At 39.4% G+C, this 72,089-nt stretch overlaps 1 protein-coding gene across 1 annotated transcript; it reads left to right on the forward strand.

The window, feature by feature from the left end:
- The first annotated feature begins 4,028 nt into the window (after window positions 1-4,028).
- On the forward strand, window positions 4,029-57,500 carry RRAS2 (RAS related 2). Its single transcript, XM_058159250.1, has 6 exons — window positions 4,029-4,346; window positions 46,835-46,922; window positions 47,536-47,638; window positions 48,172-48,280; window positions 49,746-49,864; window positions 55,012-57,500. Exons 1-6 carry the CDS (start codon window positions 4,242-4,244, stop codon window positions 55,097-55,099), a joined length of 612 nt encoding a protein of 203 aa, XP_058015233.1. The 5' UTR covers window positions 4,029-4,241; the 3' UTR covers window positions 55,100-57,500.
- The last annotated feature ends 14,589 nt before the right edge of the window (window positions 57,501-72,089 follow it).

Below are 72,089 nucleotides of genomic sequence, written 5' to 3' on the forward strand. Positions count from 1 at the left end.
TCCTTCCCTTCTCTCACAGTGCAGATGTTCAGTGCTCTATCTATTGACCATCTGGTGGGCAGCAAAATAAGAACTCAAGCTCTATCTTCCCCTTAAACAGTGAGGTGTACTATTAGAGCCAATAGCCCTGGCCATCTGCTGGGGAGGACTGGTGGAGAGAAGATGCTGGGGCACAATATTTTCCTCCTTGGGTGTTAGAAGGAGATCCCTCTCCTCCCCTTAGTGCAGTCTGTGAAATTGGAAATTGTTGTGCACATTCCGAGAATGACTCTCCTCCGTCCATTTGGATTGCTTCTTTGGAAACTCCCATTGAGTGGTCCTCCTCACCTCTGAAATAAATTTGGCTTGGAAGAATCTATTGCCTGCTGCTTCTTTTAGCAGTTTATCTGGCAGCCCCATCTTCAGTCCTGGTAATATGCAAAATTCAGCATCTGTATTTGATTATGCTATTGCACAAAAGAAGGGGATTTCTAGCCCAAAGGAATTACAATCCAAAATCTAATAGATGAAGAGCAACATTAATACTATAGTGGTGTGCTCTGTTTTCAAAACTTTGTTTCATGGCTGCAAGTTGCCTAATCACCCATCGTCTTGGGTTATTATTGAAAAGTATATGCTTCTTTTCACAACAGTTGTAACAAAAAGTATTTCCAATGTGCTTCATGGGAAACATATTCTAGACAAACCACACACACATACACACCGCCTGTGGACATCACTGTCTGTTTCAGTCTGAAGTTTATAAGAGCTTCCCTTCTCTAGGGCCCTCCAAATATCTTAATCCACAAGATCTGTCATCCTTGTTCAACATACCACTTTGCTATTTGTGGATGCTAAACACTATAATCCAACATCTCTGGGGAAGCACCAGTTTGCATACTATGTTTTAAATATAACATATTTGAGAGTAGTACTGGTCTTACAACAACAATAAGACAAAAAATGTTTCTTTCATTCAAGCTAAGGGCCTTTGGGGGCTGAAATAAAGGGTAATAAGAGGAGGAGGTCTACATATACTGTATAGCTCATGTCTGAATACCTATAATTGAGGTGGGACATGAACTATGAGACAAGACACCATGTTGAATCAATGAAAAGTGAAGGGTCAATGACCCTCAGAATTCAGGTTCATTGTATCTTTTCTGTCTTCTCTAACCAGAGATGCCCTACTTGAATTTGGTCACTATATTCTACAAGCCATTTAGCACAGTAGTGAAATTCAATCTTTTTTTACTACTGCTTCTATCAGCGTGGCTTGGTGGGCATGGCAGGGGAATGATACTGCAAAATCTCCATTCCCTCTCCATTCCTGGGGGAAGGATATTGCAAAATCTCCATTCCCACCCCACTCTGGGGCCAGCCAGAGGTGGTATTTGCCGGTTCTCCGAACTATTCAAAATTTCCCCTACCAGTTCTCCAGAACCTGCTGGATTTCACCCGATTTAGCATTAACATTAGCCTAAGCCAATATATATCTTATACTTGTATCTCAAGGAGATTGGTATGATGTATATATTAGAATTTTATTTGCTACAAGGGTTATCGGGAAAATATTTTAAATAGATTTTGTTAATATAAATGAAGATGTTGTGAGAACAAGAAGATCAGAATTATGCACAACCAAATTATCTCCTTAACCTCCTGTAGGTTAAGACTGACATTGAGGTTGAATGCTCACTGGTCAGATGCCATCTCATTCATAAGATTTTAAAATACATTTAGACGATATCATTTTCTGCTGGAAACTAATCTTTTTCACAGAACATCTGCTAAAGGAAGACAACAGCTGCACGGTGTGGTGAGGCTGATGATGCTTAGGCGTCATCTGCCTACAACAGATTGAATGTTGCACATTTTTGGGAGAAGGGCCACTAATGACAGCAGTGGGTGGGGTGATGTTCTGATGACATCACACAAATAAGCTGGAACAGGGTTTAGGGAAAAATTTGTGAAAAGCTTTTCTCTTTTTTAAATTGCTTTCTTTTTATTTTGTACCACCTATCCCAGGGCTCTCCAACCTTGGCAACTTTAAGACTTGTGGACTTCAACTCCCAGAGTTCCTCAGCCAGCAAAGTAAAGCTGGCTGAGGACCTCTGGGAGTTGAAGTCCATAAGTCTTAAGTTTGTCAAGGTTGGAGACCCCTGCCCTATCCTATCACCCTCATTCTTTTTCATGTTGTTTTCCTCTCACAAGGCATGAAAAACATTGCCTATTTATAAAGAATCCTCTGCTGAATGTCAGTACCATAAATTCTGGAGAGTGCAGAAAAGAGCTTGGAGACAGATATAGGCTGTCCACTTCTGATCTAGAAGCATCCACTCATGCTTTCAAGAATCTACTGGCCATGACTCTGCTGACCAAATTCTTCCTGTCTGGTTCAGTTTTTAATAGCTTTTGGAAGCTAACAACATGGGGCGAGGGGGCTAGAGGGATTTATCCCTGAAGCTGGTCTATAATAGGGTTGCAGCAGTGGTGAAATCCAAATTTTTTTACTACCGGTTCTGTGGGCGTGACTTAGTATTGCTTGGTGGGCGTGCCAGGAGAAGGATACTGCAAAATCCCCATTCCCTCCCCACTCTGGGGCCAGCCAGAGGTGGTATTCTCCAAACTGCTCAAAATTTCCACTACCGGTTCTCCAGAACCTGCTAAATTTCACCCCTGGGTTGCAGCCACTGAAAAGCTGTGCCTATAGGCCTCGGCCTTCTTTGTTTTGCAGAATTGTGGGGCCATAAGCAAAGTCAATTCTGAGTCTAAATGTCTATGGAGATTCTCAGTCATGCAGATCATGGTTGTCCCAAAGGTGCTTTTTTTTCAAGAGGCAACTGGACTTTCTGGTTTTTCTTTGAAGATGTTTCACTTCTCATCCAAGAAGCTTCTTCAGCTCTGACTGGATGGTGGAGAATGGAAGGATTTATACTCCTTGCAGATAGCTGATCACTTGGATCCTTTTAGAGCAGGGATGTCCAAACTTGGCCCCTTGAAGAGTGGTGGACTTCCAACTCCCAGAATTCCCCAGCTAGCAACTTGCTCATATTTATAGCTCATGGCTGGCTGGGAAATTCTGGGAGTTGAAGTTCACCACTCTTCAAGGGGCCAAGTTTGGACACCCCTGTTTTAGAGAGTACTTAAGGCCACTTGGATATTAATCTGTGTCATCAGAGTCACATGAGCAGCGCAAATGGGTGTGGAGCTTTCATGGAACTGGTGAAAGGACCCTGTTGTAGATAGGAGACAGATGATGACTATCCCTCTCCCTCTGTTGAGAAGGCTGTTCAATTCTGAGTCCATTCCTGGGAGAAAGGATCGGTACAAATAAAAAATTAAATTAAATTAAAAAATCCCTTCCTATGTTGCCGGACTAAGTTAAAGCAGCATCCGGGCTTATCTCTGCCTCAAATGAAACTCTTCCACAAAGGGCTTCGGGAGGTTATTTGCTTTTTAAAACGAACTGAATTATACATCTGGAATCCATTCCTCTCGACAAGCTGGAGGAGATCTCGGGACCAAAAAGGTGGCTCTACTACTACGCGAAGGAGTAACGAGGCGTGGCGCAGCCCGATTCCGCCGGGAGTGATGAATTCCTTCCACAGGCGGCAGTTTGGGGGCGGGACGGGGTTCTTCACTGGGGAGATATTTAAAAAAAAAAAAAAAAGGAAGTCTCTTTCTAGCCCGGGACTGGGACAAGGAAAGGGCGTCGATCTTCCCCAGAGGTTCCAAAGTGTGAAATCGTCCCCTCCCCTCCCGCGCTTAGACAATGCCTGGGCGCGTGCCTCGGCTCCTTTCCCCCAGGCGCGCCTCCGCTCGCGGAGAAAGAAAACCCCTGCCCATATTCACCCCTATTTGCATGGCTGCCCCCACCTCCCGACGGCCATTTGTTAGCCCAAGCGGGTGGGGCGTGGGGGGGGGGGGGCGGCGGCTGCCGTCGCTTTCACTCCGTGCGAGGCCTCAGTGCAGGAAAGCAGCGGGGCGAGTGGGGGGGGGGGAAGGAGGAGGAGGAGGTGGGGAGGTGGGAAGGAGGAGTCTGGAGCCGCCTTCGAGTCGCGGACTCGGCTTCTCGCCCCTCCTTTCGCTACTGTTCGCTCGGCGCTTAGAAGCGGCTGGGCCTGCGGTTCCCGTGGCTGGCAAGGCGGCGATCGGCAATCCACTGCCCGGGGGGAGGCGGGGGAAAAGATCACAGAGGGAGCCGCGAACCTTTGCAGCGCTGTGCTTCGCTCGCCTCTCCTGGCCTGGGCTCTTCCTCGATGGCCGCGGGCTGCAAGGACGGCCCGGGGCAGGAAAAGTACCGGCTGGTGGTGGTGGGAGGCGGCGGAGTGGGCAAGTCTGCGCTCACCATCCAGTTCATCCAGGTGAGAGGCCCGGAATGGGGCGGCGGCGGCGGTGTCAGTTTTCTCGTCTTGCTAGGCGCTCTGGTAAGGGTGGGGCGCAGCAGAAACGGCCAAAGCACTCGGAGACCCTTCCTCTTCCTCCGTCCTCTGGCCTCGCTGCTGCTGGTGGGTGGGCGCCTCCTCGGGAGGTGCCCTCGCCCCGTAGGGAGAGCCCAGCGCGCGCGCTCCGGGGAGAGGCTTCGAGGCCTTGGAGGGAGGGACCCTTCTCTGCTTGGAAGCGGCTGGAGCTTAACCTCGGTAGGCAGACGGGGCTTCGCCTGGTTGTTAGGCACCCGTCTTCCTCGGCGCCCTTTTGGTCCGGCCGTCCGACCTTTCCGCTCTGGGCTTTTTGCGGGACCGACGGCAACTCCGGGCTGGGTTGACCTGAGCGTCTTGGAGGAAGCTCATCGGGTTTGCCTCGTCGCTGTTGGGCAGCCGAGAGCTCGAGCTTTTCTGGGCGCAGCACCCGCCCGGAGCTGCCTCGTTTCGCTCGCTTCCTTAGCCGTAAAGGTCCGCGGGCAGCCGGCGCTCGCTGGAGTTGCAGGCTGGTGGCGACGAAAGCGGGGGGGGGGGACGACGGGGGACTTTCCGATGCCTTTTCAACAGGTTCTTTCAATCGCCCTCTGGAACCCAGCTGCGTCCAGCCGCCTTCGTTGCCTTATCATCCATTTCGGTTGTTTTTATCCCGCTTCGATCCCTTCCGATCATCGGTTGGCATCATGGCTGACCAAACACCGTTCAAATACTTCCACGGCTCTACCCTATGTTTAAACTCCATAAAGTTAAAGCGCTTTTCCGGTTGATTTCTTTTATCGGAAACACTGCGCGGAGGCTTTTTCACGAGTGCTGTCATCTGCTTAAACTAACGCGCCGTCTAAACTAGTTTCCTTTTTTGTTACAGCTGCCCTTGGTGGCAACTTTATTGTGGGGAGGGGACTGTAGCCCACTCTCACCCGCTTCTCGACAAGCTTTTGGGAAACTTTAATCTTGGGTCTCGGAGCAGATGAAAACTGTTAACAACTGAGCAGCCTGAATAGGAAACGCAAATCTGGCTGAAGACATTCTAAAGGGAAGGAGGCTCCAGTTTGTAACAGCTGTTAGCCTCTTATTTAGCAGCCTTTTTGGATACCTCTTTCTTTACGCTGTGGTCAGTTTAAAGACTTGCTCTTCTAGGGGAAAGCCAGAGCCTTTATCCTTATTCTGGAGATGGAGGAGATATTTGATGAACAATTTATTTTTAAAAGTTTTGCATTGGCCTTAAATAGTGGATCATAAAGCCTGTAAACTGTTTGCTGCATTTTAAGGTGATAAGCTTATACATTCTTTCCAAGGGATCCTCCCAACTGAACACACTGTTACTTGCCTTTAAACCTAAGCGTGCCCAGAATCGAGTTGTAACTGTATCTGGTGCCTCTTGTGTTCTGTCTCTCTACTGATGTCATTTTGGATGCCAGACTAATAAAGATGAAAATGAAAGCCCAAGCTGCATCATAAAAGTATCCATTTACATTTCAGTCCTGGTTTGAATTAAAGTGCTGTTTATGGCTATCCACACTTACTGTTGGATTTGTTTATCTCGCTGAATGTTTGCTGTCTTCCATTGTTGTCATGTGGCAGCAAAGATCCGAATTGTTTGGCATCTCTGAAATGCTGGGATTAGAATTATTATAATCCTATTTTGTTAATCTTATCAGTGGATCTTTGCTGATGGATGGAGATAATTAGTTTATCCCTGCATGGCTGAAGCTTTAGTTCACATTCAGGCAGGCTGTGTATAGAGGGTGCTGTCTGGATGCTGACTATGGCTAGATAGTTTTAATGTGCAGAAGGATCCTCTTGATAAATCTTTTGTAACACAGATTGATTGATGTGGCATTGTAATGCTGCAATGTTAGAAGCTTTTGTGAGCTTAGGATCTGGCCTGCTAAGCAGGCTTTCATCTCATGAGGCCCCAAAGGCAGATACACATAGAAGGGTGGTGGTGCTTCATTTGTCCTCAGTGGAGTGGTTCTGTACAGAGATCAGTAAGTAGCAATGGCAAGAGATTAGCAACAGATTTAAACCAGGGTGAGCCCCTGTATATGTATTCCATATATGGTTGCCTCTAAGAGCTTTTGAAGCTCTTACAGCTGAAAGATTGCTGTAGGTTTGAAGGCCAAAAAGAACATTTTGCTGTATTACACGCTGTATTATATATGACACATAGTTTGTTTTTAAATGCACTTTTCCTCATCCAGTGAGAAGAATGTAGATGCAATCAATCCCAAATTTGCAAGTATATTCAGGTGCCTTTTGCTCCTATGACAACTGTCCATCCTGTTCCTCCATTATTGCTCTCAGATGTTGCACCTTAATGGGACCTAATGCATCAGGTCAATCTTCTCTCCCTCCCTCTCTCTCTCTGCTGAGAACCTACCTGAAGAGACTCATCTGGCTTGTCATCTTTTGTTCCAGCAGCCCAAATCGTCTACCTTCTTCCATGCTCTCAGTTGCTAATCTACCTTAGCAAGTTCTTCTGAATTTCTGGGGGGGGAAAATTGGTTTCCTCCCATGGAAGTTTAGAAATACAGGAAAGTATTATAGGAAAAAAGAGGCAACTCGAAGTCCTGGAATAAATATGTTTCAATCAATTTTAGATAAAAGTGGAGGTGTACCAGGTTTATCTCTTCTGTCATTGAACTTGCTTGGGGATGGCATGTTTTTAGGATATACTATTAAGCCTGCAAGTAGGAAAAAACTAGTTTATGAAGGTGGGTTCTGGAGAGAAACCAAGATGGAATCCTCTGATAGCTAGCATTCTTTGTGGTATGGTACTTCTTTGTCTGGTTTGGTTGCATATTTTTTTTTTTTTGCTTTTGGTCATGAAAGACCTCAGCTGTGTTTGAAGCAGAGTTCTGAAATCAAGTTGTGTTATTTACTATCTGAGAAACCGATCACAAAGCTATTATTTAGTCAACTTTCTTTGGCTCAGCATCATTGAAATAAAATAAAATAACAAGGAACTACAATCCTCTTCTCCACTCCTCTCCTCTCCACTCTCCTCCCCATTATTGTAAACAAGGTTATACGTTTGATGCAGTCTTATCTTTTGTTCCATTGAAATGTCTAACTTGCTATCAGCATTTACCAAGGTACATGTGACTTCAGATAGTTGTTAATAACTAAATAGGTTATGTTTGGCAAATTAATAATTGACTTTTAATCACCTAAGAAGATGGGAAGATGTATTTTACTAGGTTAGCTTTACCGGGTTAGGACTATGTTGAGCAATTTTCCTTCTGGATAAAATTGTTTGTTCTTCTTTCATTATTACATCTGAATGATGAATATGTTCTTATTGGGCTTCAGTATATCTCTTGTCAGCTGTGCAGACTTTGCAAAAATTTCTTTTAGGCAAACATCACTGGTTTCAGATTTGCTTTGTCTTCCTTTAGAAAGCTAATGCTGTTGACAACATTTGCTGTCTAGACTTGAGCTTAGTTTTCTTCATTGATTCTACCGTTGACATAATTTTAGCAACACATAATTGAAATGGAAGGAGTCATCCATGTGCCCTATCTCTTGGCATGCAGCAGATTGGTTGCTGCTTTCTCCGGCAAGCAAGTAGAGATAATGCAGCTCAGGCATTTGTATTGAAGAGCTTCAGTGTCAATTATATATTGAACCCCATGAGGAGATTTGAGTCTGGATACTGTTCTGAAGATGTGTGGCACACTGCAGTTGTGCCCAATTTTGTAAACTCTGACTATAGTGTGGAGTGGCTCATGAAATACAGTGGAGTCTCCAGTAATGCCAATATATAATAGACTGTGCAGCACTTTGTCTACAGAGAGAAAAAGGCACTTAGAATATAGAATAACGGCGTTTTGGAAGGGACCTTGGAGATTTTCTAGTCCAACCCCCTACTCATGTCAGGAAACCCTATATTATTTCAGGCAAATGGTTATCCAATCTCTTCTTAAAAACTTCCAGTGTTGGAGCATTGACAACTTCTGGAGGCAAGTTGTTCCATTAATTAATTGTTCTAACTGTCAGAAAATTCTTCTTAGTTCTAGGTTGCTTCTCTCCTTGATTAGTTTCAAGAAACTTTAGAAAGCCCAGAGATGCATACCATCTGCAACTTCTTAAACCAAAGGTGGGTTTTCCAGAAATTGCAGGGCAGATATAGAGAGGAGTTGCATCATCATGGAGGAAGACAGAGATGGTTTATTGACTTGCAGTCAGATGCCAGGTTGGTGCCCTCATATTTTCTGTTTCGGTCTTGAATCTAAAATCTCTCTGTATTCATGTCACAACCACATACAAAGGTAATCACAGCCCTAATATATATATATATTTATTTATTTTATTTATAATTTATTCTATACCGCCCTTCTCCCGAAGGACTCAGGGCAGTTTACAGCCATATTTAAAACACACAATACCACCAACAAGTTTAAAACAGAAATTAAAAACAAATATTTAAAAGGCCGAATAAAACTAAAACGGTCAAAGACCGACATAAAACCCAGTTAAAATTACAATTAAAATTACACTTAGGTTAGTCCCGCACGATGAAATAATATAGTCTTAAGTTCCCATTTGAAGGTCCGGAGGTCGGGTAGTTGGCATAACCCCGGAGGCAGCTCATTCCAAAGGGTCGGAGCCGCCACAGAGAAGGCTCTCCCCCTGGGGGCCACCAACTGACATTGTTTGGTCGACGGCACCCTGAGCAGCCCTACCCTGTGGGAGCGCACAGGTCGTTGGGAGGCTATCGGTGGCAGAAGATGGTCTTGTAAATAGCCCGGTCCTAAGCCATGGAGCGCTTTAAAGGTGGTAACCAACACCTTGAATTGCACCCGGAAGGCTACCGGCAGCCAGTGCAGGCCGCGCAGGATAGGTGTTATGTGGGAGCAACTGGGTGCTCCCTCTATCACCCGCGCAGCTGCATTCTGGACTAGCTGGAGCTTCCTGGTGCTCTTCAAGGGGAGCCCCATGTAGACAGCATTGCAATAGTCCAGGCAGGAACTAAAGTAAATGTTTTGAATAGATTTATACAGTTCCTATGATATCTTGGTTAAACTTCTTTCTTGCTACATTTAATTTAATTGCTCAGTAGTGTTGATAAAAGGCAATCCAGATCTTTTAGATGGAGACTAAATAAAATGCTGTTACAAATGAGCAATGCTGGAGAACTGTAAAAAGAAAATATTTTTTTAAAGATATGGTAAAATAGGCAAAGGCACTAAGAATGGCTTAGGATACAAGTAAAGCTTTTATCAGAAGTTATTTTATACAATATAACAGTAAATTCAAGAAGAATTAAATTCCTCAAGAATTTTAATATTTCCTAGCAGATTAAGCAATCAACTTTTACAATCTCTACAAGACACAATGAACACTAACTTACAGAAAGAAAAGATGCCAGACACTTGGAAAGAGACTAATGTAGCATTAATACCTAAAGAGGGACAAGATTGGAATTTAACAAAAAGCCGTGTAGACTGATATCAATATTGAATAATGATTAAAAGTTGTTCATAATGATTCTAGCTGATAGATTGTAAATAATTGTGCAAGATTTCATTCATGAGAATCAGTGTTGTTTTTTTAACTTAAAAATAGTTAAAGAACAGTATTAGAAATGTGCTGGACATTTTTGGAATATTTGGAGCAACATAATAAAAAACAATCCACACTGATCTTCTTGGATATAGAAAAGGCCTTTGACAATTTGAACTAGGCTTTTTTTGTTCAAGGTATTGGAAGATATGATTTTTGGTATACTTCCAACTATGCTTGGTGGACTTTTAAAAAAGCTGGAAAGTGTTGGATTCAGATACATACGCTAATGCAGAGCTTTAAAAATTAATACGCAATTGAAACTGAAGGCTTTCCATTTGGTACCGATAGATGAAGAGTTGTAAAAAAAAAGTTTGTTTTTATGCATGACAATTGTAGTGAGATTATGGAAGGATTTGGTATTATCCACAGTGGAGGAGTGGATGGTGAAGATAATGGAACTTGTGGAAATGGCCAAGCTGACCTAGTTGATTAAGCAAAAGATTTTATCTACATCTATTGCTAACTGGAAACCCCCCAGGAACTTTTTACATGAATCAGGAAAAAAAAATGAACTTATGTTTTATGATTCTGATGATTAGATAGGATAGACTATAGAAAAAAAATGAGTAATACTACAAGAGCAAGAGGTAAATTATTATTGTATTTATAACTGCTGTGAAGAAAATTGGAAGCCTTTGAATTTTCTTTGCTTCTGAGTCCTTTCCTTTTTTTCTTGTTTTACATTAATTTCTGTTCTTTATTTTCTTTAATAAAAATTTAAATGGAACTATATTAAAAAAGAAATTTAATTGCTCAGCAGCAATTAAAAATATGGGAAAATGTGTGATAACTTAGCCAGGCCTGAACAGTAGCTTCATGACAGTAGCAGAGAATTCTAGATCAAAGATAGTGTGTTAATAGGCTTCTTAATTATGCCAACTATTTCCACAATCCATCCATTGTCTCCGCACAAAACCCTTCATAATTGACATAGAAACATAGTAAAACATTTATTTAATTTTAGCAATAAAATGAGGTCTTTTAAAGGCTAAATAAAGTTATTGCTATTATATAAACCAGCCCCAGTTCTATTCTGAAGTACTAGGGGGTGGGAAGAAGAATTGCTATCATCTTTTCGGCAGGGAAAGAATGAACTGATTGTGCAAAGAGTTCTTAGGAGTGTCTAAAATTAAATAGCATTAGATCCATGTTACAGTCTCTTGAACAGTGCAAGGACTGTTTGCCATATCTCTGTAACTCGGTGCGGAGATAGATGAAGTGTTTTCAGTCTATGAATTCTTGCACTATTTCAAACTTAAAACTACTGCTTTGTTTTAGTTTATTATGCTGCTGTGCTCATACTACTGCTCTCCTTTGTTTTCAACTTATACTGCTATCCTGAATCAAAGCCCCCCCTGTGATGGAATAGATCTAGGTGTGTTTGTTGTTAGCTTGATTAAGTCACAGTAGCAGGGAAACACAGTTAAAGGACTGTTTTAGAGTGGCAAACAGTGGTGTTTACAGTCGGATCAGCGTTAATCAGGAGCAAGACCATTCTCCAAGTATGCACACAAACATAGTCACCAGTCACAATGGTAAGAGCTGCAACACTCACATATTATGATACGTTAACTTGCTTGGAGTGTTGTCTCTTTTTTTTTAATGCCATTTCAATGATTTATTCTTGTTAGGAATTGTAAATGGAGTATTGACTGATGAGGAAATACAAAAACATTTTTTTTTCCTGGATGTAATTAATCTTTTCCGCTTGCAAACAAAACATCAATAATGGTCAAGTATGCCCCAGTTTGGATATATGAAAAAGAAATGCATTACATTAAACATGGGTAAGATAAGGTTAGTTATTTCAGCGGAAAAATGAGGACGGGGACAAAGCAGTTTACATGCTGAACTCCTTGAAGAACCTGATCTTAGCCAATTGCTTGGAAAAGTGAGCTGAATAAATCGCTGTTGCCTGAAATAAGGTAGAAATGAGCTTCTTTGTGATTTACTATATAACACGAGCAGCTGCTGTCACGGAGCTTTCCCCAGCTGTCACACGCCAGCCTTTCACAGTATAACTCTGCATTATCTTCTAGTTTAACCCTCTTAACATTTGTGCTTCTCTGCTTAGAAGAACAGAGTGTAGTGGAGTCACTGCATCTATGTACTACTAAAACTCCCTGTGTTTGTCTGTTTTGTAACCTTCAGTTAGCCAAAATGGTGCATCATCGTGCAGCAGTTTGAACCATTGTACCTCAAGCGGCTAACTTAAAGAATGTGTACAAAATATAAGACCCATTATATTAGTGGAATTGAAATGTCAAAGATCTTCAGACCAGTTGTGTTGGCAAAGTTGTGGGTGCTGCCGCACTGCCACAGTCAGATGCAGTCATGTGGTTGTGATTTCCAATGCTTCCTGCCAGCTTCCCTTAAGCAAAGTAAATGGGAAAGCTGGCAGAAAATCGGACATTGCTTCTGCTCCCACTGGTTTTTTTGACCTCCTGGCAAAGTAATAGCAGTACCATTCAGGAAAAAAAAAAATAATGTTAATTCTGGTCACATCACACTGCACTATCTTTTTCTCAAAGAATGTTCCAAGAGGTCATAAGTTGTCCAGTATTTTTAAAAAATCTATTAACAGCAACTTACTTTTATTTATTTTATACACAAAAGTTGAAGAGCAGCCTCATGTTACTATATGTCTCTCCTTTTTAATAACTGCTAAATGCAAAGACAACTGATTCAACTTCATAAGCATTTCAGCTTATTTTAGTGGGCATATGGTTGTGTGATTGCAGTAAATTTGCCTTTGCCAGTATCAAGTTCATTTTCAGAATGTGGAAGGCGAAGATCTTTCTTTATGGAGGCAGGATAGCATAATTCAGAGTAAGCCACTATTCATTTTACTTTTGGAGAGTTGATAACTTATGTCGATCACCTTGGTTGGATGGTTCTTCATATAAATGTGATGATTTAAAAGATATAAAAGTGATGTGCAAAACATGGGGTAATAGAAGTTTAAGGATGTCGTGTATCTTAACATATTTTCCTTTTTTGCCTAGTGTGGTCTTTAAATTAAAACAACCTATTTCATGTGCAGCCAGAATCCCAAAATTGTATAATGCAGCCCTTTACCGATCGTACAATTGATAACTGTATATGTGTTTCTGATTGGGGTAAATTGTAGGGGTAACACAGAAGTATTTATATTTCTTTTACTTAATTTACTCTGTTTACAACATACGGTCTTATTACTGTCCTATATTTTATATTTTGATTTTTTACCTTACCTGAATTCTGAGCATTAACTTGCTGAACACATTAACTTAAATAGTGCCATATTTCCCAATATAGAGTAGATTTTTAGTGACATTGCAGAATATGCCAATTTTTAAAATTTTAAAAGTCAAGTTCTAAAAGTGCCTCTTTTTTTCTTAGTAAAATTACTTTTTCAAGCAGGAAAAAAGAATGCTATTCTTCTTACACCCCCAATCCTAATAGAAATAATATAGTTGTTGCATACTTTTGCTCATATGTATGTTGTTGTTTTTTATGATGATGTTGTTATTTTATGTCGATGTTTATGTATACTGTTGTGACAAATAAAAATAATTTTAAAAAATGGCTATTTAAAAAACAACAACAACTTCATTTTTGTTGCAGGCATATTCCTGATTTCACAACAGTTTCTGACAGGTGCTTTGATAATCTGTGCTCACTTTTCTCCATTAAAATAGGAATTTAAAATACTAAAGCATTACACAATGTATATGTGATGATGGTGGGGAGGGAGTAGAAATTGGCACCTTTATATCATACTGGAATTGTAAAACTCTTTTAAGTGGATAATATATCAAGAAAGAAACCATTTGAAGCTGAGAAATTTTTTTATTGTCAATATTTCGATAAGGCTGATGCAAGTACATTAACAACTGCAACAAATATAGAAATAATACACAAATAAAGATGCACTTTGACACTTAGGCATTCTAACAGGTTTACAAATTGATAGGACGAAACAATTTTATTTTGGGGAGAATTGATAACTGTTTGAATTGGTAACTGATAATAGATATTAGATATTGAAAATGCTTAGTTCTCAACAATTTAAAGCCAGGGGACTGTTTTTCACTGGGCTGGTATGTAAGCTGTTTTTGAGGTTTTTACACTTTTCTTTATGGATGTGTTTGTAGGGTAGAGTAAAGGAAGTGGTAAACAAAGTGTTTAAGACCTGACTTTATAAAAAAGAAAAAAAACAGAAAAAAAGAAACACATACCGTAAAGTAGAATAGAATAGAATAGAATAGAATTTTTTATTGGCCAAGTGTGATTGGACACACAAGGAATTTGTCTTGGTGCATATGCTCTCAGTGTACATAAAAGAAAAGATACGTTCATCAAGGTACAACATTTACAACACAATTGATGATCAATATATCAATATAAATCATAAGGATTGCCAGCAACAAGTTATAGTCATACAGTCATAAGTGGAAAGAGATTGGCGATGGGAACTATGAAACGATTAATAGTAGTGCAGATTCAGTAAATAGTCTGACAGTGTTGAGGGAATTATTTGTTTAGCAGAGTGATGGCCTTCGGGAAAAAACTGTTCTTGTGTCTAGTTGTTCTGGTGTGCAGTGCTCTATAGCGTCGTTTTGAGGGTAGGAGTTGAAACAGTTTATGTCCAGGGTGCGAGGGGTTTGCAAATATTTTCACGGCCCTCTTCTTGATTCGTGCAGTATACAGGTCCTCAATGGAAGGCAAGTTGGTAGCAATTATTTTTTCTGCAGTTCTAATTATCCTCTGAAGTCTGTGTTTTTCTTGTTGGGTTGCAGAACCGAACCAGACAGTTATAGAGGTGCAAATGACAGACTCAATAATTCCTCTGTAGAATTGGATCAGCAGCTCCTTGGGCAGTTTGAGCTTACTGAGTTGGCGCAGAAAGAACATTCTTTGTTGTCCTTTTTTAATGATGTTTTTGATGTTAGCTGTCCATTTGAGATCTTGCGATATGATAGAACCCAGAAATTTGAAGGTTTCTACTGTTGATACTGTGTTGTCAAGTATTGTGGAAGTATGGAAGGGTTTTTCCTAAAGTCTACCACCATTTCTACGGTTTTGAGTGTGTTCAGTTCCAGTTTGTTTTGGTTGCACCACAAGGCTAGTCGTTCGACCTCTCGTCTATATGCGGATTCGTCATTGTCTCGAATGAGACCAATCACTGTTGTGTCATCTGCGTAGAATGTGAATGTATGATATATGCTCTTAAAATAACACTGCGTCAAATGGCTTAATAAATAAAATCGTACAGGCATTTTAAACTGTCTGTGGCTATGGTTAAGATTCAAGGGAGCTAAAGCTGAACAATCTAGCTGACAGTAAGCTGAACTTGGATAGTTGAATGAAATGTGTTTTAAATGTAATGACTTGTCTTAGGTATATGTCTGTGGTGCATCGTAGAAGTTAAAGATAAATAACTTTCTTTTTGGACAAAACTGGTAAGACTGTTTATAAATGACCTTGGCCTGTGTTCAAATGCTAGTATCTTATCTCACCTGTAGTTTTATCCACTTTTGAGTAAGTTTAACGAGGTATTGATATTACGAAGCATGTTCATTCAAAGTGAAACGGTGCTTATTCTGTCCATATGGTATTGCTCATGATTAAATGTAAACTACTAAATTTATGATCAAAACTTAGTTGTTCAACAAATATTAGTTTTCTATCTCTGTATGCATGAAAGAATATAAAATAAGATTATTACTTTTAGTCCTGGTGCCTTGAACTTTCCATAAGCAAAAGCTGATAATAACATTTTGATCTGGGAAACAACTTAACTGGTAAATCACATTCCTACAGTGTAATAATCTGCATATCTAATTATTGTTCATTTCTAGTGAGTTTATCTAAAGGTACCTAAAATCAGAAGAAAGGAATGGCAGAGGATGAGATGATTAAAATAGTGTCATCACAATGAACATGAATTTGGGCAAATTCCAGGAGACAGTAGAAGAAGGCACATGTCACAGCCTTCCCTGAACCCATTGTTTGATTTGAAAAAAGAAAAATTGACCCCCGTGATGTCTTTCCTTAGAACTGAGCCAGGATGATACAGACCATTGGAATGATAATTTTCTAATTTAAAAAGTGTTTGTATCTCACATGTTCATATTCTTTCTCCCTCTCCCTCTCTCTCCCTATGCTTCTCTCCCCCTCCCTCCCCTCCCTCCCTTGTACACACAGCATATTTACAGATTCAGCTACCTACTATTTAAAAGGTAACTATAAAAATTATCTACAAATGAAAATTTTGACAGCGAAAAAGTGAATAATAAGCAGCTTCCTTTCAATCTAATTGAAAAAAAAGTATGCAAAAATGCAGAGTAAATTGGTACTAATTCTAAATGTATCAAAGAAGGGATAGATGCGGAACTCATCAAATTTGCAGATGACACCAAGCTGTCAGGAATAGCCAACACTCCAGAAGATAGGCTCAAGATACAGAAGGATCTTGACAGACTTGAACATTGGGCCCTATCTAACAAAATGAAATTCAACAGTGAAAAAAGTAAGGTTCTACATTTAGGCCAAAAAAACAAAATGCACAGGTACCGGATATGTGGTACCTTGCTCCATAGTAGTAACTGTGAGAGGGATCTTGGAGTCCTAGTGGACAACCATTTAGATATGAGCCAGCAGTGTGCAGCAGCTGCCAAAAAAGCCAAGAATGGGCTGCATAAACAGAGGGATAGCATCAAGATCACATGAAGTGTTAATACCACTTTATAATGCCTTGGTAAGACCACACTTGGAATATTGCATTCAGTTTTGGTCGCCACGATGTAAAAAGGATGTTGAGCCTGTATAAAGAGTGCAGAGAAGAGCAACAAAGATGATTAGGGGACTGGAGGCTAAAACATATGAAGAACGGTTGCAGGAACTCGGTATGTCTAGTTTAATGAAAAGAAGGACTAGGGGAGACATGACAGCAGTGTTCCAATATCTCAGGGGTTGCCACAAAGAAGAGGGAGTCAAACTATTCTCCAATGCACCTGAGGGTAGAACAAGAAGCAATGGGTGGAAACTAATCAAGGAGAGAAGCAACTTAGAACTAAGGAGAAATTTTCTGATGGTTAGAACAATTAATCAGTGGAACAACTTGCCTGCAGAAGTTGTGAATGCTCCAACACTGGAAATTTTTAAGAAAATCGTGGATAGACCTTTGTCTGAAATGGTATAGGGTCTCCTGCCTGGGGAGGGGGTTGGACTAGAAGGTCCCTTCCAACTCTGATATTATTATTATAAAGTAATCTTTCAAAACGTTCTAATATAAAAATCACAGATTTTATATCATTTCTGGAAGGATACATTGGCATGTAATTTGTTATCTGTTAGCTGAGTTGGAAAGAATAAAGGATGGATTGCCTGTGCTCACCTGATGCAAATTTGACATTTCACATATCACAGGGATAAGATACCAAAATACACCCAGTTCAGCTTATCCAGGGATAGGCTTATCTGTGAATATATATGCGTACACTTTTATTTTCATGTATGTATGTATGTATGTATGTATGTATGTATGTATGTATGTATGTATATTTTCAAGGATAAACTGGCCCTTGAACCCAAATATTAAGTAAAATGCAAATTGGCTTATCTATGAGTGGAACATTTTTCATATTTTGGATAAATTGAGGTTGACTTATCTGCGGATGGGCTAATACGTAATCCGTTATGGTAAATAACCATAAAAGAACCACAACGGCATCATTCCTCACCAGGCGTGACTGTGTATTATGGGTAATGCACTCTAGTAGCCACAAGGACTCCAAGCACGCTTGGCTGTCATTTGATGCATGTTAGGCGTGTGATATTTGACCTACAAAAATCCAGATGGCATCAAAGGGAAACTAGCATCAATATTTCATGTCAAGTTGTAATTTGGATGTTTGCAACCCAAATACAAGAGCCTTATCTATAGGCTGTACATACTTTTATTGCAATGGTGATGTCTGTTCACTTGAAGACTTTTTCAGATAATAAGTGTTTATCCTCAAGGAACCACAGCATTTATCCAAACAGAGGAGGCCAGCTGTCACAGTACTTCTAACAGTTTGGTTTTGTGGCCTATAATTACTGCAAACCTGCTGTTAGATAGGACAGTAGAAAAACAATTTTTTCCTTAAGAGAAGTCTGATTTGAGAAGAGGTTGGATTCCAGTAATACTGAGTAAGATTTACTCCTAAATCTTACTAAATCAATGCGAAAAAAGCTGAATTTACCTCACAATAGCAATATGTTAGAATACTTTTCTGAAATACAACCATAATTATGTATTCCCTTTTGTGGAACTTAAAAAAAAAGAGCTTTTGAATATGTCACGGCTAAATGATGTACCACAAAGAAGTATTTACCACAAATGCCAATACACTTATAGGAATTTTGTGATGGTCAGTTAGGGTAGAAGAAAATGCCATAAAAACGGCTCATCAGACAGAAATGCCAAAGCAACATTAAATGATAACTTGATAGTCTGAATCACTGTATCCAAATATGAGGTATATAAGGCACTTGGAAATTTAGGATGATGATAATGTGCCATCAAGTCATTATTGATTCTGAGCAACCACATATATAGATTTCTTCCATGACGATCTATCCATAACCTGGTCTTTCAGGTCTTCAGACAATATACTCATTGCCATTGTAACAGAATCCATACACCTTACTGCTGATGCCCTCTTCTCTTTTCTTCCAGGAATGCAGGATCTTTATATACAATCAAAAATTGGGGGTTTACAGTTCCACAACATTTGGAGAGAAATGGGTTACAGAAGGTTAATAACTATGATACACCTTGAGGTAGAATCTGTTCCTGTAGTATAAGTTTCCTTCTGCCTCAGTTTGAGCCACCAATTAAAAGTAAATGGCACATTGACTTACCACAGAGTGGAAGTGGCAATTTTTTTTTACTAAGAGGCTAGATTCTATAAACAGTGAGTAAATTAATTTTCTGTTCATTGCATAGATCCTATGCCTGTTCTCTACAAAACTTCTCTTGAGTGCATTTCAATATGTGGCAGGGTTACACAGGGTTACTATCAAATCCTTTGACAGTATTAGTATTATTTATGATCCTTTGATACTATTAGTATCATTATTACCATTACTGTGTAAAAGCATATGAAAGTAGTTTGCAGACATTGCTTCTTGTCAAACAATGAAGAAAGCTTCCATGTAAACTTCTCTAAGGACATAAATGCAAGCTTTGTGAGTAGGGGGTCCTTGGTGCTTTCTAATTCAAGGATCATTTGTGACAGGATAAGAATCTTGAATAAGTAAATGAATAGGGCCTCTGGTGGCTCAGCAGACTAAGTCTGTCTGTTATTAACACAGCTGCTTGCAATTACTGCAAGTTCACGTCCCACCAGGCCCAAGGTTGACTCAGGCTTCCATCCTTTATAAGGTAGGTAAAATGAGGACCCAGATTGTTGGGGGCAATAAAAGTTGACTTTGTATATAATATACAAATGGATGAAGACTATTGCTTAACACAGTGTAAGCCGCCCTGAGTCTTCCGAGAAGGGTGGGGTATAAATTCAAATAAAACAAAACAAAACTGGATTAGTGGTGGAACTGGATTTCAGATTTTTTTACTACCAGTTCTGTGGGCGTTGCTTGTGGGTACGGCATGGCTTGGTGGGCATGGCAAGGGAAGAATACTGTAAAATCTCCATTCCCTCTCCAATCCAGGGGAAGGTTACTGCAAAATCCCCATTTCCTTCTAATCAGCTGGGACTTGGGAGGCAGAAAATAGATGGGGGCTGGGCCAGTCACAATTTTTACTACCGGTTCTTCGAACTACTCAAAATTTCCACTACTGGTTCTCCAGAACTGGTCAGAACCTGCTGAAACCCACCTCTGAACTGGACTATATAAACTAAGCTTATTTTATGAAGCATCTTGTCTTTCTTAAAAGTCAATAAGCAAAATAGGAGTGAGCTGTGTCCTTAAACCCTTCTGGAGTTCAGAAACTGATGTAATGCTCCAATGGACATAATTGCAATTTAGTGAATTCTTTTTATTTGCCAAAAAAAAAGGCAAAAAAGATTTTATTTTGCAAATAAAAAGAAAGTGGCTTAACAACTCAAATTGCAGCTTACCAGATGTCTTGACAGAAATACTGCATACACATCCTGCATATCCTTTTATTAAAAAAAAAGCAACCTCAAATACTTATATAGAAAGTAAACATGCTAAAAATGTAGTTGGGAAGAGCTACATTTCACATACCAATTTTTTCTTCTCTGCTTTAAATTTGATTTTAATAAAATAGTTTTAAGTTCTAGTTTCAACTTACATATAGTCAGTTAGGAAGCTCCTCTGTGGAGACACGCTATCCAAGAAATTTATTTAAGCTTACAAGCTATTGATATCTGAGGTCTGCTCCTTTTCTCCTTTACTCTCATTATTAACGTTTTCCCTTTCCTTCCCTCCCCTCCTTTCCCCTCCATTTACTTTATTTTTTATTTTTATTTACATTTATATCCCGCCCTTCTCCGAAGACTCAGGGCGGCTTACAGTGTGTAAGGCAACTTTACCCTAAATCAAGTTAGTACCTTCCAAATATCCTTAGGAAGTCAAAATACCATTAGGTTGGTTCCACTGATGATGGAACTTAAAACAGATATTTAAAACAGATATTCTGTTTTAAATAGTAACTGTTGTGGCTCCAGCCCTCCCTCCACCTCCGGGCCTGGCCCCCTGCCAGAGAGTGACTCAGAGAATCAGGGTTCCCTTCTGCAGGAGCCAGAGGCAGGCCAGGTAAAAGAAATAACGAGGCCTCTATCTGCTCCTGTATCTTCCCCCACCCAGGCAATGCTCCCAGACCCAGCTGAGGACAATCAATCCTGGTTAGATCCTAGGTTTCGTAGACAGGAGAGGCGGAACAACAGAAGCAGGGGTGGGGCAGGCCTAGTGCTGAGTCACGGAGCCACACCCCATAGGGTATAAAAGCAGCAGGGGCTGCTATACTACTCCGTGGCAAACAAATCAACTGCTTAGAGAGAACTTGAGCTGAAGTACTGTTTGTTCCTGGTTTCCTGGTTGACTTGCCGGCATCAAGAAAAGATAACAGAGAAACTTGGCAGATGCTCGCTAGTTTGCTGCCAGAGCTGATAGCTGCTGTGGACTGAATTGCCGGCTAATTAAGTCATCGCTCGTGTCTCCCGGCTGAGGTGGGGGGGACAGAACAGTAACCTTCTCCAACTCAGAAGCCTGATTTGGAGCTCCAGAAATGTTTTGATGGTTGGATCTGAAATGGAAATAAGGAAATAGTGTTTGGGGAAAATTAAGAATATCAGTAACTGTTTCATTTTTATGAGAGTGGAGTGGAATTCATATGACAATTATATTTTTTTGCTGGGATGAAGCTTGACAAATTTCTTAGGTTTAAGAAAAGACATTCTCTTAAGGAATGAGGCTGCCCCTTCTGAATGCAATGGAGCTGGTTGTCAGAAGTATAAAAGAATAACACGATGGTCTATTCCATAAAATAATTTGTGTGGAAATGTACATTATAAATTATATTAAAGTAGTATTTAGGATACAAGGCTGCCTGACTATTGCTTAAAATAAGTCGTAGAATTAACCTTTTTCCTCAGTCTTCAAACTGACAACATTGAAACTTTATGGTAGTTCAAAACAGAATGCTTCAAATTCACCTCCATAAAGGTGGATTTCATTCTAAATTCTATTCTGAGTTAGGCTGCTCCATCCTTACAATCTGGGCATTGAGTGAATTTATTGCAAACCTCTATCAAATGTTAATCAATAATCAATATAGCATAGGGTTTAGGGGGGGGGAAAGTCTCATTAGCAAAGCTCATTCTGTCATTGGATCCTCTGTATTTGGCTAGATGTAAGAAATCATTTTTGTTACACTTATTGGTATCTGATCTCAGAAACTCTGGTTGATCTCAGAACCTAAGTAGGTTTCACCTTGGTTAGTACTTGGGTGGGGAACCTCCTGGGAATTCCATGGCCGTTAGCTAGATGGGAAAGTTAAAACCAAGCTTGATAGTGGTATTCACTTCCATAATGGATGTGGTCACCAGGAGTTGAATTAAATTTCAGGGTGTTTTAATTCATGGAATTACTGTTTTCCTATGGCCTGGAATTAATGATCCAAAAGATTCGTGTTACTATAAGAGATGGAAATCAGTGTTTGTTATCAGATGATTCTTATTTGTTTCAAATAAGCTCCAAATTTGTACCAAATTTAGTATGTACCTTCAGTATGTACCAAATTCAGTATGTACCTTTTTAAATACGCAGGTCCTTCATTTACTGTTGCAAACACGGAAGCTTTATGAGCATGAAATTCAAAACATAGAATCCTGCTGAGAACAACTGTGTTATTTGGTCTGCTTTTCTTTCCCATTTAGATAGCTAACATCGCTTCATTGTTTTCACTGTCTAAGGCCATTTATTTGTAACCTGAGAACAACTGTTATGCAAAGAACAAGAAATGAAAATTAGTTGGGATGAAAGATATCAAGGGGAAGCACCTTTCTGGAAACCCCCTGCAGTTAGTGCATGTGTGCGTCTGCACCTATGTGTTTATATGCTTATTTATTGGTATTTAAATGATCTGAATTTTATTTTGATTTTATGGTACACGTTTTCTCATGCAGCCTTGAGTTAAAGATCAACTCCTTGTGACTCCATGGATACATCCAAGTAGATTTGTTTGCAATAGTATGGAAGTGGTTTGCCATTGCTTTCTTCAGAATTGTTTTTTTCCCTCCAAGTTCCTTTTCTGGCCTATAACCTCGATGTTCCCCAAATACATGTTTTGAAAAGCGAGTTTCTTATTAGTGTTCAAAGATCTAATGTTATTTCTTTTTAGTTGTAGATCTTGTAGATATATTTACCATTGCGCCCCACTGCATTGCATCTAGCATGACTGAGAAATAGTGTGTGCCTTCTAGTGAGTGTTGGCACCTGGTGATAGCCTGGCAAGTGCTTGCAACTTTCTTGGTTGAGGGTACCTTGGGACTTCTGGTTTCTAGCCTGATGCCTGAATTATTACACTAATAGAAGTTATTTTAAATTTGGCGGTTGGGGTAGATGGAAATTATTGCTATATTTGCCTTGCTTCAATCTTGTCCCTCAGTGAATGGGGTGGTGGACATGATTAGCCATAGCCAACTTAAGTATTTTGCCGTGGTGTAAGTTAATGGTTAACATTGCTTTGACATTGTTGGAAGAAATGTCCATCTGGGTTCAGTTCCAAGTGGGGAAAAAGACACTGGATTCATGGAAGTTGCTTGGAAAGAAGGTTTATTGATGAACAGGGTCACATGGCTTGAGTTCCTGAGCAGAATCACGTGGTCCAGGTTCCTGAGCAGAAAAAGGGCTGAGATGCTGAGAGTGACTTCGTTTTATGCCCTCTGTTGGGCATTGTCTTTGAGCTTGTATTCTGATTGGTTAGCAGACTCCCATGGGGCCATGCAGGGGCAACTCTGTGGGCTGTGTTTGGAGACCAAGTTTGGTTGAGCCTTGCTGGGCGATGATGTAATGAAAGAGCTTTGGGCAATTCCTAATATGGTTCCGCCTGAAGGATCTTTGTTATGTAGAATAGCCTGGCCCAGGCCTTAATGGCCCACTAACAAAGGTGTGGGGCTGAGCTTCTGCTTCTCTTTTAGGGGAAATATTCTGCCTTTTTAGTATATCCTAAAATATTTCATTTTACTAGGACAGGTGGGTTTTAAGTTCCAACAACATCTATACCAGGGGTGAAATCTAAAAATTTTCCCTACCGGTTCTGTGGGTGTGGCGTAATTGGTGGGCATGGCTTGGTGGTCAGATGACTGGGTGGGTGTGGCCAATAACAATAAATAATAAAAATAATAAAGTACACAAAACAATAAGAGGTACCAAAAACCAATGTTCACACTTTACACACACAGAACACAACACAACACAACTGACTCTCACACAATGTAAAAGCAGCTGCACCTCACCTAAAATGGTCCCTGCAATAAGCAGGAACCTCACACAGCCACAAAAAGCTCAAAAATCAACTTTCACACTTTACACAGACACAACACAACACAACTGATTCTCACACAATATAAAAGCAGCTGCACCTCACCCAAAATGGCTCCTGCAACAAGCAGGAACCTCACACAGCCCCAAAAAGCCCCAAAACCAAATTTCACACTTTACACACACACAGCACAACACAATACAACTGACTCACACACTATGTAAAAGCAGCTGCACTTCACCCAAAATGGCCCCTGTAACAAGCAGGAACCTCACACAGCCATAAAAAGCCCCAAAACCAACTTTCACACTTTACACACACACAACACAACACAACACAACTGACTGATACACACATGCACAAAATGCCACATACAGCTTTTTGAGATTTTGTGTGTTTGTGTAGTTAGAGTGAAACACTACAGAAACACACCAAATCTCAGAAAGCTGCACAAATATTTTATTTTATTATTTTATTTATATATTTAGATAAAAGCAGCTAAATTTAAAACTTCCTTAACTTTAAAACTTCCTTAACTTTAAATTGCTATGTCTAAAAAAAGCCTCCTTAAAAAACCCCCAATTAGCTATTTTTTAAAGCCCCCCCCCCCCACCCTGGGAAAAGGCAAGCAGATTGAGTTGCTCACCAATGAGATGGATTGCAGGCAGGCAGATTCAGTTGCTAGCTGATGCAATTGATTGCAGCAGCTGAAGCAAGGCAGGAATAGCGAGTGAGAACAAAAGAACCAGAAAACTGCCAAGTAGGCAAGTGGGGACCGGGCGATTGGGGGGGGGCATGGGCGGTGGGAGGGATCTTTGCTACTGGTTCTCCGAACTACCCGCCCCCATCCCTATCGGATCACCCGATCCGGTCCAAACCGGGAGCATTTCACCCCTGATCTAAATATTGTCCAATCTGATTTGCTGATCTGCTAATCATTAGCAGATAATAATTAACCCAGGTATCTTATAATATATGTGCTATATGTGAAAACAGTGGCGTTATCTGGAGTATGACTACCTTTTTCTCTTTTCCTTTGGGACAGGATAGGCAAAGGGAGGGAATTTTCCAGTCCAAGGCGAGGTGCTTTGAATGTATTCTTCTCATGTTCTTCACTTGATCTAGGGATATCATATCTAAGTTTGGAAAATAGCCATTTCATCCCTAGATGGCAGCAAAAAGAATTGTCTTACTTTTTGCTACTGTCTAGTAGTGAAATTGATTTTTGCAGCTTAGTTACGGGATAAATGGATCTAGTGAGCCACGTTAGGAGAGTATATTCAAAGTATTCAACCTTAGACAGGTTGTGAATGAATGATACAGGGCATATAAATCAAGCCTAACCATTTAGTCACAAAAATACCAACATCACAAAGAAACTCAGGGTTTCACTGCCATTCAGAAATGCATCTCTAAATCCTCCAAAGTTTTAAGGTAGTATGTTTTAGTTAATGTTAAGTTAGTTGGCTGTGTGCAGAGCTTCTAAGTGTAACAATGTAATGGAATGTGTGTGAATGGCTTTGGAGAAAGAAGGGAAGAGATGGTGCCTAGGAAACAATCGGACAAGAGAGCCAGCCCCCCCCCCCCCATGTTAAGCCAGCTTAACAGTCAGGGAAGAAATTTAGGAAAGACTTGCTCTAATAATTGATCAAACAGTTACTGATAAATGTGGCAGTGGGAAGTTTGTAACCTTGCAAGATTTTGTTAGCGTAGCCTTGCAATAAAATAGAATTTGTCCCTCTAGTTAGGTTTCCTGTCTGGTTTACCTGGGGGAGGGGGCTGATGAACACTGAGCATTATCATCAATGTGTGTTCTTAAGAGAAAAAAAAGAAAAGAATATAAGGCACTACTGGAAAAAAAATCTCTGGAGGGCCAGGGCCAGGGGTTGCTCCTCTGCCCTGGTCCTATTAGACCTCTCAGCGGCTTTTGATACCATCGACCATGGTATCCTGCTGCACCGGTTGGGGAGTTTGGGAGTGAGAGGCACCGTTTATTGGTGGTTCCCCTCCTATCTCTCTGACTGGTCGCAGACGGTGTTGACGGGGGGCCAGAGATCGACCGCGAGGCGCCTCACTTGTGGGGTGCCACAGGGGTCGATTCTCTCGCCTCTCCTGTTCAACATCTATATGAAGTCGCTGGGTGAGATTTGGGGATCAGTGGATTTGGGGTGAGGTACCAACTGTACACTGATGACACGCAGCTGTACTTTTCCACCCCAGGCCACCCCAATGAAGCTGTCGAAGTACTGTCCCGGTGCCTGGAGGCCGTACGGGTCTGGATGGGGAGGAACAGGCTCAAGCTCAATCCCTCCAAGACGGAGTGGCTGTGGATGCCGGCACCCCAGTACAGTCAGCTGCAGCCGCAGCTGACTTTTGGGGGCGAATCATTGGCCCCGATGGAAAGGGTGCGCAACTTGGGCGTTCTCCTGGATGGGCGGTTGTCGTTTGAAGATCACTTGACGACCGTCTCCAGGAGAGCTTTTAATCAGGTTCGCCTGATCCGCCAGTTGCGCCCCTTCCTTGACCGGGATGCCCTGTGCACGGTCACTCATGCTCTTGTTACCTCTCGCTTGGATTATTGCAATGCTCTCTACATGGGGCTCCCCTTGAAGAGCACCCGGAGGCTCCAGTTAGTTCAGCTGTGCGAGTGATAGAGGGAGCCGTACGTGGCTCCCATGTAACACCACTCCTGCACAGGCTGCACTGGCTACCTGTGGTCTCTCGGGTGCACTTTAAGGTTTTGGTTACTACCTTTAAAGCGCTCCATGGCTTAGGGCCAGGGTACTTACGGGACCGCCTGCTGCTACTGAATACCTCCCACCGACCCATACGCTCACACAGAGAGGGACTTCTCAGGCTGCCGTCCGCCAAGCAAAGTCGGCTGGCGACCCCCAGGGGAAGGTCCTTCTCTGTGGGGGCTCCCACCCTCTGGAACGAACTTCCCCCTGGACTTCGTCAATTGCCTGACCTTCGGGCCTTTCGCCGCGAGCTGAAGACGTATCTGTTTATTCGCGCAGGACTGGCCTAGGAATTTTAAATTTTTAAATAGTTTTAATTTTAATATTTATATTTGATACAAATTTTATGGGGTTTTTAAGGTATAAATGTTTTAATTTGGCCATACATATAAGTTTTTTAATTATTGTTTTATCTGTACATTGTCATTGTTTTTATTGTGGCTGTGAACCGCCCTGAGTCCTTCGGGAGAAAGGCGGTATAAAAATCCAATAAATACTAAATACTAAAAATGCAGTTGTAAAATGTATTCAGGACTTAGAAGCATCTCAGTCAGAGTACAAATTCAGAATTCTAAGTTGGTTATTGTTCTCTTAACTGGGGAATTTCTATCTATTTTCTCATTTTGGCTTGCTGTTAAAGCAAAGCCTTTTCATTTTTCAAAACCCAGCTAGGAATTTCCAAATACATATGCAGGATATAAAACATCTGCAGTGAATAGTTTGATAGTTTGTATATGTACGTAGAAGATAAATTACAGTACAAAGCAGAAGCCAGATAAGTTTTGAAGCAGTGAGTGGTAAGAGAACAACAGCAATGGCAAGGACATGAAATATTCTTAAAGGATCCTTGGGGGGGGGAAATGCTTCATCAATAGCTGATAGGAATAATATGTAGTTAAAGGTAGGACATTACCTAATTCAGAATAGACTGATTTTCTTGCTCGGTTCTTCTATTTTGACAATTGCTAGCTCATCACTGTGGACCATAGCAACAATAGTGAAAAGAGAGGAAGGACTATAATTTTATCATTTTTTAAATTTGAGAATGTCATTACATACATATAAATTATATAGATAATAATTCTGAATAATAATAATGAACAGAATAATGAATTCTGTTTTACATTGGCTGTGACACGCCCTGAGTCCTTCGGGAGAAAGGCGGTATAAAAATCCAATAAATACTAAATACTAAAAATGCAGTTGTAAAATGTATTCAGGACTTAGAAGCATCTCAGTCAGAGTACAAATTCAGAATTCTAAGTTGGTTATTGTTCTCTTAACTGGGGAATTTCTATCTATTTTCTCATTTTGGCTTGCTGTTAAAGCAAAGCCTTTTCATTTTTCAAAACCCAGCTAGGAATTTCCAAATACATATGCAGGATATAAAACATCTGCAGTGAATAGTTTGATAGTTTGTATATGTACGTAGAAGATAAATTACAGTACAAAGCAGAAGCCAGATAAGTTTTGAAGCAGTGAGTGGTAAGAGAACAACAGCAATGGCAAGGACATGAAATATTCTTAAAGGATCCTTGGGGGGGGGAAATGCTTCATCAATAGCTGATAGGAATAATATGTAGTTAAAGGTAGGACATTACCTAATTCAGAATAGACTGATTTTCTTGCTCGGTTCTTCTATTTTGACAATTGCTAGCTCATCACTGTGGACCATAGCAACAATAGTGAAAAGAGAGGAAGGACTATAATTTTATCATTTTTTAAATTTGAGAATGTCATTACATACATATAAATTATATAGATAATAATTCTGAATAATAATAATGAACAGAATAATGAATTCTGTTTTACATTGGCTGTGAACGCCCTGAGTCCTTCGGGAGAAAGGCGGTATAAAAATCCAATAAATACTAAATACTAAAAATGCAGTTGTAAAATGTATTCAGGACTTAGAAGCATCTCAGTCAGAGTACAAATTCAGAATTCTAAGTTGGTTATTGTTCTCTTAACTGGGGAATTTCTATCTATTTTCTCATTTTGGCTTGCTGTTAAAGCAAAGCCTTTTCATTTTTCAAAACCCAGCTAGGAATTTCCAAATACATATGCAGGATATAAAACATCTGCAGTGAATAGTTTGATAGTTTGTATATGTACGTAGAAGATAAATTACAGTACAAAGCAGAAGCCAGATAAGTTTTGAAGCAGTGAGTGGTAAGAGAACAACAGCAATGGCAAGGACATGAAATATTCTTAAAGGATCCTTGGGGGGGGGAAATGCTTCATCAATAGCTGATAGGAATAATATGTAGTTAAAGGTAGGACATTACCTAATTCAGAATAGACTGATTTTCTTGCTCGGTTCTTCTATTTTGACAATTGCTAGCTCATCACTGTGGACCATAGCAACAATAGTGAAAAGAGAGGAAGGACTATAATTTTATCATTTTTTAAATTTGAGAATGTCATTACATACATATAAATTATATAGATAATAATTCTGAATAATAATAATGAACAGAATAATGAATTCTGTTTTACATTGGCTGTGAACCGCCCTGAGTCCTTCAGGAGAAGGGCGGTATAGAAATTTAATAAATGAAATGAATGAAATGAAATATGGCTTAGAATTCTTTTCTGTAAGAAATAGTAGGCTGATAACACTATGTAGTCTCTTATGTTTCAAATTTCTTCCAGACAGATGGCTTCTAATACTAATAAAATTATTTTTTTTAAAAAAGGAAAAAAAACGGAAATGTGATACAAAGGCAAAATAGCTGCCTCTGGATTGATCATGAAATTATATAGCTGAAGAGGCGAGGTGCAGTTCCATGACAGATACCTTATCTAAAAGCATTCTGGGGCTAGATATATGCCTTGCTAGTTAGTCTGTGTGAATGTGTTGTAATAGAGTAGGGATATAATTTCTGGATATCCTGATGGTGCGAGAGCTGGTAAAGCTAAACTGCTTAAGGGTTCCGGGGATGCTCAGGGGACAGTAGGTGGCTCTTTTTGGGAAATGAGGGACTTGGATGGAGATGGGGCTGCCATTGTGGGGATGAAGATGAAGTTTTGGTAACCACAATATAAAAAATATGTTGAGATTCTGGAAAGAGTGCAGAGAAGATCAACAAAGATGATCAGAGCTCTGGAGGTTAAAACATATGAAGAACGGTTGCAGAAATTGGGTATGTGTAGTCTAGTGAAAAGAAGGACTAGGTGTGACATGACAGCAGTGTTGCAATATCTCAGGGATAGCCACAAAGAAGAGGGAGTCAACCTATTTTCCAAAGCATCCGAAGGGCAAGAAATTAATAAACTAATCAAGGAGAAAAGCAACCTAGAACGGAGAAATTTCCTAACAATGAAAACAACCAGTGGAACAGCTTGCCTTCAGGAGTTGTAGGTGATCCATCAGTGGAGGCTTTTAAGAAGAGACTGGACAGCCACCAGTCTTGGAATGGTATAAAGTCTCCTGCTTGGTCAGGGGGTTGGACTAGAAGACCTCCAATGTCCCTCCCAACTCTGTTATTCTGTGTTCTGGGACAAAGTTACGGCAGTAATGGGCATAGGGAAATTAGGTGGGAGAAGGGGAGTAGGCTATTCTTGGGGAATGAGGAACAGTTGTTTCGCATTTTAGCTCCTCAGTCTCACTCCAGTATCCTGTCAGCAGACCTTCAGCGACTCTGTCTTTTTGGTGGCTGCTGCTTCTGAATGGTAGGTTGTCTATGATAAGGCCTCCATCATCAGTGATTTCCCCTGGCATGTGTCATTGAGACATGGCTGGGTCTGAAAGGATTGTGTGTGCCTTTAAGAAGATATGTCCAGCAAGGTTTCAGGTGTGGTATCGGCTGATATCCCAGGGCAAGGTATGCATGTAGCGATTGTAATCCAGGAATCTCTTACGACATTCAGAGGTGGGGCATCACAGGTCACTGGATATGAGACCCTGTTCATTAAATTGGTCTCTAAAGATCAATTTGTTGCTGCTGTTGTAACAGCCTCACTGCTGCACAGCAACTTGCCTGTCTGAGCTTCTTGATGCCATTTATGGGATGTCAGTGGAGTTCCCCAGACATACAGTTGTGGGAGACTTCAGTCTTCCTTCTCTGGAGTGTGGTCTGAGATGGATCAGGAATTCATGGCCACCTTGATGTTCACAGGACTATCCCAGATCATCCAGAGCTGACAAGGAGCAGTAGTCACACTCCAAATTTGGTATTCCCTTCTGGAGCAGTGACAATGTGATCTGAAATTGGGGAAGGTTTTGGTGTCTCCTTTGTTATAGTCAGATTATGCTCTGATTACCTGTGCCACTATCTACTGAGAGAGGCTGGACCAGGGATGAAATGCTCCCGGTTTGGACCAGATCGTCCGATCCGGTAGTGATGGCGGCAGGTGGCAAAAGTCCCTGTTGTGGACCCATTGGAAGTGCCTAGGGAGGAGTCTTGCTCTATTATCTGGGGACGGATTAAAATTGTTGGACCTGAGAAAGTGGACAGGGACTGTGAGTTCAGTCACCTGCTCTTTAGATTCATGCCCCTTCTGGCTTATTAAAGCAGCCTGAGGGTTATCATGCTAGTGGGTTCTGGTGATGGTTAATTCTTTCTTGAGTAATGGGGTTGTTCCAGTAGTGGGATTCAAATAATTTAACAACTGGTTCTTTGCCCTAATGACCGGCTGGGTGGGCGTGGCCATGGTGGGTGTGGCCAGGGGGTGTGACAAGCAGCACTTGCCCCCAGGACCAAAAGTAGGCCGTGGGGGGGGGCACACCGCTCCCCCTGTGCCCCATTTTGGGTCTAGTAGGCTTCCCTGCAGCCTCCCGGGAGCAAAAACAGGCCATGGAGGGATTTCTGGAAGGGGAGGGGAGGGGCCACAATTTAACAACCGGTTCTGCTGAAGTGGTGCAAACCGGTTGAATCCCACCACTGGGTTGTTCTCCTCCTCAAGAAGCTCTCACTAGACTCCCACTATATTGGATAATTTTTGTCCAGAATCTGATGTACCCTTTTGATAGAAGGTTTATTGAGAAGATGATTGCACAATAGCTTCAAAGGACTTCAGATGAAGTAGATTATATGGATTCCTTTCAGTAGGATTCAGACTTGGGCATGGTGTGGAAATGGCATTGGTTGCACTTTTGGATGATCTCTGGCAAAGGCAGGATGGATGTGCGTTTGTTATTCTGCAGCTTTCAATACCTGACGAATTAAGAATTACTGTGAATGTCTTATCCTGGTGCCTGGAGGCTCTGAGACTCTGGAAACTTCAGCTGAACTAGTGGTGGGTTTCAATTTTTTTACTACCAGTTCTGTGGGCGTGATTTGGTGGGTGTGGCAGGGGAAGGTTACTGCAAAAGCCCCATTTCCTCCCGATCAGCTGGGACTTGGGAGGCAGAGAATAGATGGAGGTGGGGCCAGTCAGAATTTTTACTACTGGTTCTCCAAACTACTCAAAATTTTCGCTACCAGTTCTCCAGAACTGGTCAGAACCTGCTGAAACCCACCTCTGAGCAGAACCATGGCAAGACTGAATAGTTTTGAGTTTTGGGACCTTCCAGTTCTAGAAACATGGCATACTTGGTATTGAATAGGGTGCCACTGTCCCAGACAGAATCTAGTGTGGAATATTGTATCTTCCTGGACTCATGACTCCTGCTTGAAGAGCAAGTAGTAATCATAGCTAAGAAGGCCTTTGCACAGCTTTATGTAGTGCACCAGCTGCGGCAGTTCCTGAGTTGGAGAGCGATGCTCATTGTCACTCTTACTCTAGTTACCTCCTGTTTTAGCTTGAGCTGGTACAAAATGTAACAGCACAGGCAGTTATGTGTGCCCTGGAATGGCACATATTATATCTCTATGAGCGGCATTGATTGTCATTGCGGGTCCAATTCAAGGTGCTGGTTTTGATCTTAAAGCTTTTGTGGCCTTGGGGTCTGGGTTATCTGAGGGACCACCTCTCCCCATCTAGCTTGTTCACCAGAACTGGTAGAGAAGACATGCTGTAAGTCTTGTCTGTTGGGGAATTGCACTTGGTTGGTCCCAGGAGGTAAGGGTTTCTCTGCACCTGCATTATAGGATCTCGTCTCCCAGAAATGAGATTAGCTCCATCCCTTTCAACATTTTGCAAGTCCCTCAGAACCTGGCTAGAGATTCCAGGGGATCAGGGACATCCCATGATAGCTCCCTTGTTGCGGCTTTTCTGCTCTTGTGCTTTTTTAAAATAGATTTTCTCATTTTTACTGATGGCTGCTTTTATACATTGAATGGATTTTCTTTTTAATTCCCTGTTGTATGCCACCCTGAGTCACACTTTTGTGAGATGGGCAGCCATATAAATACGATAAACAAATAATAAAATGAAAAACCACAGGTGGCAAGAATGTTTAAATAGTAAACATTAGCAGGTGTGAAATGCAATTTTATTTTATCTGAGGCAATGTGCTTAGTACTACTAGTTGCTGGGAATCAAAATGAATTAATTGTTGGCAGATTTGCCATAGATATCTGGTTGGTCACTGTGGGAAACAAGGTCTAAACTTTTGTAGGTCTGGGGCCTGATTCAGCAGAGTTCCTCCCATTGTCTTAATATTTTTTGGATGTGGCTACATTTCTTTATTGAATGGTGAATAATGTGGAATCTGGGACTTCTGCCCAAAGCATCCGTTCTTTCAGTTTTTTTGTCTGATGTTACCAGTTACAAAACTCTTAAAATGACTACATCTCCTAATAGAAATATGTCATGCTGGGTTGTTAGAATATGGAAACCATTTAGAATCATCCAAGATCTAGAACTAAATTTTTGCCTCCTTTTCCTTCTTTGCCTTTCCTCTGTAAATGAAATACTGAACCATTTTAAAACAGCATCTAACAAGCGGAGCAGCAATTTTTATCTAGTAAAAGCTTTTATAATTTCAAAACAGCAATGGTAATGCACCCTAAATTTACAAGGCTTATGAATCGAAAAAATAGCTGAATGCAGTATTTTCCATATTTTTTGGAATAAAAACTAAACAAATGCCTTTGCTTTGTTTATTGGAAAAGAAAGAAATTAGGATTTAATGGTGTTCAACCAGAGGCTGTCCAGTTCATCATTCAGAGGATTCCAGCTCTGAGTACCCTGTGTACAATGTTAATTACTTCTAATGCTTCTAGTGCTAAATTAATGCCGTTGATGGATAATATGTGTTACGAGAATTAGTCTGAAATTTGGGTTCCAGAGTATATTGGACCTAATCTCATTTATGTAGAGAGAATATTTTGATAAATAAGTGCCTTGGACTTAAAAGGAAATACTTTATTTAGATCTTGGAGAAAATCCATTCCTTAAAATAACTGACCAATTCCTCTGGGAAGATGAAATTATGCCAAAAGATCCCAAAACTTAATTTCAAACATATGAGCTTTAGGATAAAAAGGATAAAATTGTTAATGCATGTCCAGTTCTGAAAGCACTTTCTCTCAATTGCCAACAGTTTAGGTGCTTTTAAGAAAAGGAGACAATAATCTACAGTACATAGGTGAATTTTTTGTGGGTTTTTTTTGTTTTGCTTTGTAATTGCTGCATTAGTTTAACCAGAAATTGCACAATAATATAAGTTCCAAAAATAGACATTTGAATATCAAAACAAAAAAATACAAATTTTTTGTGGTTTTGGTACACATTCTCTCCTTCTCATCCCTCTACCATTATCCCGTTAGGTACTAAGAATTTATGCTAGGCTTGAACATTAAATATTGAATGTTTATTGCTTACTCTATAACTGCTAACATAATTTCATTTTATATTTCTAATTAATCTCTTTGCCATTTTCCTAAAAATATGTTCTAAATGTCTAATTCACCTTGCTATGTAATGTCTTGTATATAAGTGATCCATATCTGCTTAAATTTGCTTAAACTCTTGTTATGGGTATAGTTTTGCTATTGCTGAATATTCTTCAGTGTTGTACCAAATTTGTTCTTACTGCTGTAAACGTATGTCTTAGTAAATTGTGATAATTCCATGTAGCATAAATGAAAAGTATTCCAAACAAAAATATTTTTGGATTTTTTTTTATTTCAAATTTTATGTTTAACTTTTTTCCTGAATGTTTTGGTGTATATCCTTCCAATATCTTTGAAGTTTAGTTACATGACCATCACATATACATTTTTTTCTAACTTTAACAAGAGAAATAGAAACTTTAGCTTTGCAAATTCCTGCTATAATTCCTTTAAATCAGGGGTCTCTAACCTTGGCAACTTTAAGCCTGGCGGACTTCAACTCCCAGAGAGTTGAATTCTGGGAGTTGAAGTCCGCCAGGCTTAAAGTTGCCAAGGTTGGAGACCCCTGCTTTAAAGATCCTTCCTTGGTTAACTCTTCTTTCATTTTGTCCATTAATATATAAATTTCTCAGACAGCAAAAAATAATAATAATCTTGGTTTCTACTGGAAGTCAGTATTTGTTCCAAAGATTATCCTCTAATCTGATTTGTTTTTAGTTAAAAAACATACTTAGCAAATGGTGGCTAAATATATATTTTAATTAAGTTACTTGTGAGCCCTGCAAAAGAAACTTATGCTTCATAGTGCATTGATTGTATTTTGACCAATGTTATCTGTGTTCTTCCATCACCCTTCCTCCCAGAGTTTTGCTGACAAATGGAGACTTTTGGCAACAGCACTATCAGAATAAATTATCAGAAATGAGATCATGGGGAAGGGAGGAATTTGAAAATGACAGTGGACAGAAATGGAAGGAATGACAAAAAAAGGGATACAGAAATGAAGATAGAAAAGAGAAGTGCCTTAAAAAATGGAGCAAGAGCAGATGTCTTTTCCAAATTTAGCTATTAGTAACATTATATTTCTTAACTTTCCCTCTCATCAGTCTAACTTTATGCCTACCCAACTATTTCAAAAATGTGGTTCCCAGCTGCCCATCAGAATAGACTCTCGTTTGGACTGGCATTCCTGAAATTCCATTGAGGCTAACCGTGGCACGACTGTAAGTAATTACAGTATTGAAAGAAAAGCACTTTGAATTGTTGAGCAAAAGTTTCACAACAAAAATGACATGTTTATTTTATCTATAGCCTTGTAAGTGGAAGGAAGGAGGCATTTTAAATGTTGATTTATAAAATAAAGAGATGAGGATGATGGTTCTTCACTCCAGCTGTGAGCCCTTTCCCAGATATAAATCAAACTTAGATTTTAAAAAAATAGACTGTACTTCGAATGCTAATTTGTGTTCATGTGGATTTCCAGATGTATTGGAATCCAATTCTTGTAACCATGCTGACTGGGAGTTGAGGTGAATATAATCTAAGCATCTAAATCAGGGGCCTCCAACCTTGGCAACTTTAAGATTTGTGGGAACTCTGGGAGTTGAAGTCCACAAGTCTTAAAGTTGCCAAGGTTGGAGACTCCTGATCTAAATTGACTGCACCATGAAAAAGGCCCAGACCTAAATCATTACAGGTAGTCTTCAACTTGGTGCTTGATCTGTGGATATGCTCTGAATCTGCTTCGTCCTTGCAGGTTGGACTCCAGGACCATATAATGCTTGTTTCCAGCTGCCACTAGCTAGTTATTACAACTGTTCCTCAAGTGAGAGAGCAAACCTATCTGTAATAGTTCCATGCTCCTGTAATCTCTTGGTTATTGCAATGTAATGTATTACAAGTAGTCCTCATTTAGTGACTTGTTTAGTGACTGCAGTTATGACAGTGATGAAGAAGTAACTTTGTGACCGGTCCTTGCATTTGCAACTTTTGCAGGTCTGAAAAAACCTCTAGTACAGTACAGTGCAGCAGAAAAAACCTCTAGTGCAGGGGTGTCAAACTCATGGCCTTGGGGCCTGATCCAGTCTGCGGGGTATTTAGATCTGGCCAGTGGTGGGATTCAAATAATTTAACAACGGGTTCTCTGCCTTAATGATTTCTTCCAACAAGCGGTTCACCAAACTGCTCAGAAAGTTAACAACTGGTTCTCCCGAAGTGGTGTGAACTGGCTGAACCCCACCACTGGTTCTGGCCCATGGGCTGCCCTGGAAACAGGACTGGCCCGTGGTGCCTCTGCCAGCAAAAACAGCTCGGGAGGACCGCGCGTGGTGCTCCCAAGCTCCATTTTTGCTGGCAGAACACTTGTGATGAGCTCTGCCCATGACATGAGTGATGAGCTGGCCACACCCACCCTGGCCGGGCCTCCTCCAGCCCCCACCCCGAGGTCAAACACAACCCTGATGCGGCCGTCAATGAAATCGAGTTTGACACCTCTGCTCTAATAAGGCATAATTTTGATTTCACCCAGTGACCACTTCACTTAAGGATTGAGTTGCTGGTCCTAGTTATGGTCATTAAACAAAGACCATCTGTTTTTGTGGGGCTGGTTTGATAATCTCAGGATTGGTGACTAGTTTTGGTACTGTGAAACCATATAACAAACTTCACTGGCTGCTATCTGTCATCATTAGCAGATAGCTTTGATAAATGAAGCCTTTCAGGGCTCAGGATTTTGTTATTTATCCCTCCATATCTGCCTGTAAGTTATGTTCTTCTGATTAGGTATTTTTGATAGCACTATCATTGACTGTCATCATTGAAAACCCATAGTAATAGCTTATTGTGGTGAATAGTTTATTCACCCTGGCCTGAACTTTCTCTTTTTGCTTTTAGAATTAACCCCCAGCCCTGGTCTCCTTTTATAAGACCCTGAAGACTGCAGGGCTGAAGGCTGTATTTTTGGAGTTGGAATATCTGTTGCAATCTGTGAATTATTTTGGTGAAATATTTGTCTTATTTCTATTTTAATGGAGTGGGGGTTTTTTAGAGGGAGAGTGTAATTGTTTTTTTGATTTTGGCTGCCAATTGTCTATGTTATTTATTTCTTCTTGCTTTTTTTCTGGTTTTTGATGTAATATATATAAAACACAATAATCATTGGATTTTAGATGTTATTGTTATTGTTTAGATGTTATTGTAAAATTGGGGATTATGTAGGGCAATATTATAATGGGAGATAGGGCATAAGAAATTTTATTAATCAGTACTTTTTGTTTTCATTAGATAAAAAAGTGGAGGTTTCTCTGTAGATTGAACTAAAATAAGTATAGTATTTAGCTTCTCCAAAGATACATAAGCTCATTAATTCCAGGCTATTCTATACCAAATATATCACACACATATATAAAGTTTCTAGCCTCTGTCTTTGGTATGAGACTCATTATCAAACTCATGTGATGTTACAGATGCTTGTAACTTAGGTATCTCGATTAAGAGGGATGTAAGATGAGAATAAGTCTGTACCTTTACTCTTCTTAGTGCTGGGCTAAGACCATAAATAAAATTTAAAATGCCATTCTTTTGTCTGTATAGATGTAAATCTGTGACATTTTGGCATCTTTAGCAGTCATACTTATTTTTCTTTCTTCTGTGTAAAAGACTCAACATCCAAAGAGAACTTTATTGTATGTTTCATACATGTTGCATCCAGTGGTGGGATTCAGCCAGTTCGTTCCACTTCAGGAGAACCGGTTGTTAACTTTCTGAGCAATTTGGTAAACTGGTTGTTGGAAAAAATCATTAGGGCAGAGAACTGGTTGTTAAATTATTTGAATCCCACCACTGGTTGCATCTAATTTGGCTGCAGTTGAGAAGCTCAAAAATGTTGCCTAATCTGGTTCTCTATTCACTTTTCTAAATACAAAGTAAATCTCCAGTCTATTCTATATTTGGTTAGAGAAATGGGAGGAACTGATAGATAATGTTTTTCCTAGCTTTGAATAATTCTGGGAACATAAAGCAGAAGCCTAGTTTATTTTACGTATATCAGTTTACATTCCCGTTTTCTGCTCAGAGGGTACTTAAATAGAGGGGTCACCAACCTTTCGGACTTCAGGGACCACTAAATTCATAATTTTAAATCTCGCGGCCTACTAATATGAATTTTTTAAAAAAATAAATAGTATTTAGTGTAATATAAATGCAAATAATTTTTCTGGGGACCACCAAAATTTTCTCATAGTTAAGCAAGGCTTACTGCTATTTACAAGCATATTTGGATCTTTTTTGAAGTAGATAAAAACACGAGTGATGTTCAGTTTAAGTAAGACACCTCTAGTCATAATTGTTATAATAGATTAAGATTATTTCCTTGAATGATGGTTTTTCACTTGCCTTCCCTTATGTACAAAACTAAAATTAGCAACAATCAGCAAGCCAGCTTTGATAAACAATTCAGAATTAGAAATCCTATTATTTTGAGCTGGCTTTTAAATATTAAAGACACGACTTGTGATGTTTACTAACTTCTAAAAACACAACTTTTCCTGAGATTGCCAATCTTTCAAACCTTGAGGCATCCACATGTGTTGGACTAAATCTCACTGACTACTTTGGGAGTGTGGAAGTTAGTGAGAAATATAGTTTATTGCAGACTGGAAAGATGAATCCATATATCTAAATTGATTTCCTCATGTCAATTAATAGGCTTTTGCAAGAAAATGCTAGGTTTGTGATTAACAAGTGTTTAGGTAATAAGATAGTTGTTTAAGGGCTAAAATCAGGCTTGGGATTGAGGTGAAAAGCAAGGGGTATGAGCCTGTTTGGTCAATTTTATAATTGTCACTTGTGACCAGAAGGACAAGTGAGTGTTAATAAGCATGTTTGTTGTAGTAAGTTTTGTTTTTTGTTTTTATACCAAAAAGAAAAGCTTGGTTTTGACACTGTGGTGTACTATTTTAACACTATTCCAAGCATCAGACCTCTGTTCCTTTAATTGCTTCATTCTAACCTCTGAAGCAGTCACATTTAATTTCCCACTTCAACTTGGTTTTGCTTGTCAAAGATCTGCATTTCTGAAACGTGGGCTGATATTGACAAAGGACATTTTCTAAGAAATGTCAAAAGATAGATTTTAGTCACCACAACTTTATTTTGCACTAGTAATCTGCTGATGCAGCCTTTTAAACAGTATCTGTGCATCCAGTTACTGCATTGTAGGAGTATAGTATCAGTATCTCTTCTTCACTACCCTTATCTACTGCAGGAATGAAAAACAAAATGCAGCATCTCCTTTTGCTTACAAAATTGTGTATATGGTATATTCTTTTTTTTTTTTGTGTCCATAAACTTTTAATAGAGATCTAGCTCAATCCTTTAATGTGTTATTATATCTAACCCTGTAGGCCAGTGTCGGCTAACCTTTTTGCCGTCACATGCCAAAAGCGGGGGGAGCGCGGGGGGGTCATGTGCGTGTGTGCCCATACCCATAATTCAATGTGCCCCACCCCCGGATGCATGCACATGTGATTCCCCCGTGCTCCCCCCACTTTTGGCACGCGATGGCACGGTAGGCCTGGTAGGCCCATCTTTCGCTCTCCCCAGGCTCCAGAGGCTTTCTTGTAGGCTGGGGAGGGTGAAAATGGGCTTTCCCTACCCCCCTGGAGGCCCTCCGGAGGCCGGAAACAGCCTGCTTGTCGACTTCCAGTGATCCCGGAAAGTCTGAAAATCAGATGCGCGCGCCGGAGCTGAGCTAGAGCAACACTTGCATGCCTACCAATATGGTTCCGCATGCCACCTGTGGCACGCATGTCATAGGTTCGCCATCATGGCTGTAGGCTATTTATTACTCCATCTTCTCAGTTTTGGTGCAATGTTATTTCAGTACAATACATTTATGACATATACATAGATTCTTAGTATTTTATTATTTAATGCCTTATTGCAATGCTTGATCAGCAGAAGGCTTGCATCAGAAGATCAGAAATGAAGTTTAGAAAAATGAAATTTCACCCTGTCATTGTTTAGACTGGGAAAAACTCAAATAGTTTGAGTTGTTATAAAGGTTATAACTACTTGCGTTACAATCAAGGGGAATGATTGACCTCCATTTTCTTCAATGAAAATGTACAAGAAGTAATGTCAGGCTATGCTTGTTTAAAAAACTTTTTTAAATTTGCCTTTTCACTACTTGAGATGTCATGCCCCAATAGTGAAATTGAGCAAACTATGAAACAAAGCATTTTTCTTTCAGTATTTTTCAACTCTTTCCAAAAAACTGTCACTAATAATGGTCAGATTAGAAAAGTCACTCTGATTGAGAACTGTCCTATCAGTACATGGAGCCATTACTGGACAGTAATTTCCTGTCCTGTCCTTTTCACTAAAATATTTTAGATAAGCAATTTCCCCTACTTTTTTGGTGATATAGCTTCAGTACTGTCAATTTTGGAGAAATAATTTGATGGACCACCCTCTGAACACACCAAGAATGTAATGTTGTGGAAGTCTGATTATAACCTATTTGATCCACCAGTGCTAAAATCTGTTCCATATTAGCTTGATCCACCTTGGACTTGGGGTTTCAGGGAGATGCACTTTTAATAAATTGTCAGTTTTTGTAGGCAATATAATAATTTAATTAGGCTGAATTAAGATTAGGCATTCAGCTTGTTTGAGGCTGCAACTACAATCCTTTTGAAGTTCTGACATGTGGTTCAGTAGAACCTATGAATCCAAGATGTTCCAATGGCAACAATAACCCATAAGCCCTTGGCCTGCTACTCAGATGCTTCCTCTTCTAGAGAAACACAAGTCTAATAGCCCTTTGAAAAGTTTTTGGAAACTTTAGTAGGTTTAACATATGACAGTCATATCACCCCGCTTCTTTTCGTGTGAATATGATGCAGAATCGAATGATAGACTGATTTTTAATATTAGCATGCAGTGTGCAATGAGGTATGCTGTAATATTAGATGTAATATTAGTGTAAGAAATAATTACAGTGTAAAGGTATTGTGATTTAAACATGATAATAGTCCTAATTTGTTAAATTAGAGGTATAATTGAAATATCTGCAGAAATGTCTTTCCCCAATGGGATTGGCCTGACCCGCTCATTAAGGCAGAAGGGGCTTCCTGTGGATCCCATCAGCCAAGAAATTTTGGCTGGTAGGATACAAGAAAAGAGCCTTCTCTGCCGTGGCTCCTGCTCTTTGGAAAATCTTGCCACACAAGGTAAGATCTTCCTCCTCTCTTTTAGCCTTCAGAAAAGCCCTTAAAATCTGGCTATGTCAGCTGGCATAGGATCTTGAAGGAGAAGTTACTGGTTGGAGGTTGGAGGTACACTAACAAAGAAGGTATCTCATTGTAATTGTAACCCATTTTATATTTGTAGCTTATTACATGTTTTATTTTGACGTATGCTGTTCAGAGTTGCCTGAATTGCTAGATGGGCAGCAAATAAATTTGACTAAATCAATCAATCAATCAATCTTATTTTTACATTAGTTTCACAACTGACAAAACTGACTAGTCCAACGGGAAATGTTTTCATCTGGGTACCAAAGATAACTGATACTGAAAACACACTTTAAAGAGAGAGAGAGAATCTCCAACTTTATCCCCAAACACAAAAAATAAAGAAATATTAACTGTTACTTTTGACCTGCTGCAAAGATTTCCTACTGCTTGATTTATATAGATCTGTTTTGGTTATATTAAAGAATAAATGTCATCAAAGATGCCAAAGAAAATTCTTTCAGTTTATAAGAATTACTTAGCTGATTTATTTGGAAACTAAAAAAAAAAAAACTTTCTTTTTCAGAATGATTAAAGAAAGGAACAACTATTGTAAAGCAATGACTGTGGCTGATTCTCACCAATGTTCGTGGGAAGTTTACGGTCTTTCCTTTTGTACTTTGAATGTGCCATTGACTATCCAAAAGTACTACTGTGTTTTCCCGAAAATAAGACCCTGTCTTACATTTTTTTGAACCCCGAAAGTGCTTGGCCTTATGTCTTATTACTTTGGGGTGTGTGGAGCAAGATGGATTTCCAACTCTGTCTCCCTAACCCTAACCAGAGGAAAAGGTGGGGACCGGCCGCGCATGCGGTTAAATATTTTTGGGTAGGGCTTCTTTTGGGGGGAGGCTTCTTTTTAGCGCATGCACTCAAAAGCCTGATTGGACTTATTATCAGGGGATGTCTTATTTTAGGGGAAACAGGGTAGGTGTACAAAAATGAACAGAAAATAGCCTGTATTTAAACCCAGGACTCTGCAACAGTCAGATTTAAGGGAAAAGAGGTTCTTGAATAGGTGTAGGGTAGTCATGTAGCAGGTGTCAACACCTCTTTAACGCAGCTGCATATCTTTCTGCGACTGTGTGTGGGTGCTCCTGCAGTTGCTCCCCAATCCCAGAAGAGACATGTTTGAATTCAGGAGTTGCCAACACATGCTCCAAAGCAGGGGTCTCCAACCTTGGCAACTTTAAGACTTTTTTATTTTATTTATTTATTTTGTCACAACAGTATATATAAGCATAAGCATGAAATAACTATATAATATATAAGCATATATATAAGCATAAGTATGTAATAACTATATTAATTGGATATAATGAAAGAAAACAATAGGACAGGAACGGTAGGCACGATTGTGCTCTTATGCACGCCCCTTACAGACCTCTTAGAAATGGGGTGAGGTCAATAGTAGACAGTTTTTGTTTAAAGCTTTGGGGATTTTGGGACCACAGAGTCAGGTAGTGTATTCCAAATATTAACAACTCTGTTACTGAAGTCATATTTTCTGCAATCAAGATTGGAGCGGTTAACATTAAGTTTAAATCTATTGTGTGCTCGTGTATTGTTGCAATTGAAGCTGAAGTAATCTTCGACAGGAAGGACATTGTAATAGATGATTCTATGAGTTAAACTCAGGTCATGTCGAAGGCGGCGGAGAATTCTGGGAGTTGAAGTCCACAAGTCTTAAAGTTGCCAAGATTGAAAACCTCTGCTCCAAAGGACCTTTTCTCTTTTGAGTTGAAGGTGTGGCCTAAACCTACTTTCAAGCTAAAGTTTAAAAACAAGGCACAGATCAAGAAGTTATCTAATAGAAAACATTAAATATAAACTTACTTGGAGCCCACTGGCCATTCTACTGGAAGGATGCTGCATAGAAAAGTATATATATATATAGGTAATGGTCCCTTTTTGAAAAGTGACGCCTGACTATAGTAGTCAGTATGGAAGGATGTTTGTGGGACAAATACACACAAATTCATGCAGAAACAACTAGCGCAGCCAATCCATAGAAACATTTCAAATCGTTTTATAATGAGGCCAAGAAATAAAATGAAAACAAAAAAAAATTCCATCTTGTACCCAATAGTTTTTTCCTATTAGAAGGCTAGAAGGAGAAAATTCAATAAGAATAATTTTTGCCACAATTAAAGAAACAAGTGCAAATTAATATTTAGCAGGATCAGGTAGGCTACAGCATGGGAAAAACCCCATAAGCATAAGATTTTGAGAGTTGAGGAAAACAGTTACATTATCAAGAACAGTAAGGAACTATTTTGTTCTCTTCTGGGCTTAGTTTGGAGAGTAAATATAGAATAATGCCCTTAGATATTATCAAAATACATACTTTTTTAGAACATGACTTGGTGGGTGGGTGAGTGAAGAGCTATTTGGCAACTAGCCAGGGTTAGGAAAGTCCCTGAATAATAACTCAAATTCTAAGTTAATTCTCTGATTAATTCAACATCTGTTCTCCTGGGTTTAGTCAAATCATTTTATTTTAATGACTCATTAGATCTTATTTGTTATTTATGGAGTCATACACTAGGACTGTTACTGATACGAGAGGACATTTTCTTTATTAAAATTGCTGTAAAAATGAATTTTGTTCATTTTGTTTTCACTTTTACCAGGAATGCTTATTTCTAGGTGCTCAGTTGTTGCATTACTTTTTCAGGATCTGTATTATACTTCTAGAGTAGTGGAAGTAGTTAGTTAAAAAAAAGTAGTGTTCCGTGCTGGAGATGGGAAATATTTAATTTTTCCAAGTGTTTCAAAAGATAGCTGATCATATTTCCATAGCAGTTGTTTCCATAGGTCTGTGTGTTGTAGCTATTGAGTAGCACATACACCTCTTAAATATGTACAGCTATTACCTCAAATGATTCAAAATTTGCTTTTGTTTGGTTTTGATTGAAAATCACCTGAGCATGCATCAGAGGGAAGTCCACAGATACATTTGGCTTGCTGATCTATAAAGGACTTCGCACCTGCAGCCAAAAATAAAAACAACTTTTGTGCTATACCAATGCATGTTTTGGGGCCATCTTTTCTTGTTCAGTATGTATGGATGGCAGACAGGGATGGTGTTCCTTCTATAATTTGGAAGCTGTTGCTAAGCAACATGCTGCAGATTGCCTTTTTAAAACCTAGGTTAAGAGTCTGAGGCAGGAAACAGGTTGTCTTTTGAAGTTTTTCTTTTGGAATACCTTGCACTGGTTCTTTGAAAATGTGGAATAGAAAATTGTAGGTGGCCATCATATTGGCTTTTATTTGACAAATATTTTAACTTTTGAATTAAAACAGCTGGGGAAAAGAGTCTAAACATATTGAATCTGGGGTTGATTCTGAGTTCAAAACTTTGTGTGGAAATGTTTGCATTTTATGGAGTATTAGTAAATAAAAAGTATAAACATCTTAATTGCATGCACTTTTATTATTTCAACTAACAAAAAGGGACTAAGAAATTCTTAAGTATTACTAAATCTAGCAGGAACACATGATGTGAGGCCTCAGTGACTCACAAAGCATCCAGAAGTATGGAGTGTAGTCCCAGAGCCTTGAAAAGTTGCCGCCAAATTGTAATTTTTAATGAGAAAGAATAGGAAAGTTAACAATGCATTTTGAAGCACAACCATATTTCATAAAACTTAATTATATTTAACAAATGAATGAAAATTAAAGCTAACCCATTTTCTGTCCTAATCTTGTTTTACTTTTAGAAATGGAGCACCCTACTCTCTCCTTTGCACTCCTGAGGGGTATAGAACAGTGGTGGGTTGCTACCGGTTCGCCTCGGATCTGGCGAACCGGTAGCAATGGTGCCGTGAGGCTCCGCCCACCCGCTAGGACACAGAAGTGTCTCACACATGTGCGAGTGCCCATGTGCGCACAAACGAACCGGTAGCAAACTAAATTGCAACCCACTACTGGTATAGCATGTCTAAACATTTCTGCCCATCTGCTTTTTAAGTGTAGTCAGTCATGTAAAAAGAAAAATAATATATGTAGGTATTTTATATTCAACCGCTATAACATTAATTCCAGTTGTGTGGCATTGTATTCATTTATTCTAATTTATTAAAAATGGAAACACTTCCATCCCACATCACTGGCTGCAGAATTAAACTGCAGTTTGTTAAAAGAGAGATTGGATTATAGTTTATAATGATTCATAGCAGAATCTAGTTACTCTGTCTGCAATGTATTATCTGTACAACATTATTACCTGTAATGAAATACACTTCTGAGGTAGCCTATGGCTTGGACAGAAAGTGCATTCTTTTCAGGCATTATGGCAGCCAAGCCTATATGCACCCCCCTCAATCTCTATAAAAAGATGTTGCCCCTCTACCCTACAAGGCACTCTGTGCAGACTGAACAATTGGGAATCTCAGTCTCATAAAGGTCTCTAATGACATTCAGGTGGACACTGGACTCAGAGGTGGGTTTCCCAGGTTCTGACAGTTCTAGAGAACTGCTAGCAGAAATTTTGAGTAGTTTGGAGAACCAGTAAATACCACCTCTGAGTGGCCCCGCCCCCATCTATTCTCTGCCTCCCGAGTCCCAGCTGATCGGGAGGAAATGGGGATTTTGCAGTAACCTTCCCCTGGATTGGGGAGGGAATGGAGATTTTGCAGTATCCTTTCCCTGCCACGCCCACCAAGCCAGGCCACGCCCACCAAGCCACGCCCACCAAGCCATGCCATGCCACCAAGCCACACGCACAGAACTGGTAGTAAAAAAATTTGAAACCCACCACTGACTGGACAGGACTTCTCTGTAGGCCTTCCCTTTTAGCCTTGATGAAGAAGAAAAAGTCCTTTGGGCTGTTGGAGAAGCTACCTGTTAAATCCATGATCTGCTAGCTTCCAGGGTTGCTCATGTGAAGGATCCAGACAGTGTTAAATGCATCCTTGAGACTTTTCAGTGGCTTTTGATACTCTTGAACATGATATTCTTTTGGATCAGATCAGTGGATTAGGAATATATTGCAGTGATTTTCTTTTCTCCTTCAGGATTGGAGTCATGCTGATGGATTGGTTGATGGTTTCACAATAACTTTGGGGCCTAATGTGCTGCTTTCTTCTTCTTCTTTTTTCTGCAGTCGTACTTCGTTACAGATTATGATCCCACAATTGAAGACTCCTACACAAAACAATGTGTAATAGACGAAAGAGCAGCAAGATTAGATAGTAAGTTTCTTATTAATTTTGTCCCTCTATAGAATTTGTATTGGGTGTGGAATATTTATTTAAGGACCGGGTTCATTTTCATTATTTGTATTCACTTCTTTAATTGTTCCTCTCTTAAGTTTCTGTAAGCATGTAGAGCCTCTACATGCATGGAAGGAGGAGCATATTAGCTCCATTTCTCCTTTACAGTGATTTTCTGTAGTCTTCACATGCAGAAATTAAATCCACCTTCTACCACTCATGTGTAGAATTACTAGAGAACAGTAATATAGGGTGGAGAAAACGTCATGTTAGCTTTCCCACAAAGTCATGTTAGAGTTAATTTTTTAAAGATTAAATAAAGTATGTCTGGTATGTTAGGGAAATATCCCCTATTGTACCTCCCAACATTTGACTGTTTGAAGTTTCCTCTTAGTTGACTTTCAATATTGCAGTTAATCTGGAGACAAAGTTTAAAAGAAGCATTGGAGTGTGTAACAGAAAGGCATGGGAGGGGACATGTTTAGTTTAAGGAATATACCCTTGGTTTTTAAAAATAATTTAAACTATAGTTAATGCATGGAGGTTATAAAGGAAGTTTTTTAGGAAGTAAAACTAATGAGTCTTTTTTTAGTTCTAGATACAGCAGGCCAAGAAGAATTTGGAGCTATGCGGGAACAGTATATGAGGACCGGAGAAGGCTTTCTGCTTGTCTTTTCAGTCACAGATAGAGGAAGGTAATGGAAGTCTGTATGAGATCTATCATATCTACTGTGGCTAGAATAAACCAACACAGATTATTTAGGAGTATTTGGCCCTGGTTTTCAACACAGTGAATTAACTTTTCTGCAAAGTTCCATAGAAATGTCTGACTAACTCAGCTCAAACAAGAAAATGGTGGATTTAATTTTCTTGAGTATAGCTTTACCATCCCACAAAAGGAGAGTTTCAGGTCAGGTCAAGAAGCAATAGATGGAAATAATCAAGGAGAGAAGCAACCTAGAACTAAGGAGAAATTTCCTAACAGTTAGAACAATTAATCAATGGAACAACTTGCCTCCAGAAATTGTGAATGCTCCAACACTGGAAGTTTTAAAGAAGAGATTGGATAACCATTTTTCTGAAATGCTATAGGGTTTCCTTCCAGAGCAGGGGGTTGGACTAGAAGACCTCCAAGGTCCCTTCCAAGTCTGTTATTCTGTTAAGGATTGTGAGATGACAGCTACTAGCTTGAATAGTTCCTAACAGTTTTTCTTCCCTTATTTCCCAGTTTTGAAGAAATTTATAAATTTCAAAGACAAATTCTTAGAGTAAAAGATCGTGATGAGTTCCCTATGATTCTAGTTGGAAACAAAGCTGACCTGGACCATCAGAGACAGGTAAGAATTTGGTAGGAACGAAATGCCAAAAAGAATGTGGTTAATGCTGCTGTAGAAGAATGTATGGCAATGGATTCAGTTCTTGACATCTCCAGATAGAATGCTTCCATTTGAAACTCTGGGGAGGTACTGCTCTAATTATTTTTTTTTCAGGAGGTTACCCTCTTGATGGATTAATTATTTGCCATCACATTGGTGTCAACTTTTAGCAACCACATTCTGGCCCAAAATCAATCAGGCGGTCTTGCTCTGCAGTTAAGAAGTTTCATACTTAAATATTTAGATAGGAAACCATTCTAATTTATGAAAGCATTTCTGCATTAAATCAACTTCTTCTCTGAGCAATTGCCATTTGAATGTTATTCAGGACAATATCTAAGCGATGAGACAATTATCATGACATCATTATTAAGGCATGAGTCTCTTTCCAATTATGTTTCCAACATTTCCGATACCAACAATTACTCATAGCATTAGAAACTGAGGATTGTTTTTCATTCGTAGTAGTAATAATAATAACCCTTTCAGAAAATAGACTTATTAGAATATAACTAAAAGAGAAGTTATTTTGAAACAAATAGCATGTAAAGAGGAAGTTATTTAGGATGAAAAAGAGTGGAATCTTCCTGTCAGTGAAAGTAGCTGGCATTTATGGGAGATATCATTGTTCCCCTTTCCCCATCAACAGCCAGCATCATGGATGTCTTGTTGAAGTGATGTCCCAGGTGCCATGACAAGATCATGCAAATGCCATGCAATATATGGTGGATGGTATACAGTACATAATTTGTACGTTATCCATTAATCAGATCACCATGTCCATTATTAACATGGCCACTGATATAGAATGCTGTTACGTATGAGTGTAGCACTTCTATAGCATAATTTTCTGATAACAAATTGACTCTTAGGTTCCCTTGGTTTATTTTTTATTTATTTATTTATTTATTTGTCGTAACAATATATACAAGCATTGCATAAAGGATTATATAATATATAAACATATATATGAGGAGAAACGAGGTACTATAAACATATATATACATAGGGGAAGAAACAATAGGACAGGAACGGTAGGCACGTTTGTGCTCTTATGCACGCCCCTTAGAGTCCTCTTAGGAAAGTGGTGAGGTCAACTGTGGATAGATTTTGAGTAAAGCTTTTGGGGTTATGAGAAGAAACCACAGAGTCAGGTAATGCATTCCAAGCATATACAATTCTGTTACAGAAATCGTGTTTTTTCTGGTTGACAGTCTTTATCTTTGTTTTGCTTAGTCTCTTGTGGGCTCAAATTAAAAAGCATCTTTACTGATCAAAATAATTTAATCACAGTTGATGGGAGAAATTGCAGTCCAGCATAAGAATTTGTCCATGGTGAGGACAGAGCCAGAATTAGCTACTCTGGTTACCCAAACACACTGGTGTTTGCTGTTATATACAGCATATCTTTTCTTCATGTTCTCAGGTAACACAGGAGGAAGGTCAGCAATTAGCACGGCAGTTGAAAGTAACCTATATGGAAGCTTCAGCAAAAATACGTCTCAATGTAGATCAAGCTTTTCACGAACTTGTCCGAGTTATAAGGTAAAACCTTGAATTGCAAATGCATAGAAATGCACTTTAACTTCTTTTCTTTAAAAAAATAGATTTTCTTCCTTTCTCTTTCCATTTTATTATTCATGGAGTTTATTCATTGATTGTTTTATATACTGAGAGGGCCAAAGTAATACGTAAAATTGTTGTGTTTTTGTAAAAAAAAAAACCAAAACACACCAAACAGTGTAAAATGCAAATGAATTCTCTTTATGAGCAGAAGGTATGTTGTTTCAAATGTTGTAATCTCAACAGCATTAGCTTCTGTGTCTCAGGTAAATAATTTGCCAAGAGTTACAAGATGCTCTTTTCCTTAGATGAGGTAATGAGTCCATTTCAGTAATGTAACCCTAACAAAGGATCAGTGTAAACAGTTTTTTTCAAATCAGTTTTCGGTGCATTTTTAATCAGTTTCTTAAAAGAGGGTGCTTATTTTTTCTATTAGCATGACATTCTTTGGAAAGTTATTTTTGTTCACATGTCCAATTTGATGAATGGAACTTTTCTCAAGATTTAGAATCTCTTTTCTTTGCCATCCTTGCTTTTTGTTATTAATGTTATCAGTAAAAATTGCCTGCTGCTAAATACTTCGAATATACCAGAGACCTTTATATTAACTTGATCATGTTTTTATCATACCCATATTGTTGGCATTATTAAATTTATATTTTTGCTAAGGTTTTTTTAAAATTAAAAGTCTTTGGATATGACATCTCACATAGAGGAAGTCCAAACTGTCTTACATAAACAATAATATTCTAACATCAAGCAGAATAAAAATAAAATGAAGAACTGTCCATTCAGATAGCAGTATCAGATATGTTGTATGATACCTGCAATCCATTACTTTTGAGATATGCAGAGGAGAGGTGATTCTGAAACATGGAAAAGGACATCAGCATCACAACCAACATCTAAACACTAAGATACAGAAAACAAAATTTCCTGCAAAGTTTGTCGAGGCCTAAGAGCCTGCTGTAATGGAGACTTTGCTTGATCCCAAATTATTAAGTATTTCTTTGTATACTATTGCAGGCATCTTAACTTAGCCCAACTACAGACTTCCTGATGATACTCATTCAGTAGGGTGACTAAAGATTTTCCTGTCCCTTAACCAGGCAGAACTTAACTGAAATGTTCTAGAATAAGGATGGTGGGGAAAGATTGTGCTTAATATTTGGGGGACTATAAAACAGATGACCGTGATCAGATATGTGGATAGGGCTGGGTGTGCAGGGGAAAAGGTTCTTTTTTAATTGCAATATGCCTATTTCGGGAATTATACTTTTTGTGAATTTAGCAGATGTGCTGAGGGCCACTAATAGAAGCTTTGGAGATTTCAACAGATTGCCTACTTCCTATTCTATATAATTAAACAACTACTTGTGTTTTATCATCACCTTTTTGAGCGTCTCTAGAAATGAGGTATTTCTTGGTAGGCAACAGATATTACATTCCTCTCTATCCTACAATACTTTTTAGGAGCAGCTGTATAGTCAGTTACATTGTCATAACCAGTCCCTTATTACATGTGCGTGTTTGTTTTCAAGTTTGGTCTTTCTGTAAAGGAATAAGGTAGTATGGCTTATCTTCTTGCTGCTTCCCCCATTTGTGATGGTCTTAGGATGGTTCTGTGATTGAATGTTGATATCAACCTGGGTCTTCCCAGTCTGAGTCCAAAATATTGGAAATCCAATGTCCTGTCCTTTGAAATATGACCATAAAAGTTAAGCCTGGAAAGGAAAGCCAGGCCAGTGTCGTGGGCGAGACGGTCGCAAACCCCGATGTCTTCAGGGTTTGCGCCGATATCTCCCCACCCAGGGGTCCGTCCGAACTTTGGATCGGACTGTAGCTGCCTCGAAGGGGCAGCGAAGAGTGGGGGAGCTGCCGGAGCGAACGGGGAGATGGCAAACTCCCCATAGCTCCGGATCTTTTCCCCCGACCCAGCTGCATCCATCATGACAGCTGCACCAAAGCCGCGGTCACAAATCGAGCAGGAGGGACAAGCATTAAGAAACAAATTGTTGAAGTCGGGTGAGTTATGATCCAATGAAGAAATAGTTTTAAACAAGCCTTGGAGAGAACTTTTAAATTGGCGGCTAATTGAACAAGTGAAAGTGGAAGAAACTAATTAAGAGAATACACATTCTGGAAGTGAAAGAACAGAGACGGGGCTTGGAATCGAAGTAGAGCCCCAATTGAATAAGGAAAAGAAAATAAATTCTTTTTTGTAACTAAGCACGGTTTGGAAATCCCTAGAAGTTTTAATGGACTATATTGGAAATTAAGAAATAAAAGAAAAGAATAAAAGAAGTTATTGAACTGTTTTTAAGCGAAAATTTCAAATCCCTCTATTCTAAATCTATGGAATACTAAAGATAAAAATAGGAGATAAGAATCTGAAAGACAAATAAGTTTAAGAAGACAATTAAAATAGAAGAAAAATGAAGGCACCTCCACGTACCAAAATTTCTGAGAACAAAGGAACTTTGTTACCAAAATGGCTACTTACTATTTGTGAGCTGTAACTGTTTCAAAAGGAGACATCTAGAGGCAGAGGAAGACAGCTAGAGTCGAATAGTTTTCTTGTGACTATTTTCATGAAGATTGGTGTTGCTGGGATTACACAACAGTTTTAGAGGAGAGTTACAGATGTTGTGTCTTTGGATTACAAAATTAAGCGGAGAACTTTTTATTTAAGCAAGATTTCCATAGGCAAAGAAAGACTGTAAGAATGGAATAGCGGTCTATTCCCACGAAGAAAGCTCTGTTGATGTGGGCACACGACATTTCTTTGAAAGGAACTAATAGCTGCTTTTAGAATTATGTGGAGAATTTAATCAGAAAATGTTAATATTAATGTTGTGATATTTATAATGAAAATAATTGAGATTTTGGGAAATGGAGGGAAAGATATTAGAATAAATTGGGATAAGAGGGAAATGAGTGCTATTATGTTCTGGAAAAAATATTATTTTTTTGTTTCTTTTCTTTCTTGTTTTTATGACCAAGTAAGGTAATAAAATGATTTAATAAAAACTTCTAAGGAATCAATTAAACAAATACTTAGAGATTACCCTGGTAAATGTCAATTTTTTGTTTGATATCAAATGGATTAGATGAGAAATTTTAAGTATATGATTATTGATTTAGAGGCAGAGGAAGATGATAAGAGAAGAAGGAAATTGTCCATGTGATCTCTGGGCAGTTTTAAGAAAATGATTTTAGATGGTCTGATTAGTAATGTAGATATAAAGTTGAGGTTGGTGAAATGTTAAAAAACATAAATAGAAGATTTATTAAGAAATTTATGGGGAAGATAAAAACTGATTAAATAGATTTTTTTTTAAATATATATTTTTGATTTAGAGGCAGAGGAAGATGAGGGGGAGTGGTCTTTGTGAGTTCAGGACCACTCCTATAGAATAGAATAGAATAGAATAGAATAGAATAGAATAGAATAGAATAGAATAGAATAGAATAGAATTTTTATTGGCCAAGTGTGATTGGACACACAAGAAATTCGTCTTGGTGCATATGCTCTCAGTGTACATAAAAGAAAAGATACGTTCATCAAGGTACAATTCAATATAAATCATAAGGATTGCCAGCAACAAAGTTACAGTCATACATTCATAAGTGAAAAGAGATTGGTGATGGGAACTATGAGAAAATTAATAGTAGTGCAGATTTAGTAAATAGTTTGACATTGTTGAGGGAATTATTTGTTTAGCAGAGTGATGGCCTTCGGGAAAAAACTGTTCTTGAAGATATAAAGTTTTGATTGGTGAAATTTAAAAACTTGATAGAAGATTTATTAATGAAGTTCAACTGATTAGAAAGAAAAATTTTAATATATGTTACTGATTTAGAGGCAGAGAAAGATGATGGGCGGAGTGATCTTTGTGAGTTCAGGACTACTCCTATATAAGAAAGAAACTGTCTATGTGATCTCTGGGCAGTTTTAAGAAAGAAGTTTTTGGACGATCTGACCTTTGATTAGTAATGAAGATACAAAGCTTTGATTGGTGAAATTTTTAAAAAAATAGATTTATTAATGATGTTTTAGGGAATTAAATCTGGGGACTAGACTTCTTTTAAATATCTTTCAGAATAGGTTGAATTTGATTTTTTTATTAGATTTGTGCAATAAATAATTAAATTTAAGAAGAAGAAAATACATTGTATTAGATTATAATTTGGGTAATTTAATATGTTTTAAGATGTACCTGACCAATAATTTGTTCACAATGATCTTTTTTAATATGTTTATAAAAAATAAAAAATATTTTGCAAAAAAAAAAAGTTAAGCCTGGAACATACAAGTTGAGCATGCCAACTAAATATTGGCAGGATGTGCTATAGTATAAGAGAGGAAACTAGAATGGAAACATTCCGGATATTGCTGACAAGATGTGCTGTACAAAATGTGAACAAATATCTAAATGGCCCATCTCAGTTAAACCCATTAGTGTGAAAAAAATTCACTTCCATCCACTTTACTTTTATGCGGGTGCAAAGTGCTGTAATTAGCATGGGCTCAATGGATTCCAGTTGGACTTTAGAAAAGCAAGACAGGAAGAAAATTGACTCGTTTGAGCTGTGGTGCTGGTGGAGACTCCTGTATAGTCTTTGGACAGCAAAGGTGACTAACAAGCAAGTACTGGAATGCCTAACACCAGTCATGTTACTGGAAGGCAAAATCACAAAACTGCATCCTACTTATTTTGAGCCATGTCATGTGGGGGAATTCATTGGAGAAAGCAATTATGTGCAGAAGAGTTAGTGGTAAAAGGAAACCAGGCCACCGAAGAGCATGGACGCCATCAAAGCTGACACCAGCCAAAGCATAGAACGATTCAAAGAAGTAGTACAAGAGCAGAAGATGTGGAGAGACCTGACCCATGGAATCATCAAGATTTGGACATGACTAAATGGATAACATCTTCATCAGTGGATTCCTAAAATTAAATTTTACTCCCATTTTGCGGGGGGATGGGTGCATGGGAGGAAACGCGGCATTGGTCTGTGATTCAATCAGAGACAGTTGGAGCAATGCATAAGCTAAGCAGACTTATATGTGGAACTGCATAGGATTGAAGCCCTAAGTCTTATCTGATTTTTTTTTTCTTTCGTAGGAAATTTCAAGAACAAGAATGTCCTCCTTCCCCAGAGCCAACGAGGAAGGAGAAGGACAAGAAAGGGTGCCACTGTGTCATCGTCTAAAGATCCTTTAAAACAAGCTATCGACTGCCAGATTAATTCTCCTCACTTTTCTTCCTGTGTGTCTTGATGTTTTGTCTTGCTTTACGTGTGCATGTTGTATAAATGGTCACCAAAATAGCCTTAGTTGGAAAGAATCAGACTGGTCCAGACCTAGAAGACACCTTAGTCATCTCACATCAGAGGTCAATACACTAAGGCTTCTTTTAATACTCCCAAATTCTTTTTCCTTTCGTCAAGAAACTTGCACTTTGTGGAGTTTTATTCACAATGGACAAAAAGTAGTTTTAGGAGTCTATTGAAGTCAAACTTAAAATGGCTGTATGGGTATTCCCCCTCCCTCCCCCAGTGAGATCTTTGTTGATCATACTCGAGAGAAAGACAGAAAGAGTTCTCTAATCAATATGTAGAGTATTTTTTTAAAGAGTAGATTTGGAGGTTTTACCCTTTAATTAGATTAGACAACAAAATTCAGCCTGCCTTACAGGAAGCCAATACACTGAATTTCATTGGCAAAGTTTTGTGTTACAGCTCTTGTTTATGCTGCAGTTTTTTCCAGTGCTCAACTGTCTACTGTATTTATTTTATGGCTCCAGCAATAGCTACAGGATTATTAGTATTACAGCTTTATGGCCAAATACCTGGGCTCATTATGGACTGGAGCATTTTAGTTTTAAATAATATTGCATCATGGTTTGGAATAAAATTGTGTCTTCCTTTTGTATTTCCAGGTAGGAGAATCCAGAAAAGTTAATCTGTAGCTTTTGTTTTTCATGTAATATAAAAAGAGGATTTTGCTCTTTCCATTGTCAGATGATTAAATGTTTTTTGCTATATACTTTTATACATTATTTTCTTATCAAACTAGTTAACAAGTATTTTTATATGTTTGTAAGCAAATATGCTTTCACGGCATGTTGTGTATATGTAAAGATGAGTATTTAATTCTCGCAGTATACTTTCAACTGATGGAACTGCATAATGCAAGATTTGTAGAACTGTGGTCGAACCTCTTTCTTGTTCCAGCTTTACTGAATGATGGCAGGCAGATGTCTTGCCCAATATGCAGTAACCATTATCGTATCATGTTTTTCAAAACACCTTCCGTATGCTTCACAAATGACTGACCATTATATAACTATTAAACTGTACAAGTGTTTAACTGAATGTTCAGTTCAGTGGGCGATATCCAACTTTAAAGTATGCTAGCTATGGTTAAGAATTTTGGGTTTACTCTGTGGGATTACACACTTAGTGGGATTGATAGTTTGTCATTTTCTGAAATTGTAAATGAGTGCCATACTGATTATTTCTCAAAGTTTGATTATTTAATTATTCAGTATAGTCTTAAGTAACATTAGACTGATTTTAACGTGATAATTGTCAGGTCCACAATGGGGAGGTGAAAAAGACCTCAGATAACCATTCTCAGGCTGAAATTACTTAAAAAGCAGGCCAACCAGAATGTTCCAAATTCACCTATAATATAAAACTAAGTAGAGTTGCTTTATAATTTAAATTATGTTGTGAGCATATACTAAACAAATTATTGAAACAGAATTTGAGAATAAAACATTGTAGAGCTATACACACATTCACAGCACAATTGCAGATGGAAGCCATGGTTCTCTTTAATACAGCTTCTGGTACTGTAGTTATATATTTATAAAATAAGTAAAACCTCCACTCTCTGTGACATCAGGGGCACATCCATATAATTCGGGCAACAGTATGTAAATGATGTGCCACTGCTGCTTCCTGAGATTTTTAACTTTTCAGACCAAAATGTAACTCTGTTATGGTATTTCCTGGTAGTCTTTCCTACCAGGACTAACCAGATTTGATCCTGCTTAACTTTTTGAAATCAGCTAATGTCGGCCAAGTGAGTACATAGAAGCTGTCATTTACAAAACAAAGTTAAGTGGAGCAAGCAAGATGAATTTAGAAACATTTGCTCTTTTTGTAAGAAGAGCAGCATTAGTGTACAGTGGCCCAAAAAAAACAACACAAAAAACCAGGAATCTTTTATCTACCTGATTCCTGGCATTTTGCTCTTCCTTGATGAGTAACTGATCAATGTAAACATTAAAGTGCACAATTATATTGAAATCCCATGTTTGTTTTTGGCTTTCCTGTACTGATGACGATCAGTAATAAGTTTTGCCCATGTTGCAAAATCAGTTATCTCATTACAGTGATTGTAGAACTTTAAGAAAACATTGTGCAAACTTTATAGACTGCAGAAAAGTCCGCTTCGTGTGATGGCTTAACAATCATGTCTTCTCCTTCCTTTGTCCCATCCCAAAGCTCTGAGCACCTATCCACAACCAAGTAAATCAGACCTAATTGATGTGGTTTTATTAGAGCATTGCTATGTTGCAAAAATATAAAATTTTTATAAAACTGCATGTGTTGATGATTCTCCGCCGTCTTTGAACATTCTTTGAGTAGAGGTTAAGACTCGTACCATTTTTCATAGGTGTTATCCACTGAACTAAAAAAAAAAATCGATTGGGATTTTAATTCCCAAGAAGAAAAGTTTCAGAGTTTGGTAAACGCCTTCTGATTATAGAGGTGATGATTTAATGTATGTTCAAAACACGCTGCCCAATCTCCAGCGGGAAGAAGCTGAGGAAGTGACATTTTATAAATATCAGTTGAATTCTATGTGAGTCTAGATGTTTAGGTTTCAGCTCAAGAAAAGAAAAGAAAAATCAGAATAACAAGCTTCATTGTGAACCTAAGTCTTAGACACTAAAAGTGGTACATTCCCTGAATCTTCCTACTCTTAAATGATTTAAATAACATGTGAACAAAAGCTGGAATGGTGATGGTAATGGGGGATCAATAATTTCATAAAAAATGGTTGAACTGCAAGTGTTTTGTGTAAATTATATACTTGTCCACTTTTAAATATTGCTCTATTATGCTTGCATACATTTAACTAAAAAAAGTTAATTAGAGAGAGCACTTCATCATAAGGCTTAAATAACTAGTCAAGCACAGTATCCATTAACTTTCTTTTGTACAACTGTTTTTTTAAAATGTGGAATGCAGTCAATTATCGATAAGTTCTTTTCCCATTTTGAAAAACCGTGTTTCAGTGGCATCCGACATTCCTTTTAGAAAACTGAAAACCATTATGTGAAGCCTTCCAGGAACTGTATGGAGAAACAGTTAGTCAGACAAATTGGGTGCTTTGTCTGTTTGTCTCCTTTGCTGTAGCACTTTCTGCAGTTCTACACAGTTCCATTTCACTGGTGGGGTGGACCCCACTGCAGTTCGAGTCATTCACTGAGAAGAGAGGGAAGCAATTCATAATTCTGTTTCCCTGCAGCTTCAGATGATCAGAACAAATAGCTGGCGCTCCAGCTGTATTCTTCCCTCAGCAACCGCAGGAACAGGCTCCATTCAGTCACATCCCGAAAAAAAGAAGAATAAGAGCCAGCTATTTAATGTCAGGCAATTGCCACAGCACAAACTGGAATTGACTCTGACTTGTAGCCCTAAACTGTCAATTGCAAGCCCCACTTCAGTTGAAGTTAGGGTGAAAAATATTAAAGCGAAATAGCTTGTTTCAGTCAGCTTGCCTACAGAAGAATTGTGGAGATAGTTATACATGAAATGCAGATGGCAACCTACATTATTTTTCAAGTTTGGTACTGGGCCAGAGGTCCCACCTTTCAAATAAAGACCACTTGGTGGTGCCTGTTATTAATCCAGACCAGAATTTTCAAGTACTTTTGATATATAACCTTCCAAAATGTTCTGAAGCAATAAGCAAACGGTAGAGTAAATGGCTGATGCATTTTTTGATACTCTTTCATACTTATTTTTGATACTCTTTTGATGCGTGAGATGCTAGATTCATCCTGGAGACATTCAGTGGGTAGTTCACAATTCCAGAAAAGTGATTTCTGATTCAATTTGATTCTGTGCTATCAAAATCTCTAATAATTGCCCAGAAGTTTTATTTATTTATGGCCCTCCATATAGACACATACACATAAGATAATACTAAGATTATCACAGTGCGTGCGACTCTTAAGACAGCCAGAATGAACATACATGTTAAGAAATCTATTTTCCAGTGTCCTCAAGTCACACAGATGGGCCCTGTATCATTAAAAATAAATCCAGGCATTGTTTTTGCACATTGGAGCCAAAAATTATGAAACTCTTTAATATGAAGGAAACGGATGCAAGAAAACATGGGAAACAAAAAAATAGCAAAATGTTAATTTTGATTGCTAATCTACACACAATTCCTCCTTTTTTTAAAATTCCACCTTATCCATAAAGCCCTTGAAAATCTCAATCCATTCCCCAGCGAACTAAGGCAGTAGATATAAAATCCCATTGTTTTCTCCTAGTCTTACCTTTGATAAAGTATAGATTGTTGCCTCATGAAGGCAGGAACCAATCATTTTGCAACTCTTTATTTTACAGCATTCTATCTGTTGGTACGATGTAACAGTAATAAAGTTAAATTACCACCTTTGTAGATTTTATAGAAAAGTTGGTGCTCCCCCATCGCCACACACATACAAAATAGACTTTCTATCTTTACTTTGTAAGTCAACGTGATCAGAATGGCTGTGAGAAAATCCTTTTTTAAAAAAAAAACAACACGTGATGTTTTGAATGTTGGAAAAAGGACTGTGGTATGAGGAATTAAATTCTTGAAAGCACTGGCTTTTTAGCAGCAAAAATATACTGGTGGTTTGTTTTTTTTCCTTGCCCGTTAGTCTCCCAGACTTTGCAGACTTGCAAGATGGATGTCAGCCTTGTCAGGTAAACCAGATCAAAAAGATGACCAGAAAAGCTAATTCTACTTTGTTGGAAGAAATGTCCTTCTGGGTTCAGTTCCAACTGGAGGAAAAGACACTGGATTCATGGATGTTGCTTGGAAAGAAGGTGTATTGATGAACAGGATTGAGTTCCTGAGCAGAAAAAGGGCAGAGATGCTGAGAGTGCCTTGGTTTTATGCCCTCTGTTGGGCTTTGAATTTGAGCTTGTATTCTGATTGGTTGTCAGACTCCCATGGAGCCATGCAGCGGCAACTCTAGTCTGCCTTGAGTCCCAAGCTTGGTTGAGCCTTGCTGGATGATGCAATCTCCCAAAGTGTTGTGTCTTGTCTGCTCTCACCGCAGCCGGGGTCTGCTTATCTGCTCCCGAACACGGAGGAATGTATGCCTCCCGGCCCCAGTTCTGGCTCCATGCCCAGACAAGCTGCAGAGGAGGGAGCATCCCCCGGCCCCAGCCCTGGCTCCATGCCCAGGCAAACGGAGCAGCTAGACCCCTCCCCCTCCTCCACAGCATGTGAGCCTGAGGAAAGTTTACTTCCAACAACAGCTGATTGGAGTGACCCTCGCATCAGAAGTTTGGATAGGCGGAGGCAACAGAAGGAAGGGAGGGGCAGGCTTTAATGAGTGCTGAGTCATGGAGCCACACCCCATGGCCTATATAAAGGATCTGCTTTCTGGCAGTCTCTGAGTCAGGCAAAGTCAAACTTATCTTGCTGAAGTCACTTACTGGTCTCCTGCCTGCTCTGAGGACTTTGCTAGGACTTTGGGCAGAGCTGCAGAGGCAAGCCTGATTCGGATTTCCCTGACCCGGCCGTCAGCGGAGGAGTGGGACACGACACAAAGTGCCATGTAGTGAGTTCTGTTGCTAGATGGGTAGAGGGCTAATCCTACCTTTGTTGGATCTTGGGTGAGGGCATTTGCCTGTGAATAGACCTAGCTATCTTTTTTTTTTTTAGGTGCGGACATCTGCTGTGGGCTATTGAGGATAGTGGGGGCTATTAAGAGTGAGTCTGCTTCCTGCCTAAAAAAACATGTTTCTCTATTTCTCATCCAGGGAAATACAATATTCTGCCTTTTCAATATTTCCTAAAATATTTCATTTTTCTAGGAGAGGGGTAGGTGCTAACTTCCTACAACTTCATTTTTCTACTTCACTGTAAGACAACATGAACACAATCTTGCAAAGCCTGAAGTGTACAAATCTACTTCTCACCTTCTTTACTGGAAAGTGGTGAGAAACTAGGAACGGATCCTTCTCAGCCTCTTTCTCTTATTATGCACACGGCGGGCAATGTCCTGTCTTATCTGACTGTTCCCTAGGCAGCATCTCATCTCTCAAGGCTTTTCTCACATAGATACAAGCAATGTTCTTTGTAGATTGTGCTGGGAACTCTGACTCAACTGTTCTTCTTATAAGTGTTGACATTTGAATCAACTATTTGTCCAGCAGAGGGGGCTTAAACATACAGCAGACAGAAACATTCTCTCTTAACTTAGCTGCTTAAGTGTTGTTTTTTTTTACTGTTTGTAGTTCTAGTCTGGGGGAATGGAAGGAAGACAGTGTCAGCAACTGCATTAAGTATGTTTGTAAGACAACTATATCAAAAGTAAAGCTTATATTGCTTAAACAAGACAAGGCACCAGAATGGTTTTCCTTTTTTTAAAAAAATGCATTCAAATGCTCTCACAGAGAGGGACTCCTCAGGGTGCCGTCAGCTAGGCAGTGCCGTCTGGCGACGCCCAGGGGAAGGGCCTTCTCTGTGGGGGCTCCCACCCTCTGGAACGAACTCCCCCCAGGACTTCATCAACTTCCGGACCTCCGAACCTTCCGTCGCGAGCTTAAAACACATTTATTCATCTGTGCAGGACTGGACTAGATTTTAAATTTATAGGGGTTTTAAACTGGTTTTAATATTTATATTATTTTTAATAATTTGGCTTTTAGAATAAGTTTTTTTAATGGTTATCTTAATTTGTACATAAATGTCTTTTATTTGCCTGTGAACCGCCCTGAGTCCTTCGGGAAATAGGGCGGTATACAAATACGAATAAATAAATAAATAAATAAATAAATTTTTTCCTGTTCAATGGCGAAAATGCTTGAACCCATTCTTCAAGGACTATCTTTAAGAAGAACAATGGCAATGCCATTTCTATGTCAGCAAGTTAAACACTTTGCTAAGGAAACACATTTAGTACTTACTAAACTAAAATTCTATTCAATGATGGCTTCAAAACCTGTGTGGGTCTAAAGAAGATGTGGCTGTGCACAAACCCATACATCCATTCCCACCATCTCAGCAGGCTGGTGCAAGGATCTAGATTTTTCTTGAATGCAAATCTTAGTGGATTTTCTTCGGGTGATGTTTCTCTTGCATCAAAGAAATTTGAGAGAAAAATACAAGGTTAAGGAGGAAGCAGGAAGGAAAAAGGATGAAGAGATGGGGAAAGGAGTGAAGGGGGATGACAAGGTGAGGTAGAAATGTGGGGGAATTATCTGTGACACCAGAAGCAAAGAGGATGGAAGTGGTCAGGCAGTTCAAAGATAGATGGGAGGTTCCCTGCCCTGACCAGTTGCTGTCTCAGCTGGTGGTAGTAGTGGAAGACAATTTATAAGATTTGTCCTGGCAGGGGTGTCACCTCGTGTCATCATGGCGGTGTCACATGATGTATTGCAATTTCTTCCCCCTTTGCTAAACTGGGCGTGGGCATGGCCAGTGCGTGACACATCTGGCGCAGGCCTAAGTTTGACAGCCCTGCTCTAGGCTGTGAGTTTGACAGCCCAGCCACATCAGTTACTTCTGCTAGAATCCTGAAAAACATGAGAAGCAAAGTGGTGGTGAATGGTGGAAAGAGTAAGACCAACTTCTGTACAAATGTGAGATTTGTAAGCATTCCCCACACACCTTTTTCCAAATGCTTCCCATAACCCCCAGCTTTGTGCATTGCTATGAAAATATGGCAACAAAAATTCGGAGGAATTGGGAAATCTCATCAAAACCTTGTGGAGGAGGCCTTTGTGTGATGCATTTGCTACAGGTGGGCGTCTCTGACAGGAAGCAGGTTAAGAAACAGAGAGCTGTACAGATGAATTAGCATGCTGCAGTTCCTGTGGTTGGCATATTTGCTTCTTCCCACCAACACAGAAACTAGATCTCTAGGAAAGATAGATGAAGAGGTGAATATGTTAACAATGAATAGAGTGTAGGTTTTCCCTTGTTTTAGAAAAGTGTTTAAATCAAGCTGAAGATCAAATTTGTTCAAACAGAAAGAAGCATGTTAACTTTAATTTGGCCTTAGTGTTTCTGAAAGTTGGCTTTACAGGTTATTCTAGATAGTTGATCTCAGAGACAACATGAAACACACATCTTTTAATTACAAAGATAAGAATAGGAACTAGGCAGTTGGAAACAGCATCTGTGCAATGGTAGAATTGTGTATACAGGCCCATATCAATTCTTTCATTGTTTATATAAATAGCTAAGTGTGTGGCACTTAACTAGGTCCTAGGACCTAGGTCTCAAAGGAAGTAATGCATTAGCTTGCTCTCATGTATCTGAAAATTAACAATTCAGAGTTTTCAGCAATGCAGAATCTATAACTAATCCAGGGGTGAAATCCAGCAGGTTCTGACAGGTTCTGGAGAACCGGTAGCGGAAATTTTGAGTAGTTTGGAAAACTGGCAAATACCACCTCTGGTTGGCGCCAGAGTGGGGTGGGAATGGAGATTTTGCAGTATCCTTCCCCTGCCACACCAACTATGCCCACCAAGCCACGCCCACAGAACCAGTGGTAAAAAAAATGGATTTCACCACTGAACTAATCTATAACTCATCAAAACCTTGTGGAGGAGGCCTTTGTGTGATGCCTTTCACCCATTTTCTTTGCAGCAATTAATTTGTATGGAAAGATACTTGCTTTTAAAGAACTTTATTTGGACTTGGAATTTGGAACAGCAATAGCATCCGACCTGCTGTGTCTGTTTCAAATAGAAAAGGATTTGCTGGGGAACAGAATAAAAAATAATCCTGCTGGGGAAATGTTCAGCTCTGTGCAGGACTTTGGAAAAAAGAAAGGAAGACAAAAATTATTTTATTCTCTGACAGGCATCAGCAGGAAACCAAAAACAAGTGTGTGTCACATATCATGAGAAAACACAAAATGTGCTGGTTCTGTTCCCAGCTTGATGCATTATTTATAAACCTGCACATGTTGAGAGAAATTCTGGATCAGTCCGACTTTCATTCCACACCCATTGCCGATGGACTGTTAGGACTTTGTTCCTTTTTTAAGCAACAAAACAACCAACTGTTAACATGATCACAACGCTGCCCCCAGTAAGGGAAGATGTTGCTGTTGGCAATAAAACATCACTTTCAAAATATGTATTTAGGGGTGTGTGGGTGTGTGTGTGTATCAGTGTTTTGATTGATTCAAAGTTGGTACAGCTGGTACTCTTGTTTCTTTTGGAAGGAGGCTGAAGTGTTATATGTGCTTGAGAGCATTCCTGAGAGTTGGAATATGACCCGAGTGATGACTAGTGAACCAGGCTTTACAATTAATAAAGGTTATGAATGATAAGGAGAGGCGAAAGACTAGCACTTTGCTTGCCACATTCTACTGGGAGGAGAGCTGAAGAGCATTTGTATGTGCCTGGGAGTGGGTGGGGGGAAGCAGAAGGAAGGAAGTGATCTCCAATGAGTTATCTCATTGATAAATGGCGCTTGGTGATACAGCAAGGGGAGGAGACAGAATAAAGCCCAAACCACCTGCACTGTTTTTCCTTCTTGTAGTCAGTGGGTCAGGTGCCACTGGATATACACCAAGAGGTTTTAATTATAGCCATGGCATCCAGTGGGTCTTTCTCTTTTCATCAAAACAAAGGGACAGTCATCGGTTATTTTAAACCAGTAGCCCCCAACTTTCACTGCAATTCTGTGGTGGGAGGTTTTTCCATGGACCCGGGTGGCATGGTTTCACATATTGCTTGGATCTCATATTTGCACGGATGAGGCTTTGCTTGCTTGTGCAGCTGTCGTATTCCTTAATGAAATTGCTTCAGGAAGCTGCGTTGCAAATCACAGACAATGAGGAAATATTTATTCCCTCTACTGTGTCATGGCAGAGGGCCTACAGTAGTGGCTAAAATTGTGGAAACCTTTTAGGAAAAGTGTATTTTCTAAAACTAGCTAATAATTTTTTGGGGGGAGAGCTTTCGATTCAGTAGTACACAATAAACTTCTCCTAAAATTAATATCCTATGGCATCTCAGGACTCCTCCACAAATGGATATCTGCTTTTCTGTCTAACAGACAACAAATGGTCAAAATTGGCAATGCTCTATCAAATCCTGTTCCTGTCAAGAGTGGCGTTCCTCAAGGCAGCGTTCTTGGACCAACACTCTTTATACTATACATTAATGATCTTTGTGACCATATCTCAAGTAATTGTGTTCTCTTTGCTGATGATGTCAAACTATTTAACATCACAGACAATACTTCTATCATTCAAAACGACCTTGATCATCTAACCGCTTGGTCTAAAAATTGGCAGCTCCAAATTTCAACCAGCAAATGCTCAGTCTTACATATAGGAAAAAAGAACCCAAAAACTAAGTACATACTAGATGGACATTACCTTACAGACGACCCCCATCCCGTTAAAGACCTTGGAGTTTTCATGTCAAATGATCTAAGTGCCAAAGCCCACTGCAATTACATAGCAAAAAAAGCTCTAAGAGTTGTAAACCTAATCTTGCATAGGTTCTTTTCCAAAAACACCACACTATTAACCAGAGCATATAAAACATTTGCTAGACCAATTCTAGAATACAGCTCGCCTGTTTGGAACCCTCACCACATCCAGAAATATTTTACAAGAAGAGTTCTCCATTCCTCTGAAAACAATAGAATACCCTATCCCACCAGACTTGAAATCCTAGGCTTAGAAAACTTGGAACTCCGTCGCCTTCGACAAGACCTAAGCTTAACTCACAGAATCATCTATTGTAATGTCCTTCCGGTTAAAGACTACTTCAGCTTTAATTGCAATAATACTAGAGCAACTAATAGATTTAAACTTAATGTCAACCGCTTTAATCTAGATTGCAGAAAATATGACTTCTGTAACAGAATCATCAGTGCTTGGAACACTTTACCTGACTCTGTGGTCTCTTTCCATAATCCTAAAAGCTTTATCCAAAAACTTTCTACTATTGACCTCACCCCATTCCTAAGAGGACCATAAGGGGCGTGCATAAGCGCACAAATGTGCCTACCATTCCTGTCCTATTGTTTTTCTTTTCTACTTTCTATATATATGCTTATACCTCCTTATATTTACCCATATATGTTTATATACTATATAATCTTTTGTATGATTCCTACATATATTGTTGTGACAAAATAAATAAATAAAAATAAATAAATAAATATATATCAATGGAAAGATAATTTAATCAAGAATGTAATGCAATAAGTTTTATGAAGGATTTGCTATTAGAATAGCAGTTACAGTATAAAGAAGAAAAGTAAAACAAATAGAAAAAACGAGATATACAAAAATTATCATATAGAAAAAATGAGATATACAAAAATTATCATGTCAATTAATACTTAGTTGGGTAACCTTTAGCATGAATTATAGCCTTACAACATCTTCCCATGGACTGAACCAAGTCTTTTAGTTCCGCAGCTGTTATAATGTGAAACCAAGATTGAATGATTGCTTCTATTAACTGGATTTTATTGCTGGGTTGCTTCTGACTAACAAGTTTCTTTAGTCGGCTCCATAGATTTTCAATTGGGTTAAGGTCTGGTCTATTCCCAGGCCATTCCAGCAGTGAAATATGATCATCTTGAAATTTTTTTAAAAAGTTTTGTTATTAGCCATCAAACCTCAAAAATACACTTTTCCTAAAAGGTTTCCACGATTTTGGCCACTACTGTACAATGTCCGTGATTATTTTAGAAAAAGGAATAGGGATTAAAGGCTCCCTCTCTCTCCATTGGAACTTTATCCATGTTCCCCTTTTGGCTTCCCTATTTGACAAATGGGGCAGGATTTATAGTAATGGGCTACATCTTTCCCAATCTCTGGCCAATAAAATCTACCTAATAGTCTGAATGTCCAGACCATGGATTTTCGTGGACTAGTTCCAATATAACCTTGCAATATTCCTGAGGAACTACTATTTGTTCAATTTACTTCTTTGATTATAGGTGAATCCTAATTCAGAATAGCAACTCTTGATTTTTCTTGTAATCTGGGTATTGTTTCCTTGTTTCTCTGTTTTCTGCCACTAAGAAGACCTTAACATTAGGTCTTTCTTGTGTAAGGAACCTAAGTGAATTTCCCATTTAGAAGTCTCTATCATATGGTTCACCCTTAGCTTTGTTGGCCTTTCATAAGGCTTTCTCCTTTCCAGGACATCCTTCTATTAAATCAGTCTGACTAGGAAGGATCCCAGGTTCCATCCCTTCCTGCTTCATCTTCAACCTCATCTTTGCCTTCAGTTGGGTTCTTGTAGTTACTTCCACTATCTTAGCCCAAGTCCAACTCTTCGTAAGTGGGAAATCTGTCCCTATCACTAGGTTACATGGGAGATTACAGATTATTCCTATCACTATTAACTGCTCATTTTCCTGTGCATCTATGATGGCTTTAACAAATGGGACCATCTCAGTCTACCCAAACATATTAGCAAGAAGGGCTCTTTTCCCACAGATGTTGCCTTTTTTCACTAAATGAAGACCTACCAGTATCCGTCTACTCCCAGTGTCTAATAGGTCTGTAATAGTCACCCCATTAACTTTTGCTAGGCTTATGATTTTTCTCCCCAGTGGTGTTTGCAACTACTGCAGATATTCCTTTTCTGTGACTTTTACAGTTTTTTGACAAATACGCTTCTTTCCTTAGAGAGATACTGTCGTGTCCCACTCCTCCGCTGACGGCCGGGTCAGGGAAATCCGAATCAGGCTTGCCTCTGCAGCTCTGCCCAAACTCCTAGCAAAGTCCTCAGAGCAGGCAGGAGACCAGTAAGTGACTTCAGCAAGATAAGTTCGACTTTTGCCTGACTCAGAGACTGCCAGAAAGTAGCTCCTTTATATAGGCCATGGGGTGTGGCTCCATGACTCAGCACTCATTAAGGCCTGCCCCTCCCTTCCTTCTGTTGGCTCCGCCTATCCAATCTTCTGATGCGAGGGTCACTCCAATCAGCTGTTGGTAATAAACCCTCCTCAGGCTCACATGCTGTGGAGGAGGGGGAGGGGTCTAGCTGCTCCGTTTGCCTGGGCATGGAGTCAGGGCTGGGGCCGGGAGGTGCTCCTTCTTCTGCAGTTTGTCTGGGCATGGAGCCAGGACTGGGGCCGGGAGGCATACATTCCTCAGTGTTCGGGAGCAGATAAGAAGGCCCCGGCTGCTCTGAGGTGGGCAAGACACAACAGATACCAAGTTCTCTAGCTTTCTAATGCCTTCTTTTCATTTGGGCTTCTTTATAGCTTTAAGCTTTCCAATCCAAAATCTCGCATTAGGGAGTACATGTAAAAACTGTTCTAAAATCATTTCCTCTGCGACTTTTTATTTGCTCCTTTCATCTGATCTCAACCATTTCCTGCCTAGGACAATTCATGAATCCCTTCATGTTTGTCATGGGATTCATGACTAAACCTCTGTCTATAGGTATACAGAGTTATGCCATACCTGTATAGGATTACTTCTTTAACATGGTAATAATCCATTACTTCTCTAGTTGGAACATTACTAAAAGTCCTAGAGCTTTTTCCTGTTAAACTTGGAGCTAATCTGACACGTTATTCATTCACAAGAGACAGCAACTCTTTCAAACATGGTAAAATAGGCTTCTGTATCTTCTCCTTCCATTAACTTAGGTATCTTGATATCTTTGCTACCATCTCCCCTTTCTATGTTATGAAAACTCTAGAGGTGAACATGCCTTTCCAGACCCATTTAAGTCTATCAGCCTCCTGAACTCTCACTGCCTTGCTTTCTCTTTCATTCTTTTCCCATTTTGGCCTATCCTTCTCAGTCTCCCCCCAAAGCTACTCTTCTTCCTCTTATTGAAAGAATCAAAACTTTTCCTCTTGCTGTTGCTTCAACATTTCTGTAATGACGTTGGCCCAAGTATCTTAGCTTAGTCCCTTTTCTGGCTGCCCTGTTTGTTTGTTTTTTAAATTTACCTACCCATCTCTACCAAGCAGTCTTCTATGTCTAATGGAGAATCTGCCCCTTCTGCCTTTTTCATCTGTTTGTTTGGTGTAGTGAGAGGTGTGGCTTCTCCCACAGGATGTTGGCTATTGCATACAAAGCCTGAACTCTGGGGGGGCCAAACTCCCTTTTGCAGCTAAAGTTTGCTTTCTTTTCATATAGCATACAGCAAACTTATCAAGCCCTGAGCCAATATGACCTGTGTGGATGCTACCTTTTTATGACTATCCCTCTCTCTTTTGGGTATACCACCATTGCCACCACTTTGTCACAAGTTCTTTTAAAATATACCCAATTTGGTGAGCTCAAGACACAAAAGAGCTAATGACAACACAAGTCAATATACACACATGCTATTACCTACTACTTTTGTCCACTCTTCCCATTGGCTACTACTATTTCCACTATTGCTACTACTCTTTCTTGTGAGCACTGCTAGAGAAACACCGCTTTCTGGTTGCATAGAACCTCCTTCCCCTTCTCTCCCACATGCACACATTCAGCTGTTTCATGGCAAAGCTTTTATAGCCAACATAGAATAGAATAGAATAGAATTTTTATTGGCCAAGTGTGATTGGACACACAAGGAATTTGTCTTGGTGCATATGCTCTCAATGTATATAAAAGAAAAGATACGTTCATCAAGGTACAACATTTACAACACAATTGATGGTCAATATATCAATATAAATCATAAGGATTGCCAGCAACAAGTTATAGTCATACAGTCATAAATGGAAAGAGATTGGTGATGGGAACTATGAGAAGATTAATAGTAGTGCAGATTCAGTAAATAGTTTGACAGTGTTGATAGAATTATTTGTTTAGCAGAGTGATGGCCTTCGGGAAAAAACTGTTCTTGTGTCTAGTTGTTCTGGTGTGCAGTGCTCTATAGCGTCGTTTTGAGGGTAGGAGTTGAAACAGTTTATGTCCAGGATGCGAGGGATCTGCAAATATTTTCACAGCCCTCTTCTTGATTCGTGCAGTATACAGGTCCTCAATGGAAGGCAGGTTGGTAGCAATTATTTTTTCTGCAGTTCTAATTATCCTCTGAAGTCTGTGTTTTTCTTGTTGGGTTGCAGAACCGAACCAGACAGTTATAGAGGTGCAAATGACAGACTCAATAATTCCTCTGTAGAACTGAATCAGCAGCTCCTTGGGCAGTTTGAGCTTACTGAGTTGGCGCAGAAAGAACATTCTTTGTTGTCCTTTTTTAATGATGTTTTTGATGTTAGCTGTCCATTTGAGTTCTTGCGATATGATAGAATCTAGAAATTTGAAGGTTTCTACTGTTGATACTGTGTTGTCTAGTATTGTGAGAAGTGGAAGTATGGAAGGGTTTCTCCTAAAGTCTACCACCATTTCTACGGTTTTGAGTGTGTTCAGTTCCAGATTGTTTTGGTTGCACCACGAGGCTAGTCGTTCGACCTCTCGTCTATATGCGGATTCGTCATTGTCTCGAATGAGACCAATCACTGTTGTGTCATCTGCGAACTTCAGTAGCTTAACAGATGGATCATTGGAGATGCAGTCATTGGTATACAGAGAGAAGAGAAGTGGGGAGAGCACACAGCCTTGAGGGGGCCCTGTGCTAATTGTACAGGTATTTGAAGTGATCTTGCTTATATATATATACCGTATATACTCGAGTATAAGCCGAGTTTTTCAGCACGTTTTTTGTGCTGAAAAACGTCCCCTCGGCTTATACTCGAGTATATACGGCTTATACTCGAGTTTGTTTTTTTTTTCGTTTTTTTCACATTATACCGGCCGGCGCGAACTTGGCGGGCTTTTGCTTTAGCGCGGGGAAGCCCTGCCGGTGCAGTGAGAGGGCGGGGCGGGGGAGCCGCCAGCCTTCTCGGCCGAGGGAGGGAGGGTTTCGCCGACCGGTAGGTGCCTCATTTCCCACCCTCGGCTTATACTCGAGTCCCCAGTTTACCCCAGTTTTTGGGGTAAAATTGGGGACCTCGGCTTATACTCGGATCGGCTTATATTCGAGTATATACGGTATGTTGTTATATATAACAACATGCTGCTGCTGTGGAGATGGCTTAAAGAGACAGGAGGAAAGCAACAGCACAAGTGCTAGTAATTTTCTGGGCAGTTCTGCTCTCTCACAGGGACAAGTGCTGCACTTTTCATATATAAAGCCAACATCAGAATGCCCATACGAAAGTGTGGGGTTTGCATCATGGTATTTTTGCAATGCCTAATAGACCTCGAAAACAGAGGAGGCCACAAGACAATTAGGGGAGGAAACAGGATTAAGACAGGGGAGATTCTTGAGTCTGGGAACAGGACAGAGCATGAGAGACTCAGTAACTCTGCTTTAATTAGACTAAATATAAATTATAGAGGATAATTAATCTGGTAGGTTTTCAAGACTATGCTACATCACTCTACTACAGGGGTGAAATGCTACCGGTTCGCATTGGTTCGGGTGAACCGATAGTGGCGGCGGTGTGTGGTTCAGAGAACCAGCAGCAGCATGAGGCTCTGCCCACCCACCCAGACGTCATTTAAAACCAGGAAGTAACCTGTTTTTGACCCTCTGTGCATACACAGAAGGCTTTGCGCATGTGCAGAGGGTCCAAAATAGCACATAATGTGCGCGCATGCGCAAGTGCACACTTCCAAACCAGTAGGGAAGGTAAGTAGATTTCACCCCTGCTCTACTAGCAATAAAGATCTTGCCATCTCCTAGGGCTTTACAAACCCTAGGTATCAAACTCTCCCACACCTCCCATGTTAGATGCCATTGGTTATAATTTTGTTCTAAACAACTTTGAGTCAGGGCAACCTCTTTTACAATGTGTTGACCACCAGTTCTTGTCAGTTCATTCCTCAAAAGTACAGGTAGTCCTCAACATATAACAGCTCATTTAGTGACCGTTCGAAGTTACAACGGCACTGAAAAAAGTGACTTCTGACCGTTTTTCACATCTACAACTGTTACAGCA

The sequence above is a fragment of the Ahaetulla prasina genome, chromosome 1 (genome assembly GCF_028640845.1).
Source record: "Ahaetulla prasina isolate Xishuangbanna chromosome 1, ASM2864084v1, whole genome shotgun sequence".
In the NCBI taxonomy this organism is placed as follows: domain Eukaryota; kingdom Metazoa; phylum Chordata; class Lepidosauria; order Squamata; family Colubridae; genus Ahaetulla; species Ahaetulla prasina.

Bases quoted from the DNA above. Each gene is read 5' to 3' on its own strand.
- RRAS2 (XM_058159250.1), top strand. From the start codon at position 4,242: ATGGCCGCGGGCTGCAAGGACGGCCCGGGGCAGGAAAAGTACCGGCTG. The intron at 4,347-46,834 runs GTGAGAGGCCCG...TTTTTTCTGCAG, and splicing joins TCACCATCCAGTTCATCCAG to TCGTACTTCGTTACAGATTA. The intron at 49,865-55,011 runs GTAAAACCTTGA...TTTCTTTCGTAG, and splicing joins GAACTTGTCCGAGTTATAAG to GAAATTTCAAGAACAAGAAT.